This window comes from Lemur catta, chromosome 3 (genome assembly GCF_020740605.2).
Source record: "Lemur catta isolate mLemCat1 chromosome 3, mLemCat1.pri, whole genome shotgun sequence".
NCBI classification, from domain to species: Eukaryota; Metazoa; Chordata; class Mammalia; order Primates; family Lemuridae; genus Lemur; species Lemur catta.
Genome location: NC_059130.1, coordinates 97,084,604 through 97,135,537, shown reverse-complemented (window position 1 = coordinate 97,135,537; position 50,934 = coordinate 97,084,604). Strand labels below are relative to the sequence as shown.

The 50,934-nt window shown below is 39.5% G+C and overlaps 1 protein-coding gene across 4 annotated transcripts; it reads left to right on the top strand.

Moving 5' to 3' along the window:
• The first annotated feature begins 1,638 nt into the window (after nucleotides 1-1,638).
• Nucleotides 1,639-47,503, top strand: SMAP2 (small ArfGAP2). 4 transcript variants are annotated; one of them, XM_045548140.1, is made up of 11 exons: nucleotides 10,601-10,701; nucleotides 10,830-10,933; nucleotides 31,394-31,527; nucleotides 32,751-32,836; nucleotides 33,805-33,883; nucleotides 37,126-37,212; nucleotides 38,260-38,341; nucleotides 39,388-39,497; nucleotides 40,261-40,426; nucleotides 40,883-41,199; nucleotides 46,117-47,503. In XM_045548140.1, the coding sequence occupies exons 4-11, from the start codon at nucleotides 32,754-32,756 to the stop codon at nucleotides 46,240-46,242; spliced, it is 1,050 nt and encodes a 349-aa protein (XP_045404096.1). In that variant the 5' UTR covers nucleotides 10,601-10,701; nucleotides 10,830-10,933; nucleotides 31,394-31,527; nucleotides 32,751-32,753; the 3' UTR covers nucleotides 46,243-47,503. The 4 variants fall into 4 exon arrangements, with proteins under 4 accessions (XP_045404094.1, XP_045404096.1, XP_045404095.1 ...); XM_045548138.1 differs by lacking the exons at nucleotides 10,601-10,701; nucleotides 10,830-10,933 and adding an exon at nucleotides 1,639-2,186; XM_045548139.1 differs by lacking the exons at nucleotides 10,601-10,701; nucleotides 10,830-10,933 and adding an exon at nucleotides 21,483-21,505.
• Nucleotides 47,504-50,934: the final 3,431 nt, after the last annotated feature.

Sequence of the window (50,934 nt, the reverse complement as noted above, 5' to 3'; positions counted from 1 at the left end):
GGTTAAGCTGAGGATTTAAACCCAGACATTCTGGCCCCATAGTCTGTGTGCTTAACCACCAGAACATGTAATCTCTCCCTAGATGGAAAAATTTGAGAAGCTCTGCCACAGGTAATGGAGAGCCACTAAATGACTTTTAAGCAGGAGAGTATGATTCAATCAGATTTTCTATTTAAAAGTGCTCTGTCAAGAGCAGGAGGAAGGATTAATTTAACTAGATTTAGACTAAGGCAGGAAGACTATTTACAGAGTGAAGGGATGAAGATGAGGAGGGCTTGAGCTAATCATCACAATTAACTGGGTAATTTTGATCCTCTGTTTCTTCAACTGAAAATGGTTATGGTAATACCTATTTTGAGGGGTTTTTTTCCTCAGGAAATGCACCGTAATGAACTTGTGTGTTTATGAAAGTCGAGTCTCCTAGGCATGGCTAGAAAGAAGAGGTTTGGATAGAGAATTGAACTGTTCTGATTAATAAAGTTATAGAAAGTTTTAGTTTTCCTCTGATGAGATAAAAGTTTTGAGGGGAGCCTGGTCTTGGGAGAAAGTAAAGCGATGGAGGAGAGGGTTTCACTAGAGATAACTCTGAGCATCTGATCTTACCAGTGATTTTTTTTTTTTTTTTTTTTAGAGATGAGGTCTCACAGGCTGGCCTCACACGATCCTCCTGCCTCACCCCACCTCCCAGTAGCTGGGATTACAGGCACCTGCCCAGAGTGTTTTAAAACCACAAATTGCATCATGTATTCCTCTCTCCCCTAGTACAGTGCCTGATACTTAAAAGTTTCTCAGTAACAATTTGTTCAGTGAATGAATGAATGAAAACAGGAGCCAAATGGCAGGTGGGATCCCTAAAGAAAAGGACAGCCACTAGAAATTCTCTGTAGAAAGGATGGCTTTGGACATTGATTTTTGTTTGTTTTTGTTGTTTTAGATCCATGAAGAGACAGGAAGACAATGATGTTAATGGTTATTTTTAAGCAGTTGCCTGTTCTGTGCTATGCTGTAATCGCCCCCCACAAAGTAACCGTCAGGAAAATTCTGGTGCACAAAACTCAGTGTTTCGTGAGAATTTAAGGAATGAAAGAAGAAACAAACTGTCTGGGCACCAGGTCAAACAATGTCCAAAGATACCCGTAGTCTCAAAAGAAAAGCCATGAATATCGGAGGGAGCAGGCATTCCAAGTGACAGGTGACCAGAATCCTCGGATAACTTGGGGAGGCTGCGACATCCCTTTAACCTGGGTTATTGGATTAGTACCTTCTATTTGACTATTGAAGGAAAAAATATGCTGGAGGACTTTGAGGTATCCTCAACTCTCAGGTTACATAAGGATGATAAGTACTGAAGTCATAGAGTTGTTGTGAGGATTATATTGGGATAATTCATGTAAAGCGCTCAGCACAGTGCCTGGTGCATAGTAAGAGCTCAGTAAATATTAGTTGTCGTTTTCCTTCACTGTCTTCCATTCCGTCTACTCTCTTTCTGCCAGGCTCCATTCATTCTTTTCCAAGGACACGCAGGGGGCGTGCCCACCCTCCCTACGCCCCCGCCCCCATTTCTCCCCGGATTGGTTCCTGAGAGGCGGAGCTGAGAGAGGAGCCCAGTGCCGAGCGGTGGGGGCGGGGCGCATGCGCGGGCCGGGCCGGGCGGAGGTGGAGAGGAAGAGCTGCCGGAAGTAGGCTGCGGAGGTGGTGGCCGAGCAGGCAGCAGCTGCCAGGGAAACCGAGGCGCGGGACGCACGACCCGCAGACAGGCAGGCCGGGGGGTCATTTCTGCGTCCAGCACCCAGGAGGCCCTAGAGCTCCTTTGCCTGGGCTGAGGGTCCGTGGTCCAGCAGCCTCCCCTGCTCTCGGGCCTTTCGCTAAGCCCGCCAGGGGGCGTCGCACTGAGGGGGCTGCCGGGTGGGGGGCGGGCGCCGCTGACCGGACCCGGGCGCCGGGTGGGGCGGGAGGAGAGGGCTCTCCCCCGCTCAGGAGGTGCCCCTGGGCGGGGGACCCGGGGTCCTCCCCCCAGACTGAGGCAGGGGTTTCTGGGGGCGAGGAGGGCGCGTCGCCCTCTGCCCCCGCCGGCACCCTGGCCATGACGGGCAAGTCGGTGAAGGACGTGGATCGGTACCAGGCGGTCCTGGCCAACCTGCTGCTGGAGGAGGATAACAAGTTTTGTGCGGACTGCCAGTCTAAAGGTAGCGCATCCCTCCTGACGGGCAAGGGGTCCAGCCGCCGGGCTGTGCCTTGGGGGTGGTGTGTGTCGGGGAGGTTTCTGGAGCTTAGGCCGCCCAAGTCATCTTTGAATGGTAACGCGTGCTGCTCTTGCTAATTGAGCCTGCTAGGTGTTCTGCAGCTCGGGTATTTGTGTGGGGAGAGGTTTCGAGGGTGTGTGTGTGTCGGGCGGTGGGAAGGTGATGGTGGGGCAGGAAGGGGAGGAAGTGGCCTGGCGTGTTCAGGTGAGAATGTCTGTGTTTCAGGGCTCTGAATGAGCTCTGGGCCAGCTGTCAGTCCAGAACGCACAGCCTTTCACTTGCAAAGCCGGGGATGAACTGCAGAGAGAGAGAGAGAGAAAAGAGAGGAGAAGGAGGGAGGTGAGATGGCGGAGAGGAAAACTGCTTAAATGATTTTTAAAGGTGATGATTGCTGCTGCGTGTTATTTGGTTAGCAACTCGTTCTGTCATTTTGCAGCCTTGGTGAGAGCTGTTAGAGTACTTAGGTGGCTTTCTTCTTCCTGGATGTGTGCAGTGGGAAACTGCCTTATGCAGTGACACAGTGCGGATTTCTAGACAGCCTAGCCCTGAATTGTGGAGTGCGTTTGAGGCCTAATGTATGTGTGGTGGCAGAAACTATCAGATTCTGGCTGTGTAGTTCGTGATCCGACTAATCAGTGGAGAGAAAGGGAATTCGATGAATTTCTTGCCTCTCTGGTGATTATACTTCTAAAAGTGAAATATAATCATTTTAAATTGGCAGAATCAATTAGTCTTTGTTTGCCGTGCCCTCAAAGATTCATGATTTGATACAATTAGAAGTCAGTATTATGGGAAAGCTTAATTAGTGAAATGTTGGTACTTGACATTTATAGATACATGCTTTTATAAATATTTTGTTTCCTTATTTTCTTTTTTAATTCTTTGGCATATAATTGGAGGAGTTGGGAAAATTCTTTTCCTTTTGGTTGGGGAGAAACGGTTATATTTTGAAGGCCACTATAATGCAGTGGATTTGCCAGGGTTGTTTGCCATATAGCATATTAGGCATGTGACTGTAAAACAAAGATTCAAATGTATTTCTATTTATCTGAGAAATGAAGTACCTGTTTAATCAATGATTTTACTTAATTATCTTTTGTTTTAGAAAAATGAGGTCATATAAGTAGAACAGGGGAATGATACATTGATTTAGACACTTAGTAGTATGTTTTAGTGACCTTTTCCAATAGATAAACAGAATGTGCCTTTAGGAAAGCAGGTCCCCAGACTTCTTTCCTGAATTTTTGCATTAGCAAGAATTCATTTAAGAAAGCATTTTAGAATCAATTTATATTGAGAAGGTTAATTTCTTATAGGTTGATTCTTGTTAGATCTTGTGCTAGATCTATTAGAAGATGTGGTTTAAAATTTAGGAAATGTGCTCTTGGCTTTACTCAAATTCCTTTTGTCCTCAGTTGACAGATCTTGAGTCACAGTAAAGTAACCTACTGGAATGAACATTGCTACATTTGGGGAGTCAGATGCCATTTTGATGATTAGTATCACCTGCTCCCCCTCATTTCTCATATTACTCTTATACTTACTCATATTCCAATAAAACGTGGCATATGGAAGAAAGAGGTTGATTCATCACTTCTTCCTCCAAATTTTCCGTTGCTTTTTATCCATAGCCTTACTGGGGATCAGGTAATGAAACACTAGTTACTTCTTGATGAGAACTAGTAACTGCTGGCTTATAAACTTTATTAACTGGTGTTGGTGATAGAATCTTGGATCCTGAAACAATTTCTTTGCAAAAGTCAGTTTTACATTTTGCTATGGTGGCTTCAGTGACTTGGCTATTGTATTAAAAATGAGATGACAATGTGTCAGTTATCTTTTATTTATGTGAAATAGGCATTTGTTGAGGCCTCAGTTTATTCAGTTTGTGAATTATCTTGCCCATTCCACCCTTTCAACCCCGCTCACTCATTTTCCCCCTCCTGTTTTCTAATTTTGGTTGTTGTAATGATCATATGGATAACCATCAGATGATGGAAGGAAAAGACATTTTCATCAATAGATTAAGTTACCTGTTAGCTCTGATAAAAAATACATTTCATTGGAGGAGGAATCTAAAAACTGTTGGCTAAAGTGAGATTTGGATTTGAGTTTATTTATCTGTGTTCCTTGTGTCCTTTCTTTAAAAATTGAGAGCCAATTGTACAGGATTATGGTGAGTGGTTGCTCATCCATTAATATTCAGTCAGATGATGTAGCCTGAACTACAGACCTATGTGCAGGTATTTTTACAATGTCCCCAAATAACTCTTTGACAATGACTTTATTTTTAAAATCTTATACTTATTTAGGAATGGTATTTCTTTATTAATTGACTCTATGTGGTTTAAACATCACAGTAGAGAACAAGCATATGTTCCTTTTACTTAATAGTTTTGTTGGTCCTGGGGTTTTTAACTCTCTTAAGCACAAAGCTCACCAGTTTCTGGGACTGCTAAGGCATTGGCGTGATTTCAGTGTGGGAAAGGAAGCTACTTTGGTACTGCCTTTAAAAAGAAAAAATTCTCTGACTTGCTGTAGGCCCAAGATGTGGTTTCCTTTTCACCCAAAGCCCTCAAGTTAATGTGACCTTTAGGGCAAATTTTTGGACTGATTAAGTAGTGATAGAGGACAAAACTACTGAAAATTCCAGATGTGTCAATGGTAACTCTGGCTATTTGAGGTCGGGTTCCATTTTTGGGTATGGGTCATACTTCCCTCATACTTGGGATCATACTGGTCCAAGGTTTAGCCTCTAGCTCTGCAGTTCCAGATTTTATCAGTGTGTCTAGAATAACTGCTAAGAAACCTTTTCAGAGATTGTGGTTTAAACTAGACACTATTTTATTCACCATGAAAGGACCTACAGTCATCCCTGGGTTCTGTGGAAGATTGGTTCCAGGACACCCTCCTGCCCCCCCATACCAAAATCCACGAATGCTCAAATCCCTGATATAAAATGGTGTAGTATTTGTGTATAACCTATGCACATCCTCCCTTATACTTTAAATCATCTCTAGATTACTTATAATACCTAATGCAGTATAAGTGCTATGTAAGTAGTAGTTACATTATGTATTGTGTAGGGAAAAGTGGCAAGAAAAAAAAGTCTGCACATGTTCAGTAAAGACACAACCATCCATTTTTATCTGGAATATTTTTGATCTATGGTTGGTTGAACCCACAGATGTGGACCCCATAGGTTTGAAGGGCTGACTGTACCTGATGACCAATACACTTGTGTTCACTATTGGAACAGTCGTCTCTCAGTATCAAGGTTTATGAGGAATTGAGAGCTGTTTAATGGGCAAATAACTAGAATGGAAGAAATTTGATGGTCTTGAGGAATATGTATTATACTTCAGACTGGGAAACAGCGCAGAGAATTCTGGAGTCTGACAGAAACGTTGTAATAATTTTTTACTTTTCCCTTCTGCTACATCCTGTCTCTGCAGTGTTTCACCTCAAATCACCTAACCACTGCCTCTCCAACTCCATTATATATTTTAAAATTTAAATTTACTATTTTGAAAAAGGTAGCACTTTCATATGGTTCAAAATTCAAAGGTGCAAAAGGGAGTGTGTACAGTGAAAAGTCATTCTGCTGTCTCTGATCCCTTAGCCACCATTTTCCCTCCCTGGAGGCAACTACTGTTGACAATTTCTTATGTGACTTTTAAGAGATAATATATGCATAGACAAACAACTACATTTAAATATATTTCTTTGCAGTGCTTTTATGCAAATAGTAGCATATTACCCACAGTTCTTGACACCTGCATTTTTCAATCAATGGTATAACATGGAGAACGTTCTCTATGCACATTGAAGTGTCCTAGGCCCATAGGCACATACATATAAGTTTAACTGGATGTTCCAACATCAAGTCTACAGTCCCTTCCACTATTCTGTATCTTTGCCAATTGAGAGGTCGGGTTTATGTATGCCTTATGAGCCTAGAACACTTTTTAAGATGTTTTCAATGAGAGCAGCTGTCTTCTAAATTACTTAAGAATATCTTTCAATTTAACCAAGATAACCTGGGGATAGCCTGAGAAAATACCTTGAAAGAATGAAGCTCATGAAAGTTAGGTGGTGTGTTAAAGGTCAGAAAGCTACAATAAGCAGGGTAATGGAGTTTAACAGGGTGTTCCAACATCAAGTCTACTCAATTTTCCTAGTCTGAAAAATGGAAGTGCCTTGTAAACTAATGTGTTACTCAAACATATGCATTATTTATTTCTACCACTTTTGATCATATTTGTTTTATCTTGATTTTATTAGTTTCACTTTTGACTTTACTCCCTCAAAATACTCTGGTTACTGGAAGCCACAGTTAGAATGACTCACCCAGTAATTCCCTAGCCTTTAAGCCAAAACCATTTCCTCTATATGGGAGTTCTGGCATTTTTGCAAATGTACTTTATGGCACCCTGGAGGATGGTCTCTGGATGTTTCCTGAGTTTTCAAACTTGTATAAAAGGTTAGACTAGGGAATTTCTTTGTGTAGAAATTTTCTAATAGTAGTCCTAAATTTTAACTCGTGTAAATTAATCTTTAGCTATGTTTTACTTTTGTTTTCCATTGATAGCTAAATCATTGATTGTTAAATATTCTTTAGAACATGAACTTTCCTATAATAGCTTTATAGGAAAAAGCTTTTAAATAATAGCTTTATCTGTGGCATCTTTTGAGAAGTAAGCAAATTCCATTAGATCTAGACAGCAGAAGTTCTGCTTCCATTTCTAGTTGTTAAATGCTGTTCTCCAGCCAAGATCAAATAATTTTTCTGGATTTTTATAGCTAATACACCGTAACTCTGACAGTCATGGTTAGATTGACACAGTTTTACTGAAAGTAATTTATCAAAGTCCTCATTAGATTGTCTTTTAATATCAACATTGTTAAACCTGTTCCCTAGGAGATACTTTCCTATTTGTTCTCCTTGTCCTTTAAATATCATTCGATGGCAGTGAGATATAGTACCACATACCAGTCTTTTAGGGGGAACTCTTCGCAAGCCTGAGATCCCACACTACATGTATTCACTCAGAAAATGTTTCTTAGACACCTACTTTGCGTCAGACACTGTATCAGGCAGGACATATAGATTAAAAGATACAGTCTTTCGTCTCAAATGTCTTACAGTCTAATGGGGAAGCAGATGTGTAAACAGATAAATGATGCAATGTAGTAATTATTATTATGGCATTGTACATAGGGAGAAATAAAAGCATTGAAGAGGGCAAACAAGTCTTAGGAAGTCATGGCTTCAAAGAGACAATTAGGCTGTGTCTTAAATGATAAGCATGACTTTGCCACGCGAATTTAGGGGACTTTGCCATGCAAATTTAGGGGACTTTGCATTCTAGGAAGAGGAAACAATGTGAGAGCCTCCAAGGTGTGCTGTATTGTTTGTTTGTGTGTGTGTGTGTGTGTGTGTGTGTGAGAGAGAGAGAGAGAGAGAGAGACAGAAAGATTGTGATTCTTTAGTATATTTTGGTTACATGTTAGGCAGCGATGAGGGCTAGAGTTTGATAGGTAGTCAGGAGCCAGTAAGGTTAAAACCATAGCTCTGTAGTTGACTTGCTCTGTGGTATTGAGATTATGAATATGCACTATGCTTTAGACTCCCTGTTGTGTAAGAAGCTCCTAGTATTGTACGTCCACCTGCTACTTAAATGGAATTATAAATATTGCAGGCATGAAATTCTAATTGCTGAATAGTAAGTATTGTACCCACAAGATCTCCATTGAAGTGTACCTTCATGGGATGTTAAATTATCTTAGAAAAGTCTAGTGAAATGCCATTAGTAGATATTATGTCATTTCTGGAGCTAATGATGATGGTTTTTGAGGCTAAACATGCTCTTATGCTCAAGCAGGTCATATTTTGAATATTTGACATGTATTCTTCGTTTTTCAGTGCTTAGGATATGTAAACAGGTAGCTACAGTCTTATTTCTCAGTATATTTTTCAGCAAATCTTTTGTTTCCAGATAAATCAGAAAACTACCTTCCTTCTGCATTTTTTATCTGATGTCATTATGGTATGTAGGTGGCAGCTTTCTTGGGCATAGTTGTCTATATAACTGTTCACCATATGAGTCATTGTCTGTTTCTATTCTTCTGCCTGAAAATTCCATCTTGGAAATAATGTCATGCAGTTGGTGGACTGCAGCACTCTACTAGTTATGTACATTGCAGCTGGCTTTGTATGTTATGTTGATAGAATTTACCTGTGGCTAGAGAAGGGATGAAGTTACTTATGGAGTCAGACTCAATGCCTCCAAATGATATCCCCTATGAAAAAGATGCCAAGCAAGAATCTGCATAAAACACACGTTTTACATTCTAAGCATACAGTGCCTAACTTTTCTTATTGTGTCTGCTTAAATCCTTATCACAGTTGTACTTCTGTTTGAGCAAGTGGCCAGTTTAAGTAGATACTAACTTTGAAGAAGTTCTGTATTGGCCCCTGGAATGTGACAGTTCAGCATACCACATTGAAAAGGTAGGAACCAAGTCTATGTAGAGTAGAACACCTTAAAGTTAATTCACTTTTACCAAATTCCTCTATTGTTAAACAGTATTCCTGTATTGGTTAATTTTTAAAATCATGATTTGCCACACTTAACGTGTCCACTAGAATGTAAGCTCCACGAGAGCAGGGGGGTTTGTGCCTGTTTTGTTCACTATAGTATACCCGGCACATGGAATAGTGCTTGGCACAGACCAGGCTTTCAGTAAATATTTGTTCGAATGAATGAATTGGTTTTATCTTCTATACGTCTTTTGTTCTATATTAGAAGAAATCTCTTATATAGATTATCTGAATAATTATTTTATTTCTTAAGAAAGCTATTAATTTTCTGAAAAATGTTTTAAAATTGTTTAGAAAGCTCTGTGTCAGTCAGGGACCAGTCAGGGGAACAGAAATCACTGTTGGTTGTATAAGCAGAGGGAATTTAATATACAGAATAGGTTATACAGCTGATATAAGAGCCAGGAAGCTAAACGTGGGCCGGTGTGGCACCCCAGAGATTAGCAATACCTGGGAGCTACTACGCCACTAAGGAAAATAGAAGGTATAGATGCTAGTGTCACCAAGGCCTAGAAGCCTGAGCTGTCTGGTATGAGATAGAAGCATGGAAAGAGGAGCTGCCTTGTGGCAGCTGGAATCCAGTCTGAGTAAGAGAGAGAGCGTTACCCTGGCTTCTCGCAGCTCCTACCTCTTATCCTCACCAATGCCTCCTGTTGACAGAACTTATCCAAAAATCAGTGGGCAAGGGAAACTGGGAGTTGTAGTTCCCAGTGATAGAGCAGAGCAAGGAAAGGTTGGTTCCCAGCATGAAGAGGCAAGGACACAATGGCACTTCTCTACCATGTAATTCTTTCTTGTTATGGTATTTGAATTATTTTGGAAGAGAGAGAAGAAGGGTTTTTAGGCAGATACAACCTCATATGCTTGTAAAGGATCTTGACTGTTGCTGAAACAACAATTAGTCCCAGGAAGTAATGTAACCACTCGGTCATAGCCTATATAATTAGGGTGCGTGACTAGGCAAATTGGCTTCTGTTGAATCTGTATTTGAGTATTGGCCACTGCCAGGAGTGTTTTATCGTTTGATTACTCAGAAAATAAGTTCCCACCCTGTCAATTCTAGGAAGCCTTAGATACAGTGTATCTACTACATTGAGCTGTCTCACCTACAACTGAACGACTTGAGTTGGTAACACAGAAGATATAGAGAGAGAATTTTGAGGACTGTAGTCTTAAAACACGGTATAGCTTAGTCTTTTCTTGATCATCAAGGTAATCCAGTGGGGCTATTTTTCCTTGTGCCACACATCATTTTAACTAGTCATATTGGTTGGGTTTGTTCTCCCCCACAACTTCAGATAGGTTAGCACTGGGTGAAGGAGGTGAGATCACTGGATCTAGTTTCTTCTACTCTGAACCCGAAAAGTATTTTGTCTGATAAGGAATGTCGCTGCCGCTCCGTTTAAAATCAGATCTTCCCAAGCTATTGCTACTAGTTTTCCTCTTGATTGTAGGAGTGTTTAATGAGTTACATGATACAAGTTCAGCACTCTCTGGTAGTGCTTTTTTTGTCAATCGGGTCACCTGCATTTGGGCCCTTGCTACATTGGTGGAATTAGTGGAACTAGGCCATTAGAGGTTTTCCGTGTAGTGTGAGTGTATTTCCTTTTAGGCTGCTACTTCCCGCAGAGGCCACAGGTAAAGGGCCCTCATTGTTTGAATAAAGTTACCAGCTGTAAAAATTGCATAGATTATATTGCTTTTCTCTTTTTTCCAAAAAAATTAATTTTCTTTTGGCAGGTATTGCTATAATTCATAGATGTAACTAAAACGTAACTTGGTATTTTAAAAAGCATTATCAGACTGCTTCCCAGAGTACCGGTTCTTTTCAGCCAGTCCATTTCAACTTAAAAGGTACATCTATGCATTTTTGAAGCCTCATGTTTAATAAATATAATATTTTGCCACTGTATTTGACTCTTCCCTTTCCCAAACTTTCTCCTTCCCTACCCCACTCTTCTGGATCCTGTATTTCCCCACAGGCTTTGTGAATGCTGGTCCATTGATGGCTGAACTGCAGGTCTCTCCCCAGTGGAAAACCCCAGAGATGAGCCAAATCTGCCTTCAGCTGTGGCCATCCATCAGCGTAAGGTTGCCCTGGTGGTTGTCTTCAGTTTGTCTAACGCTCCCTTTACTCCCATCCTCCTTCGTGTGTGGCGGAAACTTGCCCTGGAATTATGCCTTTGTAAATATGTCACTGGGCAGTGGTAGGATTTTATTATTGCTGCTGCTTTTCGTTTTCAATTAATGTTAAGTGATTCTTTGACAAGTTTTGTTGACCATAGCCTTCTTTTCCCCTCAATTTATATATTTCCTATAGGATTTTTGGTTTGCTTTTAAATAGATATAGAATATAGTTTAAGTTCTGGATTTCATAAACCCGCTTAGATAATACTTTGTTGGTTTCTTTTTAAATTTTAAGTCAAAACTTTCAAAAAGAAATTTCTTAATCCAGAACAACAAGAACTGGGTCCCACGGGCTTCATGTCATTTCTCCTTACCCCAAAACCAAATGTGTAATGCTGTCATTTTATGATGTATTGAAAATAGTGAAGCAAATGCAAGAGAGAGACCTACTCTGAGTTGTAGTAATAAGCCTGTCCCAGCATAGTGGTTTGAGCAAATAGAGCACCTTTTCTTCTTCCTGTTTCAAATAGCCATGCTGTCTTTTGCAGCAGTTGCTAGTGATGGAAAGACCATAAATCCCCAAGCTTTTACCGCAGAGCTTACATCTTTAGATGTGGGTTTACGTGTTAATCCTCCAATGTTACTTCACCTCGTTGGCCTGAAGGGCACACGCAGTACATTTTGTTATTTAACTTCCTCTTTTCTTGTCTAACTGGAAGTCCCCGAATGTGTAGATTTAGAAATGAGTTCTTTAGTGTGTCTAGTTTTGAGTTAAAGATATTTGTGTTAATATTGGTTAGAATGTTGTTTTTGTTCTTATGCCTTTGAAAAATAATTTCTTATAGAATTTTCTATGTGAGCTGGTGACATATGCTATAGTATAAGCTCATGTGGAAAGAGGCATTGGTATCTTTCTGTTGTTGATACTTTACTACTCACACAAACCCTCTAAGGAGAAATGGGAAGGAAACTTCCTGGTCTTACCATAATAGTTTTGCTTAAAATAGCTGTAAACAGTAGAGCTAATGGAAACCAGTTTGAGTGTGACAGCTGATTTGAGAAAGAAAGAATTAAAAGATTCAGGCTCTTCTGCCATGTTGAAAGCATTTTCACTGAAAGAATAGCCGTTTGGCACAGGGGTTTGACTTTGTCTTTCTGAAAGTAGGCATGAAGCCTTTGGTTAAAGGAACTCTTGCAGACGGAAGAGAAATTTGAGGAAAGGTCTTTCCCACAGTGTGACTGCTAAATTAATGTCTGCAGCTTGTATGAGAGAGAAAGGAAGTTTTGTTAAATGCAGCATTGGAATCAGAAGAGTCCAGCTTAGCTCCTCTGAGCATTCTGACTTTGTTCTGAGCGTAGTCTGAACAGGAGCAGCCTGACACAAGTGACTCAAGTCAAGGGTCCATATTATGGGCAGAGTAAAAATAAGTCCCAGTTTCATTAGACTTCTCATGCATTTAAGGAAAAAAAAAGGTTTGTTGCCATAGGAACAGACTCCCAGATAAGTTGTTTTTTGTCTTGTATCTCCCAGGGAGACTGGGAGGTAAGAAGGTCCTTGTGCTTATAATCTAAACATCAATAAATGCTGTTTTCTAAAAAAGAAAAAACTTTATCTTTTCTGATTATGAAAGTTATTTATATTTATGATAAAAATCATTGGAAAGTACAAAGAAATGTAATGATATAGAAGATATTTCCCATAAGCTTATCACTCATTATTTACTTGAGCTTATATCATAATGACTTTATATCGTCATTATCTTGCTTACCATTTATCATAAGCTTATTTCATGACATTAAAAACATTTAAATACCTTTGTCATAGTCCCTCATTGGAATATGTCATTATTTACTTAACTCTTGTCCAATTGTTGGATATTTGAGTTTTCAGTTTTTCAGTATTACAAATAATGGTGCAATGTAAATTTTTATGTTGCTGTTTGACTGATGAGTTATTTATGTGTTCAGATTTGAGTAGTTGTTTGGGCCCTCTAATTTTAAAAAGTTGTCAAGGGCGTCCTCTGGGTTGAGCCCATATACAGCTGGCTTTGCTGTGGGGGCTGTCATTCTGAACTGCTTTGTTGCAGCAAACATCTGTTGAGGCAAGGAGTAGAAAGCTGGGAGAACCCTGGCTTGACCGTAAGGAACAGCTTTATGGTCATATCACAGCAAGATGGGCACCTGTGTGGGAATATTTTTGTGCCATTGGTTAACATCTTAGGTTGTTCATACAGTCCTCCTTCACTTAATTCAGTCCACTGGGAGGGTAGTTTAGAGGCCCTACATTAAGAGAAACAGGATAATAGCTCCTGCATTTTTTTTTTTTTTAACAAGGGCTTTCCTTAGACTGTAAATGAGGACAAGGACTGTGTCTTCATGTATATATGTATACCTAATGCACAGTGTCTGGTGCATAGTATCTGTGTCCCCATCATGAACAGCATTGTTCTGTTACTGTCTGCTCAGATCCTATTCTTTTTTTGTTTTGTTTTTTGACAGTCATATTTATGCTATTAACTCAGATATAGAAGGTCTGTGACAGCCCAGGAAGCTGAGCAGGTGAATTTCATGGTTGCTTTGTGGTAATTGCTTCTTTGTTGCCATTTCGCTTGCATGCTTCTGGCACCTGTGCTGCTTTGAAAGCTGGAGCCAGTCACGAAGCTAATCCTCTGCCCTCTCAGTAGGAGGCTTTGGTGTGACACATCATCTTGGAGAACATGTAGCCTGGGGCGTGAAACAGGAGGCTGAGATAGCAGTCCTGTAGCCCTTTGTGGGATGGGAGTAAATATTTAGACACTGTTCTCAGGTGCGATAAAAATTAATAATAACCTTGCAGCAGTTTTAGAAACTCTCTTTGTACCCACTGGAACAGGTTTATTTAATTTGAAGAACCCTACTTTGGCTCTTTTGAAGTTGTGATTTTTTTCCTAGAAACCTGCCCTGGGTTTCTCTGCATAATGTTCCCTTTGCAGGATCTTTCTATCCACGTGGCTGGCATCTTTGCCCCACCCTTCTGTGCCACACCTTTTGACCTCTACCTCATTATACTAAGTTCTGAAACACCTAGGTTTTAAACATTGTGGTGAATATTTTCTTTCTGAAGGGCAAATCTCCACTCTTTGCTCTCCTCCCTTAAGCCAGGGCTGTTTTGATGACTAACATTCATCATGCCACTGGACTAACCATCTGTACTTTGATCCCAGAATTCATGTCTGTTCTGTTTGTTTAGAAATGAAAGTTCTCTAGCTTGTTTGGTTATTGTTGTGATTCCATTACACTGGCACTGATTTTCTGTCTGTTTGCCATTGGTTGGGACTCTCCCAGTGTGTTAGGAAAGCTGCTGCACTGCATTGTGGAGGGTTCACGTGTTCATGGTCTTGCACAAGGGCTCATTTGCTGACTGAGAAGGTTTTGTGTAGAACCTCTGCCTGGGTGAAAGGCATGAGCTTTCTTGGAAACAGCTGAAAAACATTTTCTGTCCGGCTACTTGGTCTTGAGCTATAGAATGTTACACTCTTCTCTCCTGGGCTTGTTTTTGAGGAAGGGGATTATGAATGGGAATAAGTCTTCACTCACTGTCCCAGATGTTGGACTTCTTAGTAGCAGAGTGAATTGTATGTTGTAATAGAAAGGAACACCTAAATAACAAGATATCAATTTATCTGACCATTACTGCAAATCTAATCTGCAATGTATAGCACATTTGGGGTGTGTAAAGATACTACTTTCAGTCCAGCTGATTATTTCTTTTGTGAACTTGGGCAGATGACCTGGGCCTTACTTTTTCCTACTGTGGTTGAACTAGATAATCTCTAAGGTCCTTTCCAATGTTGGAATTCTATACTCTAAATGCTTATTTGTTACAGAACAAGAGAAGAGGCCTTTCCACAAAATCAGCATATTCTTATATCTCACCCACTTGAAACAAAATGACTTAAAAATGGTTCCTCTAGACCATGATTTCTCAACCTCAGCACTGTTGACATTTTGGATAATTGTTGTGGAGGTTGTCATGTCCATTTTAGGGTTTTTAGCAGCATTCTTAGCCAGTTGTGACAACCGAAAATGTCTCCAGATATTGACATTGCTCTTTGAGGGGAGATTGCTTTGGTTGGGTGCCATTTGTCTAGAGGGAGAAGTTCACCATTTGAATGTGGGCTATTTTTAATATCAATTTTCATATTGTTCCTCTACTGCGTATTACCTTTTTAATCAGCAAGCATGTATTAAGTGCTTATTATATGCAGATGAATGCCAGCACATGATTATGAGGGAATTTAAAGATACTATGTCAAGTGTTGAAATATTGGGTCCACCTGACCAACTTTCAAATGACTACTCAGCTATAGCTCATCAGTCCCTCCCTACATACTTACTTGCCCCGTCCTGCTGGTAGCTGTTGGTTGAGGTAGTGACTGAAATGTGTGAAGATGTTTGCTTGCAAAGGCTGTCTAGGAAGCCCCTGGGCTTGTGAGTTATGGATCAGAACTGGCTCTTGAACATCCAGAATCTAGTATTATGGCAGCTACCCAGGGGAAGGAATCAGTCCCTGGTCAGTATGAAGGGGTCAGGAATCTATCCTAGGGATGGAGGATGAAGAGCAATCTCACTGGTCAGTGGCTGTATCATCCTTCTTTAGTAGCTTCTTCTAAACATAGGCATCCCCCCAGTGGGCAGGCTCACTGGCAGCTTCAGTATTTTTTTGAATATATGAGTAGATGCTGGTTGTTGCAATGAGGAAGTTAAGGCTTTAACCTAAGGTAACCTAAAAATGTAAAGAACTGAATGTCTCAGGGGATGAAGACAGTAACTTCTGGAAGCAAGTTTGCATCTATTATCTGAAGTGAGGTCATGAGTGCTAGGAAATTAGTTTAATTATGTCAAGTTTTAAAATATCAGATCCACCTGGCTGACTTTGAAATGATTGCCCAGCTGTTAGCTCAGCAATCCCTCCCTACACACCTACTCCCCCCCAGCCTGTAGTTAGCCATTGAAGCAGTGATTGAAATGCTTTAGATTTCTGGGGAGATCTAATTTTTGCACTTGTTACGTTTGCTATGAAATGTCAGGATAGGTTGAATAACTTTTCATTTGCTCCCAATGCCCCCAATTTTCCTCATCTGTTTTATATTCACATTTTTCACTGAGTCAGGTGCAGAATGGTGTTGCTTTCGGTAGTGTTCCATGAGCATCCTTGCTGGGATGCTCTGGGATCCCAAAGCCATGATTCAGACACTTCAGCCTGTGTCAGTCCCTGTCCTTGGGTCCTGGCAGGCTCTGTGTTCCATTCCAGCTGAGCCTTTGCTGGAGTGATTGCCTACATGGAGTCTTCAAGCCAAACAATTGTTTGTACTGAGATAGTCTCACTGTTTGGCTCCTAATGAAATAATCTCCTTCCTGCCCCCAATGAAAGCAGCTATTTTTTTGTTTCCTCCCTCCCCTTTTCAGAGAAGCCATGTCTCAGCCTCCACTCTTCTAGCTTATTCATAAATGCTTTAAGCAGCGTCTTTGTGTAGAGGAAATTGGCTAGAGCCAAAATATCATGGGCTAACCAGGAGATGAGCATTGACACCCTTTCCTCTGACTTTCTATGTAGTATATTTAAATTTCCTTTGTGTGATTTTCTATAGTAAGCAATCTAAAACTTAAATGCACATAAGAAAAATAGTCATACTAGGTTTATTAAACATATACTAAATTAGGCAGTTTTGTTACCTGCAGGAGCTCATAAAAATAAACAAGAACAACAAAATAAAGCCTGACAACAGAGCAGACATAGATGAGTGAGTGCCGCAGGAGAGGCAGCAAAGTACTGTGGGAGTTGGAATGGGAAAGAGAAAAGGCTTCATGGAGAAAGTGGGCAGAACAAGATTTTCACAAAAATGTTTTGCAGATAGAGGGAATAGGCCCTGTAAAGCTGTTTGTGAGAGATCTTAAGTTGACCAGGAAAATGTAAGTAGTTCTTCATGCCTTTTTCAGGGAACATTTAAGTTAACAGCATCAATGAGTTTCTTTCAATTGACTTCTAGGGTAGATAGTCTAGGTGGTCTCCATTTTCTGAGTCTCCCTTTTTCCAATTCCAAGTTGCCATTATCCATGTAATTGGCTCTAAAGAGAGCAGGCAAATTCATCATCTCCAGCACAGTTTCAGTCATAGATTTTTAGCTGGCTTTCTTTATCATTTACAACCTAATTCCTTCATGTATTTGCTTTATCAAACATTTTTTTATTCAGGTTCCAGCACTCTTTGTTTCTATCCGGATCCGGAGGTTTATTGGGAACACACTTCTAGGCTTTTCTGAAGGTGACTGTTTCAACCACAACCATCCATTATTTCCCTCAGAAGTTGTTCTCCATTCTTCTGAGATGTTTTTAGGGTGTTTTGGGTGCCAGTCACTTGAGATTGGAGGGATTTTATGCATCTTCAGATGACCATGTCTGTCCTTGAAGGTGAGCCATCATCATTTCACTCCACGAAATGAAAGTTTAGAGGGCTCACCTTTGTTCTTGTTCGAGAAAGCCTACTGTGTCCTCAAGTGAAGAGGCGGACCTCTTCAGATTTTTATTAAGTTTTGCCGCACTTGATGTTTATAACATCAGAGGTTTGGGCTCCACTGGAAGCACCTGGAGGGCTTCATTGGTTTGTGTAATCAGTCAGTCTCACTGACTTTACGAGATTCTTCAAAACCAGCAGAAAATCTTTTGGCTAGCTCTTTTTCCTTCCTTAAAATATGTTGGCTCTTTACTATGAAAACAATCATAGCAACACATACCGGAATCTCCCAGGGAAACCCCAGAAGAGTTATGCCTTGTCTCAACCTTTCAGATAGCACCACCAAGAGCATGGCGTGGCTGCTTCAGGACCAGCTGGAAAGACATTACAAATTTTTTTATTAAGGTATTATTGGCAAATGAAAATTATATATATTTATAGTATACAACGTGATGTTTTGATGTATATTTACGTAGATTTCTGTGGCAATCAGAAGCCCCTCTGTATCCTATCCCCTAGCCTCTGGGTCTCTGTGGGTAAGATTCACTCTCAAGTTTCTCTGTGTGGCAGGAACATGACAGCTGGCATCTACACACAGTTTTTTTTTTTTTTTTTTTTTTTTTTTTTTGAGACAGAGTCTCACTCTGTTGCCCGGGCTAGAGTGAGTGCCGTGGCGTCAGCCTAGCTCACAGCAACCTCAAACTCCTGGGCTTAAGCGATCCTACTGCCTCAGCCTCCCGAGTAGCTGGGACTACAGGCATGTGCCACCATGCCCGACTAATTTTTTCTATATATATTTTTTAGTTGTGCAGATAATTTATTTCTATTTTTAGTAGAGACGAGGTCTCGCTCAGGCTGACCTCGAACGATCCACCCGCCTCGGCCTCCCAGAGTGATAGGATTATAGGTGTGAGCCACCGCGCCCGGCCTACACACAGTTTTGAGGGGAAGTGATGTCATTGTTGGTGTATAGAAGTGAAGAGTAATAACAATTGATAGTAGAAAGGCCCAGGTCATGGAAGAATTTAAGACACACTTAGAAGTTTGGAGTTCAGGTGACAGTGGTGCTGGTGTTGGGGGAGTCCAGTTACATGTCTTTGAATGGGAGGATGACATCGTCGGAACATACATTGGCAGAATGTCCTTTGCAGAGCCAAAAAATAAGTTCAAACTAGGACCCTGTCCTTTCCCTCCTGAAGTCTTCTGGGGAGTAGAGTTGAATAATAATGGTACACGTTGGTTGATTTGATAGTTCTTTAATCCCAGAAACATAACCTAAGTGTACACTAGTTACTATCCACTGCTGGGAGAGACAGAAAGGAAGAGTCACAGCCAAACCACAGTAAATTCCTACCTGCTAATAATAAAGCAGGGAAGTAAGATTGATGTGGAGCTAAATTTCCTGAAAGTTAATTGCCTTCCCTTCAATCATTTTGGAGTTGTTTAATGAACTTTAGAGGTACAGTTACTATCTTTTAGACAAGGTAGATTTTAGAGATAATCTAATCTATTAATAGTTAAGGAAATTGGGTCTCAGAGAAGTGAATTGACTTGCCTATAGTCACTCAGCTAATTAGTGCCACTGTTTAGGTAATCCATATCTTTAGCTCTAATAGATAGCAGGGGCCAGTTAAGTAAAATGAGAAAGATGCAGAATGTCTCCTTCCTTTCTTCTACCAGACCGTGTTCTGCTTTCCTGTTGATTCCTAGTGTTACAGGCTGTACTGTTTTTTGAGAAAAGCCATTTTAAGTTAACTGCTGAAATAGGTTTAGCTGTAAATCAACTAATCCAGAGGTGGGGAACCCACAGCCTTACGGCCACATGTAGCCTCCTAGGTCCTTAAGTGTGGTCTTTTGACTGAATCCAAATTTTACAAAACAAATCCTTTTATTTCTATTTAATACATTTTTGTTCATGTTTTATATTTTTACTTTAATTTTTAAAATGACCATATTTAAATTACCAAAGAATAAAGTAAGTTTCAATGAATTAATCCTCCCAGATTGAGTGGCACAATTAGAACATTAGTAAGCCGTAAAGGCTAAATTAACGGCTGCTATGCTCATGATTTAGTTCTGACTTCCCCCACCTGACTGGTGCCACTGTTGCACAAGGCTGGTTGGTGAGAGCTTATGGGGGTCGAGTACACCAGTCTGTTATCAGCTTTTGACAGCAGTGCACTCTTTTTCTGTTTGAAGTGGAATCTGTGAATAGTTGCACAGCTCAACAGTAATTTTTAATTCTGTCTGCCTAACAGCCCATCATGTCAAAGAACACCAAGAAAACACTGAAGAAAGAAAACAGATTTTTTAATGAGGATTGGGAATTGCAGTATTATCTTGTTTCCGCTACAGATAAGATGATTTGCTTGCTTTGTGATACTGCAATATCAGCATTAAAGAAATTCAATGCTCATCAGCATTATAACACTCATAAGGACCACAAATATTTTAAACTAGAGGAAGAGGCATGAAAGGTTGTATTACAGAAATTAAAAGATTAAAAGCAAAATCAAAGACAGTTATTTCAAGCAGCAATAAGGCCTGGAAATAATGCTACTGAAGCAACTTATGAAGTAGCTTATATACTCAGGAAAAGAAGGGAAGCCTTTCAGTGATGTAGAAATTGTGAAAGAATACATTGTCAAAGTTGTAGGATGCTTAGACACCCATAACGTTTCAAAATACAAACAACTGCCTCTTTTCAAGGAGAACCATAACTGATCGGCAGCATGAATTAGCCTTCAACTTAACAGAACAACTTCATGCAATATTTCAAAAGGAAAATATATATTATTCAGTCGCTTTGGATGAAACAACAGATACTACTGCCTTGGTGCAGGTTTTATACTTCATTTGGGTCATAACAGAAGATTTTCTTTGCTACAAAGAGTTACTTGCTTTGGACACTCCTGTGAACAGAACACAGGGAATAGATATCTTCAACAGCTTTCAAGATAAATGTCATGAAATTGGGCTGAATTTGGTAAATTGAGTGAGTGTATGTACAGATGGAAAACATGAAGGGTTTATTGCACAGATAAAAAAAGTGTTAACAGATCCAGATGCTCTCATTTCTTTTCATTGTATCTTGCATCAGCAAAATCTCTGTGCTAAAGCTATTATTTTAAGTGACACTTTGCAACAAGTTATAAGTATTGTTAACTATATTCATGCAAATGCAACACAGCATCTTCAGTTTTGTAACATGCTAAAGTTGAACCATGAGGTATTCGGTGTGGATTTGCTGTATCATTCTAACCTGAGTTGGCTATGGCAGGGACAGGTGTTAGTCTGCGAGAACAGTTAAACTTTATGAAGAACAGAATCAGCAATGTGAATTATTGAAAGAAGATTTCTATAGGAATGCAGCATTTCTGTGTGATATCATGTCAAATCAAAACAATTTGAATGTTTCTTTGCAAGGTAAAACTAAGTTTGTTTATGATACGTGGCAAAAAATCCAAGCATTTTGAATAAAGCTATCTTTTTTCAAAACCCTTCTTCAAAAGGAAATTTCAGATGAATATTTTCCCCAGTTAGCAAAGGTCATTGATGAGCAGAGTGATAAATGCAAACCATTTGAAGAATATGCAGCTGTTACAGACCTATTAACTGGAGAATACAATGAACGTTTCACTGACTTTGAGAATCATGTCATCACACTCAAATTAGCATTTCAGCCTCACCTAGTTGATATCACCAAGGCACCTAAAGAACTACAGATGGGGTTGATTACTCTCTCAGTAGAGGACATTTTAAAGTTATTGTTTGATGCTAAGAAAGATCCAATTGAAATATGGAAAATGCAGTAGAATACTCATGCTTTTGGAAACGTGCCCGAAAAATGCTTTCTAGCTTTTCTACCACTTGTTGCTGCGAATCTACGTTCGCTACCCAACCCAAATCAAGATGCTCTAAAGGTCACAAATGACTGATATCCATCTAGAGGATCAACTGAAACTGCAGACCTCCATGCTGCAGCCAAACATGCAAATGCTTTCCAACAAAAAGCGGACACAATGAAGTCACTAAAATGTTAGTTAACTTTAAAATTAACAAATAGTTTTAATTTTTTGAAATTATTAAGTACATAGTAGTTGGATTTTTACAAAACAATGTACATTTTTAAGTATATCTAATTGAAATTTCTTGAATGTGGCCTTATTTGATTACAGCTAAATTAATGTGGCCTTCCACCATGAAAAGGTTCCCACCCCTGGACTAATCATTTCATCAGTAAGGATTCAGCAGTACTCTACTGCACTAACCTCCTTTTTCTGGATACCTGCTAGGAAGATAATATTGTTTTGCTTCATCTCCACTGATACAACAATCTAATTGCTACATTTGCTCTATCATTGATATCTGGGATTAAGTTGACTCAGCTGGCTTATATTTTGGTTGGTTGAGTATATGAGTAGCTGCTCTCTTCTGCTAATGTCGCCAAACCTCCATCTTTATCTTGCATACTTTGGTATTATATATAAATATTGGAGGAGTAAAAAGCAGCACCAGGAAATCAAAGTGGTGAGAAGACAGATTAGTAGAACTCAGTCTAAGGAACGCCTCTCTAATAATCAGTGCCATCTAATGGTAGAAAAGACTACCTTTTGAAATGTACATAATTGACTTAGCAATGGATGAGCCAGGTGGTCACCCAGGGAAGGATTTCCTGCATTCATTGAGAGATTGGACCCAATCTAAGGTTCTTTCCACCTCTGATTTTCTAATTTTAAATTCCTTAGTATAGTATTTACCTTTATTCTTTAATCAATCTCAGAAATGTTTTCATTTGTTTTGTCTCAACCACTTAAAAAGCTTAACTTTTGCTCTTTTTTCGTATGTATGAATGTGCACAGTGTCTTTTTTAGACAAATGAAAACAACATTCTTGCAAGATGGCCTGGACGGAAAGGGACTTCTCTTGCAGAGCGAGTATTCTGAAAGCAGAGGTTGATTGAGTAAGCCTTTATTTTGGTCTCCTGGTTCCTTAAAATGTTTGTACTTACAGAAGTTATTTTGAAATAGGGAAGTAGATGAATTCTCTTTTGTATATATGAAAATAGGATGGTAGCTGGGTGCGGTGGAGCACGATGGCTTATGCCTATAATCCCAGCACTTTGGGAGGTTGAGATGGGAGAATCACTTGAGGCCACGAGTTCGATACCAGCCTGGGCAATATCTAGACTCCATCTCTACAAAAATTTTTTAAAAAAATTAGCCAGGCATAGTAGTGTACACCTGTAGTCAGTCCTAGCTACTTGAGAAGCTGAGGCTAAAGGATTGCTTGAGCACAGGAGTTTGAGGTTGCAGTGAGCTAGGATCCTGCTAATGCATTCCAGCCAGGGCAACAGAGCAAGACCCTGTCTCAGGGGGGAAAAAAAAAAGGCTGGTAAACATACCCCTCAACAGCCCTACTTAATTTTTCCAAGATCGTACTGGTATTTCTGTAACTTATTCTTCTTAGTGAATCAGAGAACAGAGGGCTATGAAGAGTGGAGCTGAGGTAACTGGCATTAGATTTGTTCTTAAAACCAATACTGCTGCTTTTTTACTTTGACTTCCAAATTTTGTGTCAGGGTTAATGACAGTTAAGGAGAATTAACTTCTACTTTAAAATCAGAGTTTGTTGATTTAGGTTTTTCCTTACGTGTTTATCACATTTAAACCAGTTTTCATTGCCTGTCCCAGGCTCCATGAACTGAATTTTGTTCAGTGTTTTAGGTTCATTAAGACCTAACATCTTCATAAATTGATCGTTTCATTTTACATTCTCAGAACTGTTGAATATTAACCCAGAAGGGACCTAAAAATTACCTACAAATCATCTACTAGAACTGTAGTAGTAGGAAGAGTCTTAGGGCCCATTGTTCACCCAGCTCACCATGTGGGGATCATTTCTCTGTCATCCCTGAGAGTTGATTGCTGAGCCTCTGCCCGAACAGAGGCTGCATTTTATTATTTTGGGATATGCTACGTTTGTTTTCACACAACCTTAATTGTTAGAAATTTCTTCCCCACAGTGTGCTAAAATCAACTTTGACTCATTGGTGCCAGTTCTGCCTTTGAAACCTGCCCAAAGTAACCTGTTCCCTTTTCTGTGTGATAGCTTAGTTTTTAAGGTGTTTGAAAACTTCTCCCTTCATTTTGCAAAACAGGAAAAATTATATACTTTTATGTTCCTTATGGATGAATTCATTTAACAAATATTTATTGTGTATCATCTTCTATCTGCTAACATTGTACTAAGTGTTTGGGATAAATGATGAAAGGACATGATCTTTACCTTCTAGAGGTCGTGGACTATTTGGGGCAGGAGAGACCTATAAGTAACTAACTCTAACACAGTATTAAGTATTAGATGAGCAGAGCATACAGTGGACTGTTAGCCATAGAGAAGGTCAAGATTTATTCCATTGAAGGCCTCACAGAAAGGTCATGTTGGAGTGGATTTTAAAGTTTGTCAAGCAGGGAATGGGGAAGAAAGCCATTCTAGGTAGAACGAATGGTGTGGGCAAAGAGGTATGCATGTAGGGCATATTTCAGAATGACAACTTGCTCAGCATGTGTAAAGCACAGGCTCTTAACAGCCTTTATATGTCATGTTGAGCAGTTTGAACTTATCTTGCAGCCAGGAAGGAGACACGAATGGTTGTGTTGTTTTGCTTTTGAGATATCTGTACTGTTTTTTTCCCATTACAAAATTAATATAAGCTCATTGCAAACAAGTCAGAGAGTATGTAAAAATATAGAGAAGGAAATAGATATTTCACAACCCCATTATTTAGAGATAACAGCTTTTAATATTTTACATATGTTCTTTCTGATTTTTTTCTGTGCAACATGTCACATTTTAAAACCAAAATGGAATTATTTCATGTATACTGTTTTAATACTGGATTTTAAAATTAACATATCATGGAGATATTTTTATACCAAATAGAAAGCTATATTTTTCCCTATTTTATGGTGATATAATTATGTAATCTATTGATGTTTCCAATTTTTATAAAGATGTAGTAATGAACATTTTAAACTTATTTCTTTATGTACTAGGCCTGTTGTTTCCCTTATGAATTCTTACACGTGGGTGTCAAAGGATTTGCTTAGGTGTTGTGTTTTTTTTTTTTTGGAAATGGGGTCTTACTATGTTGCCCAGGTTGGCCTTGAACTCCTGGGCCCACCTCAGCCTCCTGAATAGCTGGGACTACAGGCACGTGCTACTGTACTCAGAATACCTAGTTTTAATTAATTTTTAAACACATTTTGCCTCCCTGCTATGTGTAAGGAACTGTGCTATGCCCTGAGAATGTGATAGTGAATGTCACAGATCTCATGTCAGTTCTTATAGCACTTATAGTTTATTGGGAAAGAAATGTTAAACAATCACACAAATAAATATATAATAACAAAATGTGGTATGAGTTAGAAAGAAAGAGTAAAGGGTAAATGAAGGTTTATAACCTTTAAAAAATCCTTATCTTTTAGAGCTATATGCTGAATTATATATACAGATGAAATGGTATGATATTTTGGATTTGCCCAAAATAATCCAAGGTTGGGGTGAGGGATGGTGGGTGGGAGTATAGCTGAAACAAAATTGGCTAGGAGTTGATAATTGCTGAAGCTGGTGGTTAATTATACTCTGCTTTTCTATCATAAAATGTAAAAACCAAAAGAAAGGGTGAAAGAGAGATTACAATCTGGATTAGATTGGGGGCCCAAGGAAAGACTTCTTTGAGGAAGAAACATTTCAGCTCGTGATGTATAGGAGTTGGCCAGGCTACAAGTGGCAGATGGCAGTTGGGGAAAGAGCTTTTTAGGTAGTAGGAACAGCATGTACAAAGGCCAAAAGCCCAAAGGAAGGAACATGTTGGTGCCTCGAGGAAATAAAAGAAGGCTGGTGTTGTAGGAGTTGGTAGGCTGGGGAAGTCAGCCTGGACTAGACATTTGAGACCTTGGAGACCATGTTAAGAATTTTGTTCTTTAATACAACAGTAATAGAAGGAAGCTTTCTATAGAAAAGTTTTAAACATCAGAATGACAAGGTGACTTTTGCTGCTTTAAAAGTTCAAGTTGGTTGTTTTGTGGGGAATGGTTTTGGTTTGGGCTTGGGGAAAAGAGAATGGGAAAGTGAAAGTGTAGAGAGAGACATTAGGAGGTTATTGCACTGGTCCAAAAGATGTTGGTGACTCTAGGTTGGAGAAATTGTGATATAGATGAAGAAACGAGGTACTGATTTGACAGATACTAATATTTTGGTCTTGGTGACGTGGGGTTGAAGGAGAGAGATTTCAAAGGTGATGCATAAACTTGTGACTGATGCAGTCGAATGGTTGGGGGTGTAGTTGGCTAAGATGAACAGTAGAGAAAGAGCAGATTCTGTGGCAAGAGATTGAGAGCTCAGCTTGGAATATGGTATTCAGAAAATTCACACTGATTTACATTTTTTCCCCTCTGTATGAGACTACATGAAAGGTTTACATTCAGAGGTCTGATCTATATAGATTTGTTTTAGAAAAGTTATTCTGCTGGGAGTCTGGAGACCAACTAGTTGTTAAGTCTGTGAGCTATTTGAGTCAAGGAATCTCATCTTTATTGTCTCTGCCTTTGTACTTAGGCAGAGTGCCTGGCACATAGGTTCTCAATAAGTAATGTGAGAGAATGAATGTTTATAGATGAGAGATGAGAAGGTCTAGGTAGAAACAGATAGATTCTAGAAAAGCGTCCAAGGTATATTGAACAGGGCTTGGGTGGAAAATGGAAAGATTTTCTCTCCCCTCTCCCTGCCTGTTGAACTTTTCAACAACTCCACAATGCCAGCAAGTCTAAATGTGAGTAGCCATTAATTTATCAATGTGTTTTTCCTCAACATTTATTTGTCTGGAACTCCACAGATTAGAAATCAGCAAGCTGTAATTATTATAATAGTAGCTTGAAACCCTCTATCACTCTAGTTCTCCTCTTCTCTCTGCTGAGTTCTCAATCCCAGAACTCTTCTAATCCTGACAGCTCTGGTGTTGGGGGAAGTTTCAGCAGCAAGGGCAATTTGCAGCTGGGCAGCAGTAGTTAGTTCGTAGAAGCTGTCCAGAAGTTGAGTGTAAATTGGATATTACTTATTTGTTTTTCCATTTAACAAATGGGGACATAAGCCCTTGGGAGACTTGTCGAAACACATGCAAACAGGCCAGTGTAAGCCCAGGTCTCCCTGATGCTGTACTTAACTACAGTTGATTTCTTGACTGATCAACCAAATCCATGTCCTTTCTTCATTTTTTCTGATTCCTCATTGCAGAGTGATTATATGTTAATTTTAATATTGCTTAATGCTACCTTAGCCTGCTCTTAGGTTCCTGTTGAATGTGTTCACTTAGCTGTGACCTTGTTCTTGTGTTGTGCAAATCCTTACTAGGTTTATATCACTTGTTTATCCTCTTTGCTTTCAAAATTGTTCACATTATTGACTCTCAGTGTATCATTCCATTTTCACTTTGAAAATGATATCTTTTGTATTTTCTTCTTGGTTGCCATGACCAGTGTGTATTGAACAATTGATTTATCTTTTTTATTGATATATAATGTATATATTTTTGGGGTACATGTGATATTTTGATACATTCATATAATGTATAATGATCAAATCAGAATAGTAGGAATATCCATCACCTTAAACATTTATCTTTCCTTTATGCTGGGAACATTTGAATTATTCTCTTCTAGGAAGATGAGGAAACTGAGGCTTAGGAAGTTTAAGTATCTCTTTTGAAATATACAATAGATTATTGTCTACTATAGTCACCTTATTGATTTATTGAACACTAGGTCTTACTCCTTGTATGTTATTGTATTTTTGTACCCATTAATCAACTTCATTCCCCCAACTGCCCTCCTTCTGGTAACTACCAGTCTACTCTCTATCTTCATGAGATCCACTTTTTTAAACTCCCACAGTCATTTGCAGCAACATGGATGGAACTGGAAGTCATTATAAGTGAGACAATTGGTTTGTCTTTGCAAGTATACCAGATTTAAGTAGGCTGGCCCTATAGCAGAAATACCAGGGACTGTGAAGTCCAAGCACCCACCACTCAGGCTGACGGCTTCGGGCCTTCTTCCTTTGTGTGTGTAGCAGAGGTATGTGTGCTCACAAGGGCAGGGTGGGGGTGTGTGGCAGAGAAGGGAAACTGGTGGGAGTTTAGATACTGCATTTCCATAAGTATTTTGAGAGAGATAAAGGAAGCTGCCTAAAATTTAATGTTTTCTAGAAGACTTTGAAATTGGGTCTAGGGTAAATTTCTTCTCTCTGATATTTAGTTAGTTTTGGTTCTTAATTTTCAGGGCCAGAATTCATATTCCTTTCTAAAAAGAAGCATTATGTGCTGTTGCATAAAGTGTTGGTTTACACATATGAATGAGGTAATAAAGATAACTGGGAAATGGGTTCTGGAAACCTCATTCCATACTATGTTCTTATATGTAGCTCTCATTTATTATTGTCCCTCCATGTTCTAGGCACTGTGAGGTGGCTATTATTGTACACATTTTTATAGATTGAGGAAACTGAGCCTTAGTAAATTTAAGTATCTCCCTTAAGGTCACAGAGGTAATCATTGATGGAGCTGCATTCAAACCTAAGTCTTTTCTAGTTGCAAAGGTTGTATTTTTAACAATTACACCATTTCCCCACATTTTCAGCCATATAAGTAACTTTTGTCTCTTGCATTTTTCTCTTCAATTTCAGACTCTTTTATGGAACATAATAATAAGAATAATAAATCTAGTGGCTCAAAACTAAAAGAAACTGAGTGTCTGGGATAGAACTATTACTATTTCACTGGGGAAAGTTTGTAGAAGAAATGTCAGATGGGGGCAGTGTGGACGGTTGGGAGAGTACAGAAGAGGCTATCCTCTCTGGCTTTTCATGAAAATATAGTTGTCTGTATTTCTATACTGAAGTCTTGTCACTGGTTCCAGAGTTACTCCAAGGTTTAGTCTTGCATTCCTCAGAGGCAGAAAGACTTTTTAAGTACTCTGGAGTGGGAGCTGGAGAGATTCCACAGCTGTTGACAATGGGTTAGGTGATTGGGAATTGCCTTCTCTGGCCTTAGGGCCAGGGAACAAACAGCATAACATTCCACAGCTAACTTATTTATTAAAAGGAAATTTTTTTAACTGCCTTCCTAAGAGAAGATACCATAGCTAACTTTTGAGGAATGTTTTGGGCTTCTGATTTTATTAGCAAACAAACACATCTTAACTATCTTATGAGTTGTAGATTCTAGACTCTAGAGCAAAGGAAAAATGCTAAAAATACACGAAATATTAACTTTTGGTCCCGTTTTTAACCTTATATAACTTAGATCTTATGAGAGTTCTGGAAACTGTAACCTAAAATAGATGTACAGCATTCTAAGAAACCTCATTCACATGTGTTTAGGTTTTTCATTTTGTGTTTTTGTAACACCCTACCACCCAAAACAAGTGTGTGAATCATTTGTGTGTTTATAAGCTATATGGCAGACCAACTATGTAAATCCATCTAGGGATTTGAAGAGACTAAAGGTCTTTGGAAGATAAATCTGAGCCTGTGATGATAATGGTAAGAAGGTATTGGGATAAAATTTCAGGCAGGGAACACCACCTGGTGGTGAGAAGGAGGATTTGCGCCTTCTAGAGTTGTATTTGCCATAGTGATAATCTTTGTAAAAAATTACATTCTTATTTGTAACGATCATGAATTCAGATTTCTAGGAATAATTTTCTTTTTTCTTTGCTTTTTTTTTTTTTTTTTTTGAGACAGGGTCTCACTCTGTTGCCCAGGCTAGAGTGCCGTGGCGTCAGCCTAGCTCACAGCAACCTCAAGCTCCTGGGCTCAAGCGATCCTACTGCCTCAGCCTTCTGAGTAGCTGGTACTACAGGCATGTGCCACCATGCCTGGCTAATTTTTTCTATATATATGTTTTTAGTTGTCCATATAATTTCTTTATATTTTTAGTAGAGACGGGGTCTCGCTCTTGTTCAGGCTGGTCTCGGACTGAACTCCTGAGCTCAAACAATCCACCCACCTTGGCCTCCCAGAGTGCTAGGATTACAGGCGTGAGCCACCGCGCCTGACCTCTAAGAATAATTTTCTGCCAAATGATTCTAGCATTCTTTCATTAAAAGTGCTGCCAATTGCTTGATACATTATTATGCTAAAAAAAACACAAAACCCTGCTGTCAAAACCTGCAGGCTAACCAAATAATTGTGTCCTACAGAACTGAAGTTTTGTGTTCCTTGTTCCAAACACAGGTCCTGTTTTTCTCTGTACAAAATCAAGTAACATGGCTGGGCACAGTGGCTCACACCTGTAATCCCAGCACTGTGGAAGCCCGAGGCAGGAGGATGGCTTAAGCCCAGGAATTCTAGACCAGCCTGGGCAACACAGACCCTGTCTCTATTTTAAAAAAAAAATTAAAAAAATTCAGTTAGGCCGGGCGCGGTGGCTCACGCCTGTAATCCTAGCCTTCTGGGAGGCCGAGGCGGGTGGATTGCTTGAGGTCGGGAGTTCGAGACCAGCCTGAGCGAGACCCCGTCTCTCCTAAAAATAGAAATAAATTATCTACACAACTGAAAATATATATAGAAAAAATTAGCCGGGCAGGGTGGCGCATGCCTGTAGTCCCAGCTACTCGGGAGGCTGAGGCAGTAGGATCGCTTAAGCCCAGGAGTTTGAGGTTGCTGTGAGCTAGGCTGACACCACGGCACTCACTCTAGCCGGGGCAACAGAGTGAGACTCTGTCTCAAAAACAAACAAACAAACAAAAAAAATCAGTTAATGTCTATTCACTTCTTTATTGCATTTTCTAATTTTGACATCATACTTATTTTATGTGGTAAATTTCTGCCTAGTGGAATGATGGAGAAGGAGATATTTCTGATTTTTCAGTAAGTCTTTGGCAAGTATCACATAAAAGGAAGTCACTTTTTTTTCCTCCCTCAAATTATAAAAATTATGAAGAAGAGTAATAATTTTCCACAGTGATTACTAGGGTGAGCAGAGTAACAGTTTTTTATTAAAATTCATGTCTGAGATTTCTTTTTTGTTGCAATAAGCATCTTTATTATTTGGCAATTTGAAACTAGGTAATTCTGTAGTTGGGTAAAGTAGGGACATCAGCCTAAGGAGAAAGGATCCTATTAAGTTAACGTGGATGTATATTTTATAGGCCTTGGAGGGGCAAGGAGGATAAACAAAGTTTTAAATTTCAGGTTGAGCCTTGGGCCGGCATGCCATGTCTGTATCTTTTTTCCTGGTAGGAAAACTGAATCCAGGCCCTACCACCATCGCAAAGTCTCTTGGGAGAGGACTGTTCATGTAAGGTGCTAGGCTAAACAGAATGCGACATGGCTTTGCACTGCTCTCCTAGGATTTTTCTTAATATAAGTAAACAGAGTATTATAACATCTGGGTTTCAATACTCATATTATCAGACACTGTAAAAAAAACTGCGCCATGCACAAAGGCTTACGTATTATATAATTCTGTTTATTTGAAATGTCTAGAATTGGCAAATCCATAGAGAGGATAGATTTGTGGTTGCCAGGAGCTGGGGCAGGGGGTTGGGAAGAAATGGATAGTGCCTGCTAATGGGTTTGGGATTTCTTTTAGGGTGATGAAAATGTTTTGAAATTAGTGGTGGTCATTTCACACTATGTGAATATACTAAAAACCACTGTACTGTGTGTTTAGAAAAATTTAAACTAAAAAAAAAAGCTGATCCGTGGAAGAATGAATAAAGTCAATAAAAATAAAAGGGTGGTTGTTGTAAAAATTCTTTCACTTATGTTCTAGCAGAAATGTTGTCTGATAATCTAAATATTGCAGCTTGGGCCTTGAATGTCATAGTTTGTACTTTATTACCCTGTTCCTGACCTTTACAGGGCCACGATGGGCCTCCTGGAACATTGGTGTGTTCATCTGCATTCGATGTGCTGGAATCCACAGGAATCTGGGGGTGCACATATCCAGGGTAAAGTCAGTTAACCTCGACCAGTGGACTCAAGAACAGATTCAGGTACTTACACGGCCCCAGAGTGAGTCAGCTGCTCCCATATACCCATGTAAAAGTAGTTCCAGATGAATTCCATTCAAATTGGACACAAAGGTGAAGATAAAGGAAAAATTAGTTGTTATACACTTATGTTAAATTCGCACATCTTAGTAAAGGGATGTTTCATCTTTCTATTTAAGATACAAGTTATTCTACATATGTTTTACCTCCTACAGGACATAAATAGTCTATCATCTAGGACCCTGTGGGGCCATGAAGGTATCAAGAAAGATATTGGTTTATCTTCTAAGACCCTTGGAATTTGCGGATCTAACATTTTAGACATCATAGACTTATAGAAATAAATCATAAACTTTATTGTAGAAATATTTTATTGTTAAAATGCCTATATCAATCTTGCTTGCTGTTAGCTTGGTGAGCTTGAAGTGAGATACTTAAGCATCTGGCTGGCCTAAGATCTGCACCTTGATGTAGCTTCATTGTTCTTTATTCTCTTCTTACCTTGAAACACTTTAATTTTAAAATTTTTTTCTTTTTGGGGGATAAAAGAGAGCCCCCTGAAAAAAACCAGTTGCTAAAGTTGGAGATGGAAATAAAAGGTTATTCTTAACCAAAAAATGGCTTTAGAAATTACTTTAGACTACATTTATAGATTTGTTAAAGGTGTAAAAAAGCGAGTTACATTTTGCAGTTGTGCTTTACTCAATCTTATGAAGGAAATTATATACCATGGAGGTATTTGGGCATTTGAAGATTTAAAAAGCTCTTGAGATTTATCCCTCACAAGTGTTAATGGATTCATTTAAAGGCCTAGTGGGAAACACACATTTATGGATAATAAAGATTACCAATAGATTAATTAGAATAGATTAATTAAACACTGATTATTGCCTGTCAAGTAGACATTTTGATTGTTAGCTATGTATCTTGAACTTTCAAATGAGATCCTGAATTATTACTGAATTAAATGTATCATGGCAGACAAATCTTTCAATAAAAAGAACCCATAGAATGGAGAGGGGAAGGAGGCTGGAGGAGGGAAATGATTGGGATTCCTAGAGGGTAGAGAAAATCATGGATTGGAACTCAGAATGCACAAGTTTAAGTCTTGGTTATGCCAGTCTCTAGGTTGGTTCTTCAGTTGTACAATGCTGGGATTGGGTGAGAAGTTTTTCAGTTTATTCCTGATCTAACATTCCATGTTTCTACATTCTCTTTGGTCACAGTGCATGCAAGAAATGGGGAATGGAAAGGCAAACCGACTTTATGAAGCCTACCTTCCTGAGACCTTTCGGCGACCCCAGATAGACCCGTATCTTTTCTGGAGCAACTTAGAAGGCTGAGTGGTATTTTGATGTCTAGGGAGAGTCATACAAGACTCACTGCTGTGATCTAACTGAGTCATCTCTATGTAGATTAGTCAAAGTCCTTGCTTTCCTTCTGACCTGCAACCAAGACATGCTAAAAACAAATGTATACTTGCTAATGTCAGAATTGTCATGTAGTGTCATGGAGAAGGTTCACTCAGGAATTAAGAATGCAGTGATTTCAGTGTGAATTCTTCCATAAAGTTACATCTCCACTAGTTTATTTTGGATCTCTGAAACTATTGTTTGATAAAAAGAATAGTTTACTATGCTCTGTTGAACCCTAGCAGTCAGCAAAAGTATTCATTTTTATTGTCTTTTTATGTCCCATGTGAAAAAATTAACTATTGTTGGCCAGTTTATCAATAACTTTCTTTCTCCATCTGTTCAAGACTTCTTGAAGGTAGTGCTTCTCAAAATTTGGTTTGTAGATCATGTTAGAGTTTGGTTTTTGGTGGGTGCAGGTGAAACCTGTTAAGTGCAGGTTTAGGGCTCTGACCAGAAGGTCTGGTCAGATTTTGGCAATGGGGCACAAGAGTTTATATTTTTAAGGGGCACTTAGGTGCCTTTATTTGAGGCCTATTGACCAAAATGCTTTAAAATTGATAATTGACTGCTTTACGTATATTCTAGAGCAGCCACAGGAACCTCTGATGTTAATATGAAGGTTAATCCCATTTGCTTCTGTCATCACTCTGAAGGGTACTCGTAGAAAATAATGATTCCCCACAGTAACCGTGGAGGAGGCATTCCAAGGTTTTGGTTAGGGAAACTGCGTATGAACAGACAGGAGCTGTGTAGGGAAACCAGGCGAGAGGGAAGGAGAACAGTGCTTCATGGGATACAAACTGACTTTTTATATTCTTACTGTTGGAGAGACTTGTTTGATTCATCCTTAATAAGCTTTTTGCAGAGCTGTTGAGGGATTTATTCGAGATAAATACGAGAAGAAGAAATACATGGACCGAAGTCTGGACATCAATGCCTTTAGGGTTGGTTTTAAATCTTTCAAGTTTTGTTCTTAATAAGTAATTTGCTTATTAATCAAGCCGAGGAAGAATTTGAAGAACTACTACCAGAATACTCCCAAAACCATCCTTTAAAAAAATGCAAAAATAGAAGAAAGCCAGTTATTAAGACCACGAAATATCATCATGGAACAAACTGGGGGGCAGGGCAAACCATCAGTGAATTCTTTGCCTTAATCTCTATTTAGAAGATGTTAGTGATTCCCAGCTCGAAATTATTTCTTGAAATGAACATGTTGGGTATACTAGATCAAGTAGAATAATGTGTATGTATATGTATGTGTGTGTATATGTACTATGGCTCTATCTATATATTGCTATATATACACACATACATTTTTTTCCCTGCAAATGAAATCAACAAAAGTAGATGTAATTAAATCACCGGAGTTTTCTTCAGTTTGACCAATGTATAATTTTGGCATGATCTGCTGATAAGCAGTGTGTGGGTGGACTGATTACCAAGGGGACCCTTGTTCCTGAGAAGAGTTTCAGAAGGAGATTGGCTACCAGTTACCACATACACATATCATCCTTGGCATGTTTAGAATCTGAAATAGTGTGTGAAAACTATTGTACAACACACAGGAGGAAATACATCATGGTTTCTGGAAGAAGAAAATGTGCCTAATGACAACTAAAAGAGAACCAATGAGTATGACCATTTATACCTTTAAACAGCCTTCAACAAGATTCTATAAATTCTCTTAGGAATAGTTGACTTTTTCTCTAGCCACAAAAGCATAGAGAGTATGGGATTCTCCAGTTCTAACACAAGTCCTATCTATCTATCATCTATTCTAGTTATTTATTTTAAGAGATGATATAATAGTGAAATCACTGACTTCTCACAGGGCTGTAAGCCCTTCCAGGTACTTAAAAAGTCAAGCTAATTGGAATCATCTTCAGCTTGATCTTTTGAAGCAGTGTGAAAGGGGCATTAACTGGTAGGCAAATTTTAACACCAACAAGTAAATGCAAGATAATACATGTAGTTGGGTAAAAATAATTCCTTCTCAACTTAGTATGAAGGACTCTTACTCACAGTCATCCAGAAAAAAAAACTTGTCAGTTATCATAACTGTTCCAAGAAAGAATTAACCCAGTGTACAGCTATGGCTTGGATGGCATCATCAAAAAGGGTTTAGAACCAAAGTGCACACATTTCTTTTTATTTATAGAAAACTATGATCTGTCTGCCTAGCTCTGTTCATTGTGCCTGAAGATATGAAATCAGATGAGGTCAGAAAAGGGTATCTGAGGTTAATTCTGAAGATGAAGGAGGAGGGGAGGGTTGCTGTTTATCCACAACTGTTGTATAAACAGCATCTCTCCTCTCAGGTGCTCATAATTACGTTACCAGTGTACTGTGCCCATGAAAACAAGCCTGTTTCACTCACTAGATGTTTTCACTTCGGAAGGAAATACCTCCTGTTTACCAAAAAGCTATTTCAAGCATTTTTATAATTTAATGTGCTTAAATTTTTTTTAACATTTTTGTGATGATTTTTAATGCCAAGGATTAATATTTGCTAAGTGAAGACATCTAATATCAAATGAAAAGAAACTGGGCTTGTCAATTAAAGAATATTCTTTTTTTGATATACAGATAAAACATTTTTAACTTCAAGAAATAAAGTGTTTGGTGTTAAAGTGCTACACTATATGTAAAAAAGATATAGCTGCATGTGTTGTGATTATAAAATTATTTTAGAGAAAATAAAATGAAAAATCCATGCGTATTCTCAATATCTTTAGTGATTATCATCTTGGTATGTACCCTCTTTTTTTCTGTATAGTTACCTTTTGGAGGCATAATAATAATACAGTTATATAAAATGTCTCCTGCTTTCATTCCTCTTAATGTATTATATATTTCTATGTTACTTATATGGTTTTCATAATTTTTAATTGTTGCATCATCTTTCAATGAGTAGCTAAATCACAGTTTATTTTTAACATTTCCCCTCTGTGGCATAAAGGTTGTTATTTAAGTTTTTCTTTAGCATAAATAATTCTGGGGTGAACTTATTAGTACATCTAACCTTTTTCATATTTTGGATTATTTTCTTAAGATACATTACAAGGTATTATCTAGGTCAAAGGATTTCAATATTTGTCTCTTCATACTTTTGCCAATATAGCTTCCAAAAGTTATACCACATTTTGTATTGTCTTCTCAGCATTGTATAAGAGCACTAGTTTCACTTCATCCCTACCAACATTAGGCATTATTATTAAGATATTTCTCCACCCTAAAATGCATTTTAAATTAATTTTTTGGTCACTGGCAGGACCAAACATTTTTTCATTTGTATGCTATACTTTCTTTTATGTACCTGTATTCTTGAGGTTGCTTTGTGGTTCTGTTTTACATTTAAATGTTTATTTGATGTTAAAACTTAATTTTTGCTTTTCTGGTCTTTAGACTTGAAATTAAGGTTTATTTTCTAATTTTTAAAAAGGGAGATGAGGCCAGTCATGGTGGCTCACACCTGTAAGCCTAGCACTCTGGGAGGCTGAGGCGGGAGGATCATTTGAGCTCAGAAGTTTGAGACCAGCCTGAGCAAGAGCAAGACCCCATCTCTACAAAATAGAAAAATTAGCCAGGTGTGGTCATGCACACCTGTAGTTCCAGCTACTGGGGAGGCTGAGGCAGGAAGATCGCCTGAGCCCAGGAGTTTGAGGTTGCTGTGAGCTGCAGGGACACCACTGCACTCTAGCTGGGGCAACAGAACAAGACTTTGTATCTGATCAATCAATCAATAAATAAAATATTGAGAGGACCTATGATTGAATTTATAAAATCACAAAGGACATAGTTGAGTAAAATGAACATGAACTATTTAATAGTGTACCAAGATGAGGGGAACCTCTCAAAGCATGAGCAAGTTAAATTTGGGGCAAAAATGAGCAGCAAACTGGTAAAAATTTTAGCCTCTATAGATAGCCTAGACTGCAAATTTCAAGAGTCATGAGTGGGTTAGACAGACTAAGAGGGCAGGTGTTTGGAGGACATGGAGGCTAACATGGAAAAGGTCAGCTGTCATGTCCCACACCAAAACACCCCGCCGCCAAGTTTGTCAGACCACTGCATCAGAAACAATGGGGATTTGGGGGTATCCTTTTTGGACATCTGAATTATAATTTACCAAACTATTAGTCACCATGGGGCCTGTGTTCTTTGTTTTGTTAAATTATTATAGAAAGAAAGAGATGACAAGTGGAAAAGAGGGAGTGAACCAGTTCCAGAGAAAAAAATAGAGCCTGTTGTTTTTGAGAAAGTGAAAATGGTAAGTGGGAAAATATTTCTCTGTCTGAATGGCCTCAGGTATGTTTATATGTGTGGAGGGTAGGATAGGGTTGGTACCATGTAGCACCATTGCACCTTGGGCTAAAGGGTTGCACATCTGGATTAGATCACCTGCTGCCATTTCTGCTGCTCTCCCATTACCTGTCGCTGCCTAATCTGCTCTGTAACACTTCTCTTTGGGGCCAGATGGAAGCTTGGGAAATGCATCTGTCTCATCTAAGCAAGAGGCACATTCCAAGCCAGAAGGCCAAGGCTGTTTGACACCTTCTGAGCAGATGCTGCCTCCACATTAGTCCTTCCCATTAGAGCTTGTGTACCTCATTTTCTTATTTCAGTTAAGAACAGTCTGGAAGTCAGGCCATACTAATCCATTTGGAATGATCCCTTCTTATATTCTTGCTTTGTCATATTGAAGGAAACACTTTTCTTTTTCCATAGGACCTATTGTGGCTGTAGTAGTAGACACTCTAATATATAAGAACTTGAAATCTTGGGAGAAAGGACTCTATTTGCTATTGCTTAAGAGTCTTTTATCATCATTCTGAATCACATTATCTGTGGACACAGCCACTAGTGATATTGGCAGAGTGAATTAGGTAACCCTAATTACCTAATCTCCCTTTTGGTGTTGAAGTAAAAGGTGTTCTAACCACTGGCAGATTTGTTGGCTCTTGCCTCTCGTACCATCATATACCTACCTTTATTCTTGGCTTTTCTTGGTACCAAAAACTGCTGCTTCTGTTGGATCCCCTGATCTGTGTTTGTGTTGGTTTCAGAAAGCTCTGTCTCTTCAGAAAGCCAGACAAGCACAGATGACATCTTGGTTTTTCACTTCAGGTGTGGTTTATGCACTGATGCCTCTTGACTTGATTCTTTCACCTGGCACTTCCTGAGTTTTGTTTCTTTGGTAACTCTTTTTTAATAACAGCAACCATACCACAAGAACACCTGTGGCTTTACAGTGGAGAGCGGGAAAAGAGTTCAAAAACACCTGCTTATTTCTTCCTATAACATATTTTCACCTTAGCCACAGAAAAAAGAAGATCCACAGCTACCTCGGAAAAGCTCCCCGAAATCCTCAGCACCTGTCATGGATTTGTTGGGCCTTGGTAAGAGTTAGACTTTTCAGCTCCCATATTCTTACAAATTTTGATGAATTGTCAGTGACCCTGGGAAGATAGGAAGAGATGAGATTCTCCAGTTTGTGTTCTTCATTACTAAGATTGTTCTCTCACATTCTTCCTGTTATGTTTTACATCTGAGAAGTTGCTTTAAGGAAGTGTTTACTGTGACCTTTTTCAGAGTGACAGTCCAGTGTAGTTGTTAAGAGCATGGCCCTTGGAGCCAGAGTCCCAACCGTGCTACTTACTGTCTGTGTGACCTTGGGTAGTTTACTTAACCTCTGAACGTTACTTTCCTAATCTATGCAGTGAGGATAAGAATCTCTACTTAAAAGATGTTGTTGGGAGGATTAAATGAAATGATGCCTTTAAAGCTCTTAACCCATGGCTGGCACATACTAAGCACTGAATAAATGTTAGCAGTTTTGCTAAACAGCACCTTTGAGCCTCATGCCATTTCCCTCCACTCCCTGCCGCCATCTCTTTCATTTTTCAGCTGCAGCCTATTTCTGAAACGGCTTGTTACCTCGTGGTCATTTTTCTCCAAACCTTTGAAATCCTGAACTAGTGATTCTGCCCTTTCAGAAAGAAAGTCATTTTCTGCTTTTCACAGCACTGATTATTATACTTTGTTTCAGTCTACGTCTGCTGATTTAGATTATTGGCTGCTTAGGCTTCTAATTTCTATACCTTTCATTACTCTCTGAAAAATGAATCCTACACACCTTGCCCTTCAAATAACCAGAAGGGAGCTGGCCAGCCCTGCAGCTGTGGTGCTGATGAAGCCTCCAGGCCTGAGTTTCTGCAGCCCTGGGCCTGACAGCCGGGCTACAGGCTTCCCCAAAGTGCTCTTGGCAATGTGGGGTGAGGCCTTTTCTGAGAAGCCCCATCTAAGCCAGATGGTTCCAGAAATATAGATTTCCAGGTCCATGATGGAGTTTATGGGCCCTCTCTGTCTGCTTTTTGTCTGGAATAGAAGAAAGGCATGGGCTTAAGGAGCAGTACTACATTTTAACTTTGATCTTTCTTTCTAGATGCTCCTGTGGCCTGCTCCATTGCAAACAGCAAGACCAGCAATACCCTAGAGAAGGATTTAGATCTTTTGGCCTCTGTTCCATCCCCTTCTTCTTCTGTTTCCAGAAAGGTAAGTCTTATGGCTTATAGGCTCTTCAGCATTAAAGAGCATTCTGGAAAGGGTGATTTGATAACTTAACCATAGAACCAAGTCATGCTGCTTTGGTGCAGTTGGACTTTAGTTTTCTTGATTCTTCCCTTAACATTGTCATTTCTGTCATACCCTAAGATTACTCTTCATACCAATTTTTCTCCTGCCCAGAAAGGGTAGACCCTTTGAGTCGGCCTCTGTCTAAGGTGTCTGAACATTGTGAAGGCTGATACTTAGGCCAGCTCCTCAGCCTGAGTTACTGCCTGAGAATTGTAGGTATGAAAGACTTGACAATTTTAATGGTTACCATTTGTGAAATACCTGCTGTGTCCCAGGCACAGTGCTAGGTGGTTTTTGTATATTTCATTAATAATTTCAAATCTTCACCACAAATCTGTATAATGGATATTTTACAGATGAGGAAACATTAGTTCAGAAAAGTTATGTGACTAGCCTATGGCCGCACTGGATTGAAATTCAGTTCTCTCTGCTGTGTCATTTGTGGGTTGTTTTGTTTGTTTGTTCCTACTAAATCACACTGTTTTGCTGAAGAGGAAAGAATTGTACCAGAGCTTAACTATCAGGTGTTTTCAGATATTTGTATGGTAAAAATGTTAACTTGAGCCATGAATTCTTATTGGAAATGTTAGAAGCAGCAGAGAGGTGAGGGAAATTCTTAAAGAGACCCCTATGACTCCCCTGAGAACCATTCCAATTCTCCCCCTACCCTCATTGCCTTAAGGTTGTAGGTTCCATGCCAACTGCAGGGAGTGCCGGCTCTGTTCCCGAAAACCTGAACCTGTTTCCGGAGCCAGGGAGCAAATCAGAAGAAATAGGCAAGAAACAGCTCTCTAAAGACTCCATCCTTTCACTCTATGGATCCCAGACACCTCAGATGCCTACTCAAGGTAGGTTTCATGGGCATAATGGTGATGTGCCAGGTACAGACATGAGGGCTTATGTGCAGGAATTATTTGTTGTGACAGAGGACAGTTGCTTTGGTGGCCAGGACATTGTATACCAAAAAAAACTTGAACATGATATTTCTTGTGAGGCCACAAAGTATCAGCAGATAGATATTAGTGTAACTCAAAGCCATTCTTCTGTAGGGTCTGGGGTCACACCTCTGTGAATTCTGACTCAAGGTCTGGATCTGGACCCCAAAAGAGAAATGGCTAGGTCAGCAGCCCATTAGTCAGCTACAGCAAATCTTTTAGAGAATCTAACTACTTAACTATGTAAAAGAGCATACTGATTTGAGTAGTCCTGAGAAATTCTAGCTGGAAAGCAGTATCCAGTGAGAATTTGGGCTGACTTTGTGTTCTTTCCTCTATAACACACCTGTGTGTATGTTTTCTTGGCAGCAATGTTCATGGCTCCTGCTCAGATGGCCTATCCCACAGCCTACCCCAGCTTCCCTGGGGTTACACCTCCTAACAGCATAATGGGGAGCATGATGCCCCCACCAGTAGGCATGGTAGCTCAGCCAGGAGCTTCTGGCATGGTTGCCCCCATGGCCATGCCTGCAGGCTACATGGGTGGCATGCAGGCGTCAATGATGGGTGTGCCGAACGGAATGATGACCACCCAACAGGCCGGCTACATGGCAGGCATGGCAGCTATGCCCCAGACAATGTATGGGGTTCAGCCAGCTCAGCAGCTGCAGTGGAACCTTACTCAGGTAAACGACCCCATTTTACACGGAATAAGAGTTCTGAGCCTTCCTCAAGGTTGTCTCGCTTTGTGCCTCTCCCTTATCCTTTGAATCCTTTCCATGTAGATGAGATAACACCAGAGACATTCCTAGGTTTGCTTTTTTTTTTCCCCGAGAATGTCTGTCTAACAGCAGACTTTCTGAGGAGTTCTCTGGTCCTGTAAAATAAGGGCAACTGCTTCAATCTAAATCTCTCCACACATTCTCAAAAACAAAAGTAAACACACACAAAAAAACCTATACAGACAAGAAATGCATATATTCTGTCCACATCTAGTAGATAGAATACTGTAAGCTTCACATGACATGGCAGTGGGCATATAAACACCCTAATCCAAGGGAGCCAGCATCACAGAAGAGACTCTGTAAAAAGAGGAGGAGCAGGAGCCTAGAGGTGACAGCACAGATGAAACCACGCCCTACCCCGAAAAGGAGAAAGACCTGCCCTGATCAGAGACATTGAGGACAGGTCTGAGACCTGGTAGGTTAGAACTCCAGTTACCTGAAGGATCAGAAATAAGGGACTTGAACTATATAGGAGTATAGGTGGAAAAGCATTGCTTCTGGGGGAGATGGGCATGACTTAGAAGGAGGAGATAATCTTTGGAGACCTGGCGGTGAAAGGAAAGAAAGAAATCAGAAGTGGAATCAAGAATCACAAGAGCAGAATATATACCATCCTCTTCCCTCCAAAATCATTGTTTTACTAATAGAAGCTGGTGCTCTTGAAAGAAATTTAGTAAGTCTCCCCAAACCCTCACACCTGTCTATTATTGCTGATTCGGAAAAATAAGGCACTACAAAAATAACAGAATGTGGCAGATAATGTTCATAAAACACTATGAGATCTTGATAAGCAAGATCCTGAGAAGAAAATATTAATAGAAAATGAAAATCAAAACATTACAGGTAATGAAAAATTCTCCCCCCAAAACAGTCATGAAGTAGAAGAAAATTGTTATGTAATCCACTAACCTGAATTAAATGTCCTTAAATAAACACTTGCAGACAAGAAAAAGCAGTTTAAATCAGAAATTCAAAAACTTAGAACCAAAATGGATAAAAAACTGGATGTTGTGAACTGAAAGTTTACTGAAAGAAAAGAAAAAGACAAAATTATCTTGGAAATAAAGACTGAATTACAAGTTATCCCAAGGAGAATAGATTCAGCTGAAAACATATTTGGCATCGAGGAACAGCATGAAGCAGCCAAGATAATGAAAACTAAATGTACAAAGGTGTAAAAAGAATCAAGAGTGATAGTAATATAGAAGTTAGGCAAAGAAAACAGCCTCATATATATTTGGAGACGCCCAAAGGAGTAAAACAAAATATGGAACAGAATTAATGTATTTAAAACTACAGTACAATAAAACTTTCTTGAAGTAAAAAACTTGGATATAATATTGAAGGGGAGCCCACTGTGTATCTGGGAAAATTATCCAGAATAGTCAACTCTAAAACACATCCCAGTAAACCTTGAGACTTTAAAAGAACAAGAAAAATTCTTAGGACTCCAGTCTTCTCCATACCTCCTACTCACAAAAATGTTACTTAACAAAAAAAGAACATCCAGGTTGACCTCAGACTTCCTAACAGCAAAATATAAAAAGGCAACAATGGGAGTAAGTATTTTCAAGACACTCAGATACATGTAAGACAAGTATTTTATAGCCAGCCAAGCTATCCTTCAGGTATTGAGACTAAAAAAAAAATCTTATATGCAAGAACTCAGGGAATATCATACTTACAAGCCTTTCCTGAGGACTTTAACAGAAAATAAGCTTCATTCATCTAAGAGATGATTGGGATCATTTTTGGCAAAAGGATTGATGGTGAGCATCGAATGTTTAATTGAGAATCTAAGACTAAAACAAAGGTGGGTGACAAGGGTGGCAGAATATACATTGTATTCTGACAAGCAGAAATATAACTAAAAGTAGAGGAGAAGGGAGAAAAACGGGGGAGAGTAGAATAAGGTAATTGATGGTTGCATAGGACGTCAAAGATTGTATAATAATAAGCTGACAAATCAAATCATGGAAGCTTGAGTAAGGAAAAAGGACATTATTAAAAGTATTAGATAATGGTAATCATTAGAACTAAAATATGAAACTTTCTATATATCAAAAGTATTTTTTAGCACAGGCTACAAAGTGCAGCAAATATTATAAGCACAGTAAAAATATAATATGATGCAATTGAGACCAAACTTACCAGTCATATCATATCAGGCAATTCTTCTATTAATATCAAAAGAAAGCGATGTTCAAATTAGCTGACAAAGCAGCGCCTAGTTATAAACTAGGTACAAAGAAATGTACCTGAAACAAAGTGATTTAACAAGAAAATGAAGAGATAGGCAAAGGAATACCAGAGGAATGGTGTTTGTACACCGCACACATGCATGTACGTGCTATCTTATTGGGGCAGTATCAGTGTTATACTTTATAAAAGTATTTTTATGTTTTTCTTTCTCTGTTTGGTTTGGAATAATTTATGTAGTGTTGGTGTTTGATGATTTTGTAGAATTTCCATGTGAAATTGTGTGGCCCTGTTGCTTTCTTTTATACTAATTCTTTAATAATTTTCTCTGTTTCTTCTGTAGAAGTCAATTTTTGGAAATTGTATTTACCTAGATTATTCATTTCATCAAGGTTTTTAAATTAATTTATCAAAAGTTATGCCAAGGCCGGGCGTGGTGGCTTACGCCTGTCATCCTAGCACTCTGGGAGGTCGAGGTCAGGAGTTCGAGAGCAGCCTGAGCAAGAGCGAGACCCCGTCTCTACTAAAAATAGAAAGAAGTTATATGGACATCTAAAAATATATATAGACAAAAATTAGCCGGGCATGGTGGCGCATGTCTGTAGTCCCAGCTACTCGGGAGGCTGAGGCAGAAGGATTGCTTGAGCCCAGGAGTTTGAGGTTGCTGTGAGCTAGGCTGACGCCACGGCACTCTAGCCAGGGTGACAGAGTGAGACTCTGTTCCAAAAAAAAAAAAAAAAGTTATGCCAAGCAGTCCTGTTAATTCTTTCAAAGAACCAGGATTTTGATTTGTTTATTGGTTTGACATTTTCCTGTTTTCTACCTCAATTTCTGGGTTATCTTTATTATTTCCTCCTATATGCTTTCTTTTGCTTTCTTTTGTTATTTTTCTAGCAGTCATAGTTAGGATTTTAATGCACCTATTTTCATTCTTTCATTTTTATTTATATAAGTAATGAAGTGCTATAAAACTGATGGGAACATGTCAAAGGGACACATGAGCCAACTTCCAGAGGCTCCCACTGCCCAAATGTGGGGTGATTTGAACATCAGAAAGAATAATGACAGTAGTGGCTTGTAACACTTTGAAATGAAAAAAAAAAATCCATGAGTTCATGGTGATATTTTTTTAAAGGGTGTGGAATGGAGGGAGGGAAAGCCTTCTTTACAGAAGAATGACAGCTAACAATTGTAGAAACAACATATTCACTCATTCTCAAAGAATTACTCAGATTACTTATTAATTACAATGAAAAAAATATGGCTACCACTTTAACCAAGTGATCAAACATAAAATCACCAACGAGACAGGTTAAATCATGTGCTTTCTGATATCTTGTATTAATAAGGACATAATATCACCTACATAGAATTTGCCAGAGATATTTAACTTGGATCAAATCATGAGAAAACATAAGATAAATCAAAATTTGGGGATATTGTGCAAAATAACTGGTCTGGATTCTTAAAAATGTCAATGTTAGGAAAAAAGGAAAAAAGTGGTAGGGGAACTGTTCTAGGTTAAAGGAGACTAAAGAGAGATGAAGATGAAATGCCACGTATAGTAGAATATTAATGTTAAATTTCTTGAGTGTGTTCATTGTATTGTGGTTCTATTAAAGTGTTCATTCTTATGAGATGCCTCCTGACTTAGTAAGGGGTGAAATGTTATGATATCTGCAACTTTCAATGCTCATCAAAAAGTTGTTTAAATTTCTGTATAGAGAGGGAGAGAAAATATGGCAAAAATGTTAACAATTGTTGAATTTAAGAAAGAGGTATATGGGTTTCACTGTATTATTCTTTCAACTTTCTTGTAAGTTGGAAATTTTCTTAAAAAGTTGGTAGGAGAAAATAATTAGATTTTCCCCCAAAAAAAGAAAAAAGAACTTCTGCAGAAAGAAACATGCTAGGCTCAGGAAATTCAAGGAATTTTTCTTTGATAAACTTTCTTCTGTTTACTGCCAGGGGCCAGTCTTTTGGTCTAATTGAAGGAAGAGGCCCTGTGCCATTCCCCTTCCCTCTCCACCTTCCAGGCCTTATTCCTCTGACTCTCTTCTCCCAGCTCCTTCCCTTCTCAAACACTGAAGACACATTGGGTTGTTTTGTTTTGTGTTTTGCCTTTCTTTGTTCATTTTGAACAGTCTAGTTTGCTTTTTTTTTTTTTTCCTCCTCTGCAAATGAGCGAGCGTGCACAAGCGCTTTCCCTGATGCTGACAGTATTAGCTCCCTGCTGGAGATGAGGCAGGAGTGCTGAGTGGGGGCTTTTCCTTCAGCTCTTGGGGCTGGCCAGGCAGGTTAACAATAGGCCCCTTCTGTTTAGGATGAGGGCCTGGAAAGGAGAAAGAACTTCTCATGCTGCTTTTCTTTTGACTAGATCTGGATGTCTTCTTTCTCTCCCCAGCATTAGTCTCTGTCAGCATCACACTCCCGAAAAGTCCTTCATGTACGTGGTCTTGAAACAATCTGACTGTTCAGGTCCAGGGTGTACCACACACAACAGCTTCCCTTTGTCCCATTCTCCCCGTCCCCGCAGACAGAAGGACTCCTACTCTGCCTTTTGCACTAATTGGCTGATTGCCCACAGCCAAGTCTGAAAGTCTCCTCTCTCCCTTTCAGATGACCCAGCAGATGGCTGGGATGAACTTCTATGGAGCCAACGGCATGATGAACTATGGACAGTCAATGAGCGGCGGAAATGGACAGGCAGCAAATCAGACTCTCAGTCCTCAGATGTGGAAATAAAAACAAAACACCTGTATGGCTGCCACTCTCCTCAGCCCTTGCTCTCCCTCTTTCTCTCCTTTCTCCAACTCCCCCCACCCCCCGTCCTCTTCCTACCTCTCTCTGTTTGGTTTAGAAATTGCTCAGTAAGTCATTTGGGGTTGGGCATCCTGCCCAGCCCAGCCACTTCCCGATACATGAAGACCTCTCTGTTGCTTTACGTTGTACATGCCCCTTAGCCATCCCAACTTCTCACCCGGGCTCTCAGCCCCTAGTCCTCCCCTGGCACCAGCACCTTAAAATTGTTGGCAGAAGGCACTTAAACTGCGGGAGAAATGTGCATACCTTTGAGTACCTTCCTTCAAGGTTAAACCTCCTGTCAGACTCCGGGAAAGGTCTGTAGGTGTCGTGTATTAGGCAAAGAGGGGAAAGTTTAGAGGTCCTTCTATACGTGCTAATAAGCTATTTCTAAGTGTTTAAATTTGAAGAGGGAGGCATCATGTTAGCCATGATTCATGGGAATGAACAAAGTACTGAAATCAAATCCGCCTTGGGCTTTGGATCAAGCTGACCCTGCCGCTGGGGTGAGGCAAGCCCCGTCCTGTGAGGATGATCAAAAATATTACTCTCTTTCCCTGAGTTGCTTTCTGGATCTGGGGCTTCAGGAGTTGCTGCCTCAGTCAGCCTTTATTAGCACCAAAGACTTTATGAAGATCACACACACAAACACATGTCCCTTCCCCGCCCTGTAACTGCCTTCAGTAGGATCTGGCTCCGTGGCTGGAGGACTAACCCCTACAGTGGGAACGCAGAGCTTAACGTGTGTACTGCTCGTGTGTGTGTTTGTGTGTGTGTGCGCGCATGTGTGCGTGCGTGTATTTTGCCTCCCACTCTCCCCATCTGCTCTGGGTTTTTTTGTTTTTTTTAGTTTTAGGTTTACAACAGAGAGGAGTTAATTTATCAACAGCCTACAACTGTTGCCAGTTTTTCTTGTAGTTTAAAAAAATTGCCATCTCATCGATAGCGCCCTTTCTGCTTTCCCTTCTCCCAATCTGCCAGTCACGATTTCATGCCTGTGTGTCCAGGGTGCTCTGTGTGCCACCTTTCCCGAGTGTGTGAGGCACAGGGTCCGGACAACTTTGCTCTCAGTCATTGTTCACCCCACTTGAAAATTCAAACAAGAAAACTTTGCTTAAAAGATTTCACGTATGGGAACCACAACTCTTGGTTGCCTTTCTCCTGTGTATGTGTAAATTCCTTAAATAAATATTGCAGGGAAGGATGGTTTGCTTGGCTGTTATGTGTCACTCTTGGAGGAGGGTGAGTTACACCCAGGTTTTCTGTTTTCCACTGGCAGTTCCTTCTTGTATTTTAGAAAATTCTATACTTCTCATACCCAGGGGCCAGGCCCAGCCTCCAGCAGTCAGAAAGGGGGCACTTCAGTGGTGTCTAGAGTTGTGAGCTGAGGGAACTGTGGAGATCTGCACCTGCTAGAGTCACTAAACATCAGAACAGGTAGCTTTTCCCATGCTCAGAAGGAGAAGCTGAGACCTAGAGAAGAAAGGAAATCAGTTGGCCAGGGGTCTACTAGAGAACCCTTGGTAGAGCCAGCAGTCCACTCCAAGTGTCTGGACTTCCAGCCCCTTGTCCTTTCCCTATACCATGGCAAATAAATAGTTAAATTCCTCCCTGCCAAGACAGCAGTAGCTTTGACTGGTAAAGGTAATTCAGCCCTCTCTGAGCCTTCAGAACAAGAAGCAGGAACTGGGCCTTCTGAGCCAGTGTCAGGAATTAGTACATGCATCCTGGGGGTGTTGTGAAACACAAAGGCAAACAGTCTTTAGCCCATTTCCTCTTCCATTTGGCTGCCTTTCTGCTCACAACACAGGAGGTTTGGGACCCTTCCTTCCCTTTTCCCTTTGAATACACCTTTGACTACTTACAATATAGTGAGACCCTGTCTCTACAAAAAAATGTAAAAATTAGCCAGGGGTGGTGGCACACGCCTTTACTCACAGCTGGTCAGGAGGCTGAGGTGGGAAGATAACTTGAGCCTAGGACTTGGAGGTTGCAGTGAGCTATGATGATGCCACTGCACTCTAGCCTAGGCAACAGAGTGAGAGACCGTCTCAAAAGAAAAAAAAAAAGTGAAAGTTGACCCCCTACCTCATACCGTAACAAAAAATGCATTCTGTATAGGTTGTAGATCTAAATATGAAATTCAAATAATAAAGATCCTAAAAGATAATATGGGAGAATATCTTCATGACTGTGTAAAAGAGAAGACCGGAGTTAAAAAGCACTAATCATAAAGAGATTGATAAAGTTGATTAGGTTAAAATTAAGGATTGTTTAGCAAAAGATTCCATTAAGAGGGTGGAAAGGCTTGCCACAGAGTAAGAGAAGATATTCAAAACACATATGATAAAGTCATTGCATCCAGAATATATGAAGAACTCTGACAAAATAAGAAAAACACAGACTACTTAATAGAAAAATAGGCAATGGAGACCTGAATAGGCACTTCAAGAGGAAACTCAGGCTGGGCGTGGTGGCTCACGCCTGTAATCCTAGCACTCTGGGAGGCCAAGGCGGGTGGATCGCTCGAGGTCAGGAGTTCGAGACCAGCCTGAGCAAGAGCGAGATCCCGTCTCTACTAAAAATAGAAATAAATTATATGGACAGCTAAAAAATTAGCCGGGCATGGTGGCGCATGCCTGTAGTCCCAGCTACTTGGGAGGCTGAGGCGGGAGGATAGCTTGAGCCCAGGAGTTTGAGGTTGCTGTGAGCTAGGCTGATGCCATGGCATTCACTCTAGCCTGGGCAACAGAGTAAGACTCTGTCTCAAAAAAAACAAAAAAAAGGAGGAAACTCAAATGACTAACAAATATATGAAGAGATGCTCAATCTCATTAGTAGTTGGGGAAATAGGAATAAAAACTGCAATAAGATAACACTAAACACCTACTAGAATGGCTAAAATGGAAAAAGATAATTCCAAATGTTAGCAAGAATGTGGAACAATGGGAACTGGTAGGAGTGTAAATTGATACAACTAACTTTGGAGAATGGTTTAGCATTATCTACTAAGTTTGCTAGATGAACATACCTATGACCCGACAATTCTAGGTATATACTAAATAGAAATACATGTACTTGAACATTGAGACATGCACAAGAATGTTCATGGAAGCATTATTTATAATAACTTCAAATGGGAAACAATCCAAATGTCCATCAACAGAAAAATGGATAAATTGTGATACACCATAGAATACTATATAGCAATGGGAATTATCAGACTATAGTTTTATGCAACCACATACAGGAGTCTCACAAACTCAATGTTAAACGCTTTTATTTTATTTTTTATTTTATTTTATCATTTGATGAGACAGAGCCTCACTCCATCACCCCAGCTGGAGTGCAGTGGCATCATCATAGCTCACCATAACTTCAAATTCCTGGGCTCAAGCCATCCTCCTGCCTCAGCCTCCCAAGTACCTAGGACTACAGGCATGCACCACATGCCCAGCTAATTTTTCTAATTTTTGTAGAGACGGGGTCTCACTCTTGTTGGTCTCAGATACCTGAGCTCAAGGGATCCTCCTGCCTCCACTTCCCAGAATGCTAGGATTACAGGTGTGAGCCACTGTGCCCATCACTTGAAAGTATGTTGCACCCTTAAATATTTGAGCATGCACCTCCTAAGAATGATACTCTTCTATAACCACAATACCATTATCTTACCTATCAAAATTAACAATAATTTTATATCACCTAAAAATCAGTCCATTTTCAATTTTTGCCAGTTATTGCCAAGAATGTCTTTTGTTGCTTTTGTTTTTAAACCAAGATCCAATCTAGCTTTATGCATTGCATTTGATTATTATGTCTATTTGGTTTCTTTTAGTTTGGAACAGTGTCTCTAACTTTTTTTCCCCATGACATTGACTTTTTGAAGGGCTCAACCCAATTATTTGGAAGAAGGTTCTACGTTTTTTAAATCTTCCTATAACCTGGAAGTTAGGTCTAGAAATTTGATTAGAGTCAGGTTAAATATTTTTGTCAAGAATGTCTCATAGTTTATTTTAGGTACATCACGTCACACTCAGAAGTAAACAGGAAGCACACAGAGGAGGAGGCTTACACAGTCATTGGAAAATATATGAAGAATTCTTATGAAATATTGAGAGTGTTCAACCAAAAATAGAAAGATGTAATTTAAGGTCTGGTGGCATTTATTGATGTGAATGCACCTACCACAGAGTTTGGATTTAAAGTGCCATATTCAGCAGCTGGACATACTTTTAATAGACAAAACTGAACCTAAGATTGGCCTATCTTAAAAGCTGAGATGACAGAAATTCCTTTGTATAATGTGGAGACAGAAATCCAAGAGGAATTCTGGAGTGAGTTATTAATATCAAATATCTCATCCCTTTTCCTAACCTATCCTTGGTAGGATCTTAAAGACATTCTTTTTACCAAAGTCCTGAGACCTACTTTGTTACAAAAGTACTAGAATCATGATTTTACTAGGTGTTCTCTATAGGCCAAGAATGCTGGTCAAGTGTATTTCCTATTTTCAGCAGAGTTGCTAAGTGTATTTCCTATTTTCAGCAGAGTTGCTATGTTTCCCACAGTAGCCTGTAACGATGACCCCAGTGCAATCTATGGTAATTGGAATGGGCACACAGATCTTTGGAGGTG

Bases quoted from the DNA above. Each gene is read 5' to 3' on its own strand.
- SMAP2 (XM_045548138.1), top strand. From the start codon at position 2,084: ATGACGGGCAAGTCGGTGAAGGACGTGGATCGGTACCAGGCGGTCCTG. The intron at 33,884-37,125 runs GTTGGTTTTAAA...AAATTATTATAG, and splicing joins TGGACATCAATGCCTTTAGG to AAAGAAAGAGATGACAAGTG. The intron at 39,498-40,260 runs GTAAGTCTTATG...CATTGCCTTAAG, and splicing joins CTTCTTCTGTTTCCAGAAAG to GTTGTAGGTTCCATGCCAAC.